General features: G+C 30.2%; 3 protein-coding genes across 3 annotated transcripts in view; 2 read left to right on the top strand and 1 right to left on the bottom strand.

Moving 5' to 3' along the window:
* LOC124927411 (glucan endo-1,3-beta-glucosidase 13-like) overlaps positions 1–1,202 on the bottom strand; it is a 2,225-nt gene extending 1,023 nt beyond the window's left edge. The window contains exons 1-2 of the mRNA XM_047467816.1: positions 954–1,202; positions 1–876 (exon numbers count right to left, since the gene is read on the bottom strand). The exon at positions 1–876 is cut by the window's left edge and continues 429 nt beyond it. Coding sequence (XP_047323772.1) covers positions 1–876; positions 954–1,014 — 937 coding nt within the window. The 5' untranslated portion in view covers positions 1,015–1,202. The remainder of the gene's footprint in view (positions 877–953) is intronic.
* A 25,690-nt stretch (positions 1,203–26,892) lies between these two features.
* On the top strand, positions 26,893–27,370 carry LOC124923708 (E3 ubiquitin-protein ligase SIRP1-like). Its single transcript, XM_047463672.1, has one exon. It carries the CDS (start codon positions 26,911–26,913, stop codon positions 27,250–27,252), a length of 342 nt encoding a protein of 113 aa, XP_047319628.1. The 5' UTR covers positions 26,893–26,910; the 3' UTR covers positions 27,253–27,370.
* A 28,710-nt stretch (positions 27,371–56,080) lies between these two features.
* On the top strand, positions 56,081–56,446 carry LOC124924761 (E3 ubiquitin-protein ligase RNF181-like). The gene has a single exon (XM_047464754.1). It carries the CDS (start codon positions 56,081–56,083, stop codon positions 56,444–56,446), a length of 366 nt encoding a protein of 121 aa, XP_047320710.1.
* The last annotated feature ends 15,643 nt before the right edge of the window (positions 56,447–72,089 follow it).

Here is a 72,089-nt window from a genome sequence, read left to right as displayed (position 1 = left end):
ACACATCCAGCTCTTCCCCAGGTCTTGCAGGAGTGCCCGTATCATTGATCACATGTCGAATCAGATTAGTGTTGTATGTTAAGGAATTGTCTGGAGTTGCAGCCGTTTCCTTGACAGAACCCTTTGAAGGCCAGCCAGTTTCAGTAACCATGATCTTGACAGTACTGAAGTTTTGAGCCGCAAGGGCGTAGTAAAGGGCGTCAATCTGAGCATCGAACATGTTCGTATAGAGCAAACCAGTATTCTGATCTATAACTTGAGAGGATGATTCAAACAGAGCATATTCTAAAGACACGTTATTGAGAGAGTTCATGTAAGCATAGTAAGGGTACACATCAACCATGAATGGCGAATGATTTTCCGCAAGAAATCCCAACAAAGGTTTCAAAAAGAAAGAGAATTTACTATCGAAAGCGCCGGCAGATGGGGGGAAAGATGTGGATAAAACTCCGAGGGAATGTATAGTTGAAACTTTGATCTTTCTTTGTAACCCAGCTTTTCTAAGGGCGGTGTGAACGTTTCTCATGGCGGGGACAACCATGGCGGCGAAGTTGGTGTTGAGGGTTTCGGTTGTTTCTGATCCGACTGTGATATGGGTGATCTTAGTGGCAGGATAGTAAGGAAGGATGTTGTTTTGAAGCCAGGTATCGGCATTGGTCTGGAACTGGGAGAATGGAAGCAGATCGGAGTTAGCGATTCCAATGATGAGTTCTACACCGGTGTTGGCGAAGGCTTTGAGGACTTGGATGTTGGAATCGTATACTCTGACGTATTTGATATTGTGAAGAAGAACAAGCTGAGCTACTTTATCTGGGGTGGGTAAATTATCTGCATTTCTTCCGTAGCAAACTCCAATCGTGCTTCCCCTGCAACTATCTGCAAGCAAATGTTAGTTTGAGAGGGTATGAATGAACTAACAGTAACATAGAAATGTATAGAAATGCAGAACAGACCCAGAAGTAGGAGGAAGAGTGAAGCTGAAAATATGAGTCGGTACACCGTCGACGGCGCCATTGTTGGTCTTTCTCCAATCGCCCTTCTTCTTCTTTTCTTCTCTGGTTTTGGGAATCGAGGAATGGAACTGTGTCAGCAGGAGGAGGAGGAGGGAGGGAGGGAGGAGGCCTGGGCTGAGCGGACGTGAGGGATGATAAATTAATGGAATTCAAAAAGAAGTGTCTCGATTCCGGTGCATTGAGAATATGCTTAATAGTGAATAATGACGTTAATGTAGGGTTTGAAGTTTTCGAGGACCGGTCGGTCCACCATCATCCATTGGGCAGAAGGCAGGGGGTGGGGTAACTCTCTTCATCTTTTTCGTATTTGTCTTTTCTTATACCATTTTTTTTTTCACTTTTTCCTTAAAAAGATCAAAATTCATTTTTAATCCTCAACTTTATCAAACTCTTTTTTATGTTTTGCACAAATACAACTTTTTCAAAATGTTTTCAGTCCCTAGTTATCTTTTAAATAAAGTAAAAAATAATAAAATGTACCTGTATTAGGCTTATAATACTCTTAATACATCTAATTAAGTTTTAAATATTCCTCTATCTATTTTAAAATTGATTCTTATATATTTATTTTTGTTTAAAATTAAATATCTAAAATCAGTTAATTTGTGTTTAAAATAGGTACAAATTTCTCTCATGAGCGATATATTTATTTTTATTTTTTTAAATTTCATTACTAGCAAAATATTCACTTTCGTCTTAAGATTTGTATTCCTTCGCCTCCTTTATATTTAGATATTATGTGCTTGTGTTTTGCCCCAAAATTATTTAAGCAATAAAGAATATTGATGTTGAAAGAGAGAAAAATGTAAAATAATTATATAGTTAAATGTAAATATTATGATAAATATTACGAGATACAAAATATAATATCGTACATAAAATGGTTGAATTGGCCGGTTATACTTATACCTTGACTTATACTAGAATGGTGACTATCCTCTTTTTGAAAATAAATTGGGAGTGAGAATTAATGTAATTTTATTTTAAGATGAATTCAGTTTATTAGTCAAATAAGATATAATTTAAATCTAGGAAACACAACTTAAGTTGAAATTTTTGGCGATAGATGGTTTGAAAATAGTTATCAATAGTGTTCAAATTTTGAACATAAAATAAAAATTGTTATTCGCTTTTAGTTAAGTTCTTTATTTTGTATTACGTTCAAACTATTTCAAACAAAAATAATAAAGATCTATTTTAAACAAAAAATAAATGTATAAGAATACAAGATCGCGTAAAAGAGATATTTAAAATTTAATTGAATGTATAAAGATGATCATTATAAGTAATGTATTAATATCACATTATCATTTAACTTTCTTAATTGTTTATGTTAAATATTTATTTTTTGAAAGTTAGATTATAATATAATAAATTTTCAAGTGTTCTAAAAAATATTAACTAAAGAAAACAAGATAATAAAATATAATCAATTCAAAACCCTTAACCATCCCCAAAACGACATAATGATTTTTAGCTGCAAATGTGGGCATGTAGTATTTGTAAATAAGGCAATTACAGATCTAGGGAACGGCTGTTAATCTATAATGAGATCTGATTGCAGTACAATAAAGATGATTTAAAACATAATTTTCAAATCTCTGCCTCTAGTCATTTTGTCATTTTATCATTTAAACAAATAAATTAGTTATTAATCTAGTCCATTTTTAATAATATATATAAACAACTTTTTGATAGTTTATATTTTGAGTCTAAATTTAAATTAATTTTTTATTAATCTTATATTTTATTTTGTAAAGATTTTAGTTTCATATATTTATGTGTAAATTATTATTTTTGATTGATATTATTTTTTTAAATTGTAAATACTACAATTTAAATATTTAATTTATAAATTTTAAAATAATAATTTTGAATAATTAAAATTAAAATATTTAAAATTAAATCCAAAATAAATATTAATTGCTGTAATAATAGCTAAGGAAAAATAAAATAATTTAAGATAAATGTTATATTCATTATATTTTAAATTAATTTTAAAAGGTAAAAAAAATTAAAATAAATAATTTAGGCTAAATGTTATATCCATTTTATCTCAAATAAATTATTTATTAATTTCCAAAAATATAAAAAATAAAATAAATAAACAAAATAAATGTCTTATTTATTAAAACATATTATGTAGATAAAATAAAGCCAAAAGAGATTGAAAAAGACATTGAAAAAGTGTCGAAATGTCGAAATCAATATAAATCAGTGCAATAGACTCACAATTATCGGATGAGCGATGGATTATCATTCCAACGCCCAGCAGTCAGTCGCGTCCACTGGAACGGAAGAGTCACGGGTTCGCAAAGCAACGGAAAAACTAATTCAAACATCAACGTCATTAGCCCAAACGCAATGGAACGCTCAAGTGCAGACATAACGCGAATGGAACGCCATGCATCCACGCTTTGGCCCGAAACGACGTCGTTTCTCTTCTGGTTTGTCTTCTTTCTCGCGACGAACGACAATGATGAACAACCGAAATATTTGATTTCTCAAATATGGAACTCTAATGTTAGTCCACCAAATTAACTGATTCAAAAGCTGAAATGATCACCCTACCACGGTGATCATTTCACCTGTGATCATAAGCCTTATTATGACCTGATCAAGTTGGATGAAGAACAGACAAAACATCATTAATGACATTTGACTGAAATTCGACCCACTTGGTCTATCAACCTACCTTGGAAGACTATACATAATTTTCTCTATGCAAACAAAATGCAAGGAACTCAATCACAAGCCCTCAATCACTCCCAAGAAAAATCCACCATTAAAATTTTCAAGTTTTTTTCTAAAAATTTGGAAATTTTGTGTAAGGTTGTAAAGTTTAGATCCAAGCTCTTATAAATCTTCTTTCATTCAATTTACAAGTTTGAATTGAATTCTTTAAATTTAGTTTGACTAGTTTCATATATTGCTTGATTGTATAATTTTTTGATTAGAAAACGATCATAAGATCATTTGTAAGTTTTCTATCGAAACAAATCAATCAATTATTTAACCAATTTCAGGCCATCCCAATCATGTTTGATCAAAAAATATTTTTAATAAAAATAAGTATTTCAGTTATTGAATTGGTTTAAACGAACAACTAGTGTTAATGTTTTGGTTAAAACGAACAAGCATATGAAGTATAAGAAAACTATACAAACTCTTTACAATTCATTAAGCCTTAAAAATAAAAAATCCATTTTTCATAAAAACTATTTGATTTGAATGACATCCCGATCGAATGATGCATCAAGATAATGTTATAAATGATTCATGAGACTAGGCGAAGCTTCCCATGCCTTTGGATCAACGAATCAAGGCCCCAATCAAAATCATCAAATATGCAGTTTAATGTTCTTAACGATCGATCGAGGGTGTAAACTAGGTTCGATTTTTGACCGAGAAAATTGAACCCTCCCATATACCCGACCAAGAATTTTACACCTCGACCGAGAAATTCTAGCCCAAGATTGAGAGCTCCTCGCACCCCGATCGAGGAATCTCGCACCCGACCGAGAATTCCTAGCCTAGGACCGAGAGCTCCCAACACCTCGATCGAGGACCTTTTGCACCCAACCAAATTCTAGCCTAGGACCGAGAGCTCCCAACACTTCGATCGAGGATCTTATGCACCCGACCAAGGATCCTTAGCCTAAGACCAAGAGCTCCCAACACCTCGACCGAGGACCTTTTGCACCCGACCGAGGATCCTTAGCCCGAGATCGAGAGTCTCATGTACCTCGACCGAGAGCTCTCGCATCTCGACCGAGAGACCCTAACCTAGGACCGAGAGGATGTTAGCTCTAGACTAAGGGATCGACACCCTAGACCAAAAAGGTCGGTCCGACGTGTTTGGTTGAAACTTTAGGGTTTAATTTTAATTTTTTAATTTGAAGCCTCGTACCATTTTATAAAATTTTGAAAAAACTAGAATATAATTTCAAAATATTTTTAGAATATTTTCATAAAAAATATTTTGATAAGGGCCTGTTTGAGATTTATTTTTAGATCCTAATGCATTAAATTAATATTTTTTAAGATATTTTCTTAAACAACCATCGATATCAATCTCAGGTACCAACATTTAAATCTTATTTTATCGTAACACCCCGAAACGAGTATCTCCATCTCCTAGTCTCATAGCTTAGCACGCGCCGCGACAAGGCGAATGCGTGACAATATGAGGGGAAATATCATATTGCGGGATTACTCAAAGTTGGTTTGCATACCAATCATCTTTTAAAATGAAGCATTTAGTTTTAAAAATATTTTAAAAAAATTTGAAGTGGTAAGAAATTAATTGTATAAAATAATTAACTATTTATTTAAAATTTAAATAATTTGGGAGGCTAAATAATAATTTAACCAAAACCCGATTTAAATTAATCAAACATAACTAATTTAAGAGATTATTTATTTGAAAATTATAGTCGCTAAGAGATTTTATGAAAATCAATAAAATTATACGTGTATAAATGTATTTAGATTAGAGTTTCTAAAAAAGGGTGATTCGTTGTCTGTTTACCCTCGGGAAAGGCTTTCGCGCTATGTCATTCGCGTCCGCCTAATGTCGGTTTTCAAAAATTCTTCTAAAATAAACAAAGTCTAGGTTTTATAAATCCAATTATAATATTTTTTACCTTTAATTAGTAGTTTAGGGGTCCTAAGTAAGGATGGACTTTTAAATAATTTTACAAAATTATTTAAAAGGGGTGTGTACTTATTGCGTTGGTGTTTAGATTTAACAAAACCTGAATATGAGAGAAGAATGTAAGAATTTAAAAATAAATTCCAAACGGGGCCTTATCCAAAATATTGATTTAGAAAATATCTCGAAAATAAAAAATATCATTTTTCGTTTTCTTGGTCATGGGTTTTGACATGTGGTTCATTTTCTCGGTTCTTGCTGAAGAACATGACCGATGATCACCGGTCCTAAGCTAAAACCTTAGGACCGAATGTTCTTGTTTTGGTCCAAAATTTCATAAGTTCATAACTTTTGATTGGGATCATGAAATCATGATCCGTAAGCTACAATAAGTTCATATGATCATGAAAAACAAAAGCCCTAATATAAATAACGATATTGAAGTTCTTCTAGCTAAAATTTTGGGATCTTTTAAATTAGGTTGTTTCAAGGTCTGATTTTTGTTCCATTAGCTTTGAAATGATGAATATATTGAACACAACCAAAACAAGAATATCATAACATCAATAAAACAAGTTTTGAAGATTGAATTAAAATCCAAAAATAATCAAAAATAAGATTTGATCAAAGTGATGAAACGGTTGCTTAAAATTTATCCTAACATGTTAACAAATATGTATAACAACTAATTGAATCAACAAATTCAGATTAAAACTCAAGAACACATAATTTAAAAATTCCAATTTTAAGCTTAAATTTTTAATTTTCAGTTTGATCAAACATGATCAAAACGTGATTAAAGTTGTTTGAAATTCATCCTAACATGTTAACAAACATGTATAACAACTAGCTAGATAAAAAAAATCCAAATTAAAACCAATAACACAAAATTTTAAAAATCCAGTTTTCAAACTTAATTTTCGAAAATTTTGATTTAGAGTGATTTGATCTAATTTTTTAACAGAAAATTCATGCATGATATATACAATGATTCACAACAAAGAAATCACATAATCAAGTCTTAGAACAAATCAAACCCGATCAAATAAAAAATTGAAAAAATTCAAATTTTACAATCACATATCATGATACAAATGATATGGAAGCATACCAACAGCGAGAGAACACTCCTGAAGTGTGTTGGCAACTATTCAAAGGCCTAGATCGAGACTTGGATCGTTGGAATAGGTTTTGACAAAAATCAGTTCGCCAAAATCTTCAAAGCTTTGATTGAATTGATAATATTGGGTGACTGTTCGATGATTGTTTGATGATTTGGTCTACATACCATGGGCGAGTATTTATAGTGCCTCTAAGGCGGCCGGGGAGGGGTAATTGAAGTTGGATTTTCCCTTCTTCATTCTTATCTCTAAAACGTGGCAACCTTATCTACGACAGGATAAGGTTGGAGGATAAGGGCGTCTTGTAGGCGAGAATAAGGCGGAGATGTGGCCAAAATTTAAAGGGATAAGGACGCCCGTAGCATGAGTTGTCTCTTTTGGAAGATCGCACGTTGGCGAGTCGCGTTTAAGGCGAGCCTTGCATCCAAGCGAAGAAGACGGGCTAAATGACGTTGTTTTGGCTGACGAAATGCGGGGTTCCGTTGGAGCTCTGTTGGCTATCCACGTTGAAGGCTAACGGGCGTTAGCTGACCCGTTAGTTGATTCGGTAAGGGCGGTTGCACGCTTGATCCGTTGTAGCGAGTCTCTAGCACGTTCTGGGCTATTGGATGAGATCTGGGCGCTCATCTGATGGTTCAGGATCCTACTACAAGGTTTTAACAAAAACCCGGCTACACATGATTATCTGATTTTATTATTATTTAAAAGGTTTATTAAAATCGATTTTTAATTTCTTTTAAATTCATTTCTTCACCAAAATTTTACACAAAAAATATTAATCATAATAAAAATTATGATCATAATTTATTTTTCTTGATATTTTTGGGAATTTTGGGATATTTCATTTAATTGCTTTAAGTCATAAATTAAACATAATTCATGATTAAATTCCAAGTTAAATATTTTTAACATCTTATTTGATCTAATTTAAGGAAAACAAATTTAATATTTTATCCTCAAATTAGTTTTGAAATTTTGAATAATTTTCCTAACTATGGTTTAATTATGACAATAATTAATTCTTAATTATGATTTAATTCATTCTTTTAAGTTATTTTGAATATAAAAATTCAAAATATTATTAAAAATAATATATTATTTGAAAATAGGATAAGTCAAATTTTCATGTTTACATCTATAATTTAAGATACAAAGAAAAATATATGTGCATGTCTAAAACATGAAAAATAATTGGTTAAATAAAATTTAATAAAACTAATTTTTCAAAAGTCAAAATATTAGAAAGTATAGATAATTTTTTAATAGGTACTGAGGATATAGTGCAAACGATATTTTCAGTATCACCAAATACTGAACTTAAAAGAATCTCTAGTCAAATATACGTCTATAGACTTATAATTTTATTGATTTTAAATTAAAACTCAATTGACGACACTTTAATTAAATAAATGATCTTTTAAATGAGTAATTTTTAATAATTTAAACATAAATTTTCCTTCCTTACATGTTATTCCTAGCCAATCATAATGCAGGCTAATTATTTAGTTAATAAAATGCACCTGAATTATAAAAGAAACGGCGGATGAAATAAATTCACCCGTATTTTTTGGGTGAAGTATAGTTCACTTTACCCTAAATAAAAACAAGCATCACCCGTGGATTTTTTTTTTAATAAATATTAACCTAAAAGGTTAATAATTAAGATTTAATGCTGGTGTCCCTTCATCTTCTCTTGTTCGCTCTCTCTCAAGAAGACCTATGACCCCAACTAACCGACTTCCTACGACTGTTCGACTGACCGATGACCCCCGCTGACCGACGACCCCGACTCACCGGCGACCCTGACGATATCGATTGTCGTAAAAGGAGCAACGATAAGTCTGAGAGGTTAATTCACTTTGTAGTATGTCATTAGTAGATATAGTGTTTCTAGTGTTTAAAGTTGATAATAATGGATGTTTACTAATGTTGGTTACTACTGTTGGTTAGCTATTAAAGGTGATCTTCATTATTCTTTTGAGTGGATTAAGCTTCACTCTGGTGAAGAATGTAGCTAATGGTGAACTAAGGTTCACTTTCAGCTACATTATTTAGCGAGCGAGGTGAATTAAAGTTCACTCACAGATGAAAAATAGTTCACTAACGGCTGAATATAATACTGATAAAAATGAAGTATAGTTACCCCAGTCAATAATGCAATTAAGGGTGAATTTTAGATTCACCCTTAACTATATTATTCACTTATGTGAAATATTCTTCACTTACGGATGAACTTTAGTTCACTCGGGTGAATAATGCAGTTATGGGTGAACTAAGTTTCACCCTTAGATGCATTATTTACCTGGGTGAACTATACGTCACCCCAGGGACGGACCTAGGATTTTGAATTGGGGTGGGCTTGAAAAAACTTAGGGTGGACTTAAAATAATAACGAGAAAATTTTGAAAAAAACAAGTATATAAAAGTAAAATTTTACCATTTTTTTAATAATTAGATAAAAAAACAACGAATTATATTAATTTTTTTTAAGAGAATAAGGGTAATGTCATATTTCTACCGTAAAAAAAAATATTTATTTGGGGTGGGTTTGAGCCCACCCGAGCCTTTACATAGATTCGTTTCTGCGTCACCCGCATGTAAATTATGTTTCACCTAGATGAATAATGTAGTTGGGTGAGGTGGGCTTGAAAAAAACTTAGGGTGAGCTTAAAATAATAACGAGAAAATTTTGAAAAAAACAAGTATATAAAAGTAAAATTTTACCATTTTTTTAATAATTAGATAAAAAAAAATGAATTATATTATTTTTTTTAAAAGATTAAGGGTAATGTCATATTTTTACCGTAAAAAAAAATTATTTGGGGTGGGCTTGAGCCCACCCGAGCCCTTACATAGATTCGTTTATGCGTCACCCGCATGTAAATTATGCTTCACCCAGATGAATAATGTAGTTGGGTTGAGGTGGGCTTGAAAAAAATTTAGGGTGGACTTAAAATAATAACGAGAAAATTTTGAAAAAAACAAGTATATAAAAGTAAAATTTTACCATTTTTTTAATAATTAGATAAAAAAACAACGAATTATATTAATTTTTTTAAGAGATTAAAGGTAATGTCATATTTCTACCGTAAAAAAAAATATTTATTTGGGGTGGGCTTGAGCCCACCCGAGCCCTTACATAGATTCGTTTCTACATCACCCGCATGTAAATTATGCTTCACCCAGATGAATAATGTAGTTGGATTCTTTTTAACTGTATTATACACACAAGCTTGTTTGTTGAATTGGGTAAGTATAGTTCACCTAGTCAACAAATAAGATTCGGTTGAATAAAAGAACATACCTCTGATTGTTGATTATCTTATTGGTGTTGTTTAAGGCTTTTTATTGAGTGTCAATTACAATATCGAACCTCTTATTTAAAACCTTACAAATTGGGGTTTTCTATTGTCATTTTTAACAAAATAAGGCCTTTCACTAACGAAAATGGATGTCTGTTAAAAATAAATTAGGTGACATTTATATTTATAAAAAAATAAATACAGGTGTTCTCTACACGTGGCAATTTAATGTAACTTAATAATTTTAATAATTGTTATTATTAAACAAGTTTATTCATTCAAATAAAAATAAAAATAATTTTCATTCTTCTCTCACAATACACATCTCACAATACACACGTCTTCTTCCCTAGGTAACCCTCATCTCCATTTCTCCATTATTTCTCAGTCCATCCCATTCTTTTCCATAAGTCGCCCGTTCCATTCCTTTCAGTAAGTCCTCCGCCCCAACCTGCCTCCGCCATCGACCATTCCTCCCGCAACCTGCCTCCGCCCTCAACCATTATAAATCCGTTTGGTTTATATTTTCCGTTTATGAACAATGAAATCCGTTTGGTTTATATTTTTGGTTTATGGAGATGTATTAGAGCAGCTATATGATTGAGTTGGAGAACTATATTTTTGGTCCATTTGCTGTTCAGCAAGCTTTTAACGCCAACACCTTCTGTTAGTTTTATTTACTGAAGATCATTGTTTTGATGATTAAGGCCTGATTTTATGTCTTCCTTTAGGATTCTGCATAGGTTTTGGTTTTGCCTTCCTTAGGGTCTTAGAAACGTATACCATTTTTAATTGATGTTTATAGTACTTCAGAGTTATTGGACAGCCAACAATCATAAGCCGGTTTTGAAAATTGAAATCTAAAGGGTTTATTGGTAAATTATTTTATATGTATAATGGTCTACTTTATATGCATTAAAGCAGCTTATGTTAGTATTTTCCTTCCCAAAAATTAAAGAAAAAAGAATGCGTCCCTTGCTGTTGGCAAATGTGGGCAGATCCATCAGCATCCTGGATATCTATGGCTTCGAATCCTTTGATGTAGGTTCTTCTGCGTGATTAAATAATTTAATATGTTATTCTGTTTTGGGTTTAATGGAAATTTTGTATGCTGAAGTTGACATTGATTTTGTTCAATTATCTCAGAGGAACAGTTTTGAACAATTTTGCATAAATTATGCCAATGAGAGGCTTCAACAACACTTCAATAGACACTTGTTTAAGCTGGAGCAAGAGATAAATATTTATAATATTTTTGGAATCATAAGTGATGTTTTGTCGGAGAACTTACTGAATGGAATGGAGCCGGCGACTTATGGAAAAGAATGGGATGGACTGAGAAATAATAGAGAAATGGAGATGAGGGTTACCATAAAAATGGATAATAGAAAAAGTGTCTTTCGCCCGTTATCTCCTCATGAAAGAAGATGTGTGTATTGTGAGAGAAGAATGGAAATTATTTTTATTTTTATTTGAATGAATAAACTTGTTTGATAATAAAAATTATTAAGTTACATTAAATTGCCACGTGTAGAGGACACCTGTATTTATTTTTTTTATAAATATAAATACCATCTAATTTATTTTTAACAGACATCTATTTCCGTTAGTGAGAGGCCTTATTTTGTAAAAATTGGCAATGGAAAGCCTCAATTTGTAAGGTTTTAAATAAGAGGTCCGATATTGCAATTGACACTCAATAAGAAGCCTCAATTTGTAATTCTGGCCTTCATTGAATATTCATAAAATAAAAATACTTTGTTAGTTCTCCTAACAAAACAAAACCTTTTGTTTTGTATAAATAATATTTAAAATTTATTATTGTAATAGGTTTTTTTGGCAAAAGAGTTGGATTGTTTTGAGAAAAAAAAAGAGAGAAATTATAATCTAAATAAATAAAATTGGAAAAGATAAGAACTAATATGAAGAGACGATGTGACAGAACGGTGTGAAAGCAGGAAAAGATATTTGGATAAAAATTTAACTGATTGAAATTCAAAGCTTGATATTTAGACTTGAATTTTATTAATTAAATAATGGCTTCGTTTAATTTGGTGTTTATAAGCTGTGTATGAGCGTTTGCGTAATAAACTGCTACAATAACTTTGCGTAATAAGCTCATGTAAAAAATTATAATTAAACACACTTTTGCGTTTAAACTCAAATATTTATCTGTCTCTCTTCTCAGCGTTTAAGATTATAATCACGGCGTTTTTCTCTCACACCATTTTTAAATATTCTTCATTCACTCTTATCTATTTCATTCATTTCTAATTATTTTAATTATTCTCTCTAATCTAATTAATCACTTTTTAATTATTTTATTCATTCTCTTATCTATTCCATATATTTAAACAAAATATGAAATATAAATATATTATGATTTTTTTTTATAATTAAAGTTTTAGAAATCAAACTAGTCTTAATTAATTATTTAAAAGCATCTATTACAATTAAGATGAATCAAAGTGACCGAAATGAATGATAATACAAAGATAAGATTGTGAGAGTATTTGAATTGACAATTAAAATATTGAGTTAGAGAGAGTATTAAAGGTGAAAAATATATATAATAATAATAAAATAATAAATTATTTTTTTTATTCATGTTATTTATTTTAAAATATATTATTTTTTTATTTAAGTCATTTATTAATATTTAAAATTATATATTAACAAAAATTTATAAAAATTAATATATTAATAAATTAAAATTATTAAATAATATTATAAATATAAAAAATAAATAAACTGAGCGTATAAGCTGAATCAAACTTATTCAAATTTAACGACTAAATAAACTGAGATTATATAAACGTATTGAAAATAAATTGGATAAGCGAACTTCAATAAGCAAAAAGAATAAGCTGAATCAAACTAGCCCAATAAAAATTGATTGTGATTGTATATCACGGGAAGAGTTGATAACAAAAGGAGAACCTGAAAAGTTGATAACAAAAGAATCGGAGTGCTAACTTTGACCCTGTTCAATTGTATGTCTTTAATGGTAATATATTTAATTCATTATGTAGTCCATTTTATTTATGTATTTTATTTTAATATTTATATAATATATTTTATTTTTAATTTATAATATTTAAATTAAGTTTTATATTTATTACTTAATTTAGTACGTTTGATTTTGATTATATATGTTTTATATATTATAAAATTAAATATTTAAATTTGGAGGAAAGAAAGATGTGAATAATTTGAGAATGAGAATAAAAAATATATATATAATAAAAAATTGAGTGAAAATCAAACCGGAATGGATCTTTGCATCAACATACATGTGAGTAACACCCTAGTTGTGATATCCCATCAACAAATCATATAAATTTATAAACTGAAGACAAATAATTGTCTGGCTAATTTCTTAAATTAAATAAGCCAATGAAAGAATAACTAAGATGAAGATTAGTGTTATTGATTATAAGAATTACCAGCCTATTTGGAAACACAAATTTAAGTGAAGCTCTATTTAAATAGACAATAATAATTAAATTTGTTAATATATACTTAATTATAAAATAAAAAAACTTAATTTAAAAATTATCAAACTAACCTCCGACTCCGAACTAGGTAATTTCAAATATATTTTATGATAATTTATTAAAACAATATTAAATTTTTCATAAAATGATCAAAATACACTTTTGTTTATATTTTAAAACATATTTAACAAATAAAATAATGATAATTTTTTTAATCGATAATTTAAATATGATAAAAATAAAATATTGATAAGGTTTACATAATTTGGATTAATTTAAGTAATTCACACAAAACTTGGTGTATGATGTCATTTAACCTGTATTTTTGTTTAGTGAAAATTAGATCCGATATCTAAGAAAAAGATTTATGTTAGAATTATTTTGATTGGATCATAATTTATATTGTGAGAAATTAAAATTTGAATGTGGAAGTACCTTAATTCATTATCTAAATCTTGTCTTTCTTTATAATGGAAATGGTCTTTAATCTCTTTTTTTCTTTAAACTATTTTTAAATGGAATGGTTCTTTCAATTTGATGAGTACGTCAATTATTTTCTCTCTCTGCTGATGAGGACGCAAATGAGAACTGTCCGTACTTAATTGAGAGGATCATTACCGTTATAAAATATTGTCATTTCTAATTTAGCCTCTCATAAAATTATAAATGTCACTTAGGTATTCTCATTTTATATTCACGACAAATACATGCATAAACTACAAATTTAATTTCACATTAGATCACATTATTTTGGCTTTTATTAAATATGACATTGACACAATTATTTATTATACTAGAGATTCTATAAATTTCAACAATTTAAACTTAAATTATTCTTATCTTTATAATGTCATAAAGTTGTATAACATATCTCATTTTTTTAAATTTTTTTTAACATTACTCTTTCAATTGTAATATTACTATTTTAGAGAAGGTTAACGAGTTTGATCTTAAATAAACTTGTAAATAGTAAATCTTATATGATAATAAAATTTGAAAATTTTACGAGTTTATAAATAAATATGATTTTACATTAAAAAAATATTATTTATAAATTAAAAAAATATTTATTCAAATAATTAATTTTGTAAATATATTTTTTATAATATCATTTACTTATTATAATTTTTAATTAACTTTATATTTAAATATATTTTATAAATTATTAATATATAAAATACTTAATTGTATATAAATAATAATATATAACTAATATTTTTAAAATTAAACTTTCCTATTTCAAATAAACTCTCCAAATTTATTAAAACAATCAAAGAATATTGTATCAAACATTTCTCAAATGCCCAAACTAATGTATGTGCTATTTTCTTGTTCTGGGCCTGTTTGAAATGTTAGAAAGAAACTGTAACAGGTAATTGCGGTCCATTACCTTTTACTAACCAGCTTACATAATCCATCTAAACTTAGGCCCACCTTCTTCTATCTTACAAATAATTCTAATATAAGATTTAATATCAAACTAATGACTAATTAAAAATACACAATCTATATCTGGTTACTTACAAAATATTTATAAAATTATATAACGGTAAGAAAAATGCGAATATTCATTTTTTTTTTGCCAAGATGATGTAAAGTGTATAACACTAAAACTAATTTTAAGAGAAATGTATTTTTAATTATTAATTTTTTGAGGTGGCACTACGAGAAGGTACCCTATACTTATGCTTACATAAATGACCACCCTAAGTCACCCCACATGAATACAAATGTTATAATTTCAGATTTTATATTTGGAATCAAACCCATTAAATATACATGTCATTGTAGAGAAGATGTATGATTGAAAATGAATAATTGTCTATATGAATGAGAAATGTACAGGTTATTTATATTATAATTTGTTATATGTAAAGTCTAAATATGGGGAGCAATTAGCTGTACAATCACTAAGATTATGAAGGAATATATTGTGACTTGATTGCATCTTTGACTTGCAGATTTTGTGGAGTAAGATTGTCTGGTTCCTTAACATTCCCCCTCAAGATGGACCTTCCATTGAAGAGGCCAATCTTGGATAATAGGAACTCAAAACACGGGCGAGGGAGAGGTTTGGTGAGGCCGTCGGCGAGCTGATCATGTCCACTGATGTGTTGTACCCGAAGTGTTCCAGCTTGGACTTGTTCACGAACAAAATGAAAAGCGAGAGCAACATGCTTCATTCGAGAGTGAAAAATCGGATTGGCGGAGTAATTTGTAGCACTTAAGTTATCACAATATATAACAGGTGTAGAAGGTAAGTGGATGTCGAGTTCTTGTAGAAGGGATTTTATCCAATTGAGTTCGGAAGTGGTGTCAGCAATGACACGAAATTCAGTTTCGGTTGAGGATCGGGCTATCGTTTTTTGTTTGCGAGATGTCCAGGAGATAGCATTTTTGCCGAGATATATGATATAACCTGTAGTGGAGATGAAGTTATCAACATCGCTTGCCCAATCCGCGTCACTAAAGGCATGTAGTGATGACGGAGTATTGCGATGTAATTGCAAACCAAGGTGAGAAGTCCCGTGAAGGTAGCGGAGGAGCTTTTTGAGAGCTGTCCAGTGAGCTTCTTGCGGGTGTTGCATGAACTGGGCTAACTTGTTGACAGAGTAAGCAATGTCAGGACGTGTGAGGTATAAGTATTGGAGGCTTCCAACAGCAGAACGATAAGTAGTAGGATCACATGGAGGTGTGGAGGTATTTTGTAGCAGTTGAGGGTGAGCAAGCATATGGGTAGTTGATGGTTTGTAGTCAAGCATGTCATGACGTTGAAGGAGGTCGTGTATGTACTTTCTTTGGGAGAGAAGGAGACCAGAAGTGTTGTGTTGTACTTCCACCCCTAAGAAGAAGGAAAGTTGCCCCAAGTCCTTGAGAGAAAAGCGTTTGGCAAAGTTGGAAATAAAAACCGAGACAAAATCAGGTGAAGGACCAGTTACGATAATGTCATCGATATAAACAAGTGCATATAGGAGATCGCCATTTTTTTTTGTAAATGAAGAGTGAGGGGTCGGCGAGAGATGCTGTAAAACCGAATTGTAGTAGATAGGAGGTGAGGGCTGTAAACCATGCGCGTGGAGCTTGTTTTAACCCGTATATGGCTTTGTTTAAACGGCACACATAAGAAGGGTTGTTAGCGTCGATGAAGCCGGATGGTTGCTGCATGAAGACTGTCTCTTGGAGATCACCTTGGAGAAAGGCGTTGTTGATGTCGAGTTGGCGTAATATCTAGTTGTGTTGGAGAGCAATTGAGAGGGTGAGTCGAATCGTGACTGGTTTGATAACCGGACTGAAGGTGGCAGAGTAGTCAAGACCAGCTTGTTGATGAAAACCTTTTGCGACAAGCCGAGCTTTGTATTTGTGAATCGTGTTATCAGGATTATATTTGATTCTAAAGACCTATTTACAACCAATGGCATTTCGAGCTTCACTAGGTGGTGTGAGAGTCCATGTATTGTGTTTCCGTAGAGCATTGTATTCAACAAGCATAGCATCACGCCAATGAGGGATGGAGAGTGCTTGTTTGGGGGTGGTTGGTAGTGACGTGGGTGAGGAGATAGTGGTAAGTTGGGCATACTTTGGGTTAGGTTTGGTTATGTTGTTTGTGAGACGAGTTACAGGACGAGGGAGAATGGGCGGAGGGGGGGGGGTGGTGGATGTGGTGGCGTAGGAGGTGTGTTTTGTGGGGGTGTGGCAGTGGTGGACGGTGTTGTAGGGTTATGTGATGGATGTGGTGGCGTAGGAGGTGTGTTCTGTGGGGGTGTGGGAGTGGTGGATGGTGTTGTAGGGTTATGTGATGAAATAAGTATGAGAAGAGTGGGAAATCATTCGTGAGGTGAGAGAAGCGAAGTTGAATTTTGTTGGTTTGATAGACGGTGGAATGGAAAATCATGCTCAATGAAAGTGACATGACGAGAAGTGTAGATTTTGTTTGTGGTAAGATTTAGGCACAGTAAAGCGCTTTGAGTTAGGGAACGACCAAGATAAATGCATGGTTGAGATCGAGGATCTAGTTTATTGGAAGCATAAGGTCGTAGTAATGGGTAGCATAGACAACCAAATGAGTGTAATTAGGAATAGATAGGTTTGACATTTAGGAGTCGATAGTAGGGAGAGTCATTTTGTAAGGTTGGTGTAGGTAATCGATTTATGAGATACACAGCGGTGGAGAATGCATGTGTCCAGTAAGTGACAGGTAGATTGACATGAGATAGGAGAGAGAGACCAGTTTCGACAATGTGACGATGACGGCGTTCTGCATAGCCGTTGTGTTCAGGGGTATGGGGAGGTGTAGTAAGATGTGAGATGCCATTAGCGCGTAAGGTGTGAGCCAATTTGATGAACTCGCCTCCATTGTCAGAGAATAGGGTTATGATCGTTTTTTGAAATAGTTTTCAACTAATTTTTTGAAGTCAAGAAAGACTGTGAGAGAGTCGGATTTATTTTTGAGAGGGTAAAACCATACATATTTAGTGTAATGGTCCACAAAGATTAGATAATATTTGTAGTTGTCATGTGAGAGGTGGGGTGAGATTCAAACATCTGAAAATAATAATTCAAGGGGAGCTGTAGACGTAAGAGTGGATTGAGAGAAAGGAAGTTTGTGTGCTTTATTAATCTTGCAAGAATTGCAGTAATCAAGGGATTAAATTGAACCTAAATTACATAAATTTGAAATATAAGAAAAAATTTTAAATGACGGATGGCCAAGACGGTGATGCCATAGGAGAGCAGACGTGGTGGATAGTTGTGAAGTAGATGATGTGAGAGATGTTTGAAGGGCACATTTGTAGGAAGAAGACCAGGTGTACATGCCATGATTAAAAGTTCATTGGAGTAGGATGGTGTTCGTGGAGATGGCCTTGAAACGAAAGGAAAAAGAGGTAAACTCAATTTGTGCATTATTATCAAGGCAAAACTTGGAGACAGAAATAATGTTTTGTGCAATTTTTGGAACATAAAGAACATTTTGAAAGAGTAAAGATTTGTTTTGAGAGGTGATAGTGAATGAACCTGTGTGAGAGATTGGAAAAGATGAGCCATCACCGATGATAACATCATCGTTGCCTGTATAAGGAGTGTGAAGGGATAGATTATCGAGATAATGTGTGACATGGTGAGTAGCACCGCTATCTATAATCCAGTCACATGGAGGGGCGTGAGATGAATAGGCAGTGTTGGCTTGAGGAGGAGTGTAGCGAGATTGACGTACAAAGGGTTTGAGTGTAAAGTTAGGATGGGCGCGAGAGAAGTGGCGACAGACGGAGATGGTGTGACCAGTGTAGCCACAATATTGGCAGACATCAGGTGATTTGGTGTTGGATGAGAGGGAGGGGTTAGGGTAGTGTGGTGAGGACTGGCGGCTGTTGTCTTTAGAGTATTGGGGTCGGGAGTAATTGTTATTTTGGCGAGTATTGGATGATGGTTTGTAGGTTGCGACAAAAGCGGTGGTAGGTGTTGATGACATTGTAGGATCTAGACCTCTGATACCATGTAGAGAAGATGTATGATTGAAAAGGAATAATTGTCTATATGAATGAAAAATGTACAAGTTATTTATATTACAATTTATTATATGTAAAGTCTAAATATGGGGAACAATTAGCTGTGCAATCACTAAGATTATGGAGGAATATATTGTGACTTGATTGCATCTTTGACTTGCAGATTTTGTGGAGTAAGATTGTCTTGTCCTTAACGGTCATTACTATTTTATTTAAAGAATAAGATTATACGAATTTGATGTTTTCTTCTTCTTCTTATAACTGAAAATTTTAATTATACTTAAAACAATTAATATGCAATTAAAAATGAAACATAATAATATTCATTGCATATTAATTTAAATTAGATTCATAAACAAACAAACATTTTATTATATAAAAGTTAAGTTTTGAAAAACTGACCTATGCAGCCATTTTGAACTTTTATTTTGTGTGAGTACGATAAATCTTTTTAAAGTCATTATTTAAAGTTTGTCTTTAGTTATTTTATGAGTTTTTTTTTTTTAAAAAGTCTATTGAAATTGTCAAAATGGTGTTTAAAGAACTATGTATATATATTATAAGTTTTTTCATACAAGAACATTAATAAGTATAAAAACATGATATATATAATTATAAAAACTATCCTACATAAATTCTCATTTATGTCATGAGTCATGACTTGTATCTAAATTGGATTCAGTTTATTCTAAGATAAATACAAAGACCTCTTAATATTGAGTTAAAGAAATCATGACATAAATATATAACTCATTTTAATAATTAATTTTATCATAAAAATTGTAATCAAATTTTAAAATCTTATTTAAAAGAGTTTAATTTAAGTTATAACATAATTATATGTCAAAAATATTGATCAAATCTTACTTAAAAAAACATCATTCAAAAAAAATTATATTGAAAATGTAGACATTAAACGTTAACATCCACACATAATTAATAAATTATTTACCGTATTATCAAAAATTCTGATTATACCAAATATTTTTATTCATTTCACATTTTACTCATATTTTTTTTTCTCATATTCAATTTACTTACATTTTCTTTCCAAATTCAAAAATTATTTAATTTTATAAATATAAATATATAAAAAATTAAAATAAAACAAATTACATAATTACTAAAATAAAATATACTAAATAAAAAATAAAATGTATTACATAGAAAATAAAATAAATTACTATATATACATTCAATACTAACGTCGAAAATAAAATATTTACGGCACAATCAATTACATATTTTATGTCTTTCTTTGTATATATCGTTCACAAACTATTATAACTTTTTTTAGTGTTGTCCGTTTTATACACGCAAATTATACCCCTCTCCCACCAAAACTGTTTTTTTTCATAGTCCCTTTATTAAAAATGAAAACACCTTATATTTCTTAATTATTTGGGAATTAAAATGTCAAACATGTTTATTAAGAATTAAGTTAAACTCTTAATTGTACCTTACATAAAAGTTCATAGATTGTGATATTATTTAATAAGTGAATGTAAATTGTCATTTTTTTATGTAATGTATTTTTTATATATTTAAAATATATTATTTTAATAAATAATATTTAAATTAATTTTTATTATTTAATTTAATTTAATATCTATCATTTTAATTATATATATATATATATATATATATATATCTATTATATTTATAAAATTAAGATAGTTTGAGAATAAGAATGTAAATCTTGGTATACTGAAAAAGTGAGAATATATGTTGTAAAATTGAATAAGATTCAATTCATTAAAAAAAATATTATTTAATTAATTTTTTATTATTATTATTATATATTAATATATATTAAAAAAAATCCTCAAAATTATCACTAATTAATTTTTTTAATAATTCAAAATTATTTTAAAAAATCACTATCTAAACAAACCCTACAAGTTCTGGTCGGACAAACAAACAAGAAACAACTGTGATTTCTTGTGGCTCCCTAGCTAGCTACAGCTAGCTGTTAAGTTGGCCATTACAAGTTTAAATTAATTAATCAAGCCTTATATATATTTAATAATAATATTTTCAATTTACATCCATTTTCCATTTTAAGCAAACAATTTTGGAGTTGGATAGGATTATGAATATGTGGGGGTGGGTGAAAACTAGTTCGAATAACTTTTTTTTTTTTGAAGGAACCAATAATTGATTAATTAATTGTAATTAAACTTATCTATGCCCTCTAAGCTCGTTTGACCATTCTCCATAGTCCTCGTGGACTTTCCTTAACCGATAATTATTTAATTAATTGTAATTAAACTTAGCTAGCTATTTAATATTTTCCTAGACTTTGATTTTATTTTTGTAAAGAATTCGTTCTCATCAAATCAAATAATGATGTACATATACCATGTTAATTTACAAACAACAAAAATAATATTTAAAAAAATCAAATCTAGACATTACATAAAATAAATTTGCAAATAATAAGATTTAATGAAACTACTCCACCACGATTTCTTAGGGTAACTTACCCTAATGACGAATTCATTTTAATTTCAATGAGTGGTGAAGGAATATAAGTCGAACAAACTAGATAAGCGGTGTCAGATTTTTTTTTATAACTAGAATGGACTTTGTTTCAATTTTATATATATACATATATATATATATATATATATATATATATATATATATATATATATATATATATATATATATTTTGTATAACTCAAGTTAAAATAGTTTGTCATATAAATTTTTTAAAATTGAGATTACTTTAAAGTATTAGTTACAGTCATACAAATGAGAACCTGTAAGTTCTTTCAAATAAAAAATGTAATAATTATATGTTATTATTAGTTATATATATAAATTATAAAATTAATTGAAGAAATAATTTTAATAAACAAATATATACATTTTTAAATGATCATTTCAATTAAAAAATGTCATTTGCCTAAAATCATAAAAATGTAAAAAAAAAAAAAAAACTAATACAAACAACACAACTAGAAATAAAATTGAACAAACATGAGATAAAGAGAAATAAAGATAACAAAATAAATGACACCAAATATTAACTCTTCAATCAATGTCTACCAATTATTCATTTTAAAAATCATTCAAAAGATTAATTTGACATTATGAATATCTCGCAATGTGGTGATCAAATAGTTTTGAAGAAATCTTGCTTAATGAGTTTTATTGTTGAATACTCTTTGGTTTCTCTAAATCCAAACAATCCATCAAATAACGATCAACAAAAACAAAAGAAACCACTTCTTATCCAAATACATGGTATCAAAATACAACGAACTACACAAATCTGTCCAAGCTTCCTAGAAGCTCACAAATGTCTTTGTCATAACTCAAACAATCTTTGAACAACACTAGAGTAAATCCAAAATAGGTTTCATGTAGTCCTTCACACTGAAGAAGAATGTGGGGTGCATTCTCCTCGCACTTTAAACACAAATGACATCGGCTAACTGAAATAATCTTTCTAGTACGAAGTCGATCATCGGTAAGGATGCCCCATATATAACACACCATTCAAAGAACGACATTTTAGATGGTGTTTCCGACGATCCACAATGAATGCCAGGATAATAAATTCCATGACTTACTATCTTTTAAGACATTCAAACATTTATATTGAATTTGATTGATCAGAACCCTGAGTATTCGGTTTACCGTGAACAAGTATTCTTCGATCTCTAAAAAAATGTTTGTAGGAGTGTTTAATAAATTGAAAATTAAGACCTAAAATACTAAACACTAAACTTTAAATATTTAATGACTTAAATATTTAGAGAAAAAAAATTAAATTATTAAAAAAAAACTGAATTTTGAATTAATTTGATAATATATAAAACTAATATATGAAAAATATATAAGATTATTATATCCTAATATATTAATTATATTAGTCAATAATCTTGAAATTATATAATTTGATATATTAAATAAATATATCTTAAACTTGTATAAGAATGAGAAATAATGACAAAATAATACTTCTCATGAACCGCTAATGAGAAACTCAACTTGAGCTTAATTTTAACCAAGTTCGAGCCGAGTTTAAGTTCGAACTTATATAATACTTACTCGATAGAAAGATATTTGGTGTGAATATACATATAGAACTATCCGTATAGATAGATGCATGATAGGGTATATCCTAATTCCATTTCCCTTAACTGTAATGGTAAAAAGTGTTTTTGGTTATAATAACGTAATAAGTTAGATATATTTTTTTAAAATTTTAACTCGCCTCTTTCAAATATAATCAACGTCCATGTAGATTGTGGACAATAATACTCATTATCATGTCCTATTACACTATTTCAAAATCCTAATACATGTTGCATCATCATAGTCTAATGACCCTATTTCAAAACTATCTACCTCCATTTTTATATATAATTACTGAGCTCCATCTTCATCTAATATCTTTTGCAATCACCTACTAATGTTCATAGAATCTCCTCTACAACCCACAAACTCCATATTCATCTAATCCTCTATGCAACTGCCTTATTGAGTGAGAAAGAGATGGCGAACAAAGAATGTAAGTTTTGATATCACTATCGGGGGAGTATAATGTCGTAAAATTTTAATTAGTTACAGAGGTATAATATTTTCATTTTAAAATTTGGTTTTAACTTGAGTTCGAGCTCGTACTTAAGCTCGAAAAACTTAATTTTAGTTTAAGTTTTTTGAGTCGAATTCCAATTTGTAAGTAAATAGTCGAGTCGAATTTGAACTCAAATTTATAAACTCGATCGAGCGCGATCGAGTTTTAGCCGATCTATTAAAAACTAAATTGAGTTGAGTTCAAACTCTTGGTTGAACTCATTTGCAACTTACTTTTAAAGAGAGAAAAATAAAAATACAATACATTTTTATTAAATTTAGAAGAATAAAAAAATTATTTTTGTTGATTTTTTTTTAAAATAGTCTTCATATTTTTCAACTTCTAAAATAAGTTTAATATATTAGATTTTTTATTTTATTTTGAACATATTTTTAATTAAATATGCAAAAAAAAAAGTTATAATAAATATGCCATTATCAAATTCTTATCTTAAATAAGTTTTTAATATATTAAATTAAATAATAAATCAAGTTATAAACCTTCTTTTAGTCATAAAATTAATTATATGTTCATTTATTTGAATAAGTGATAATTTTTTTCTTAATTTATAAATAAATTTATTTTTTATAGAAAATTGTGTACAGTTTAAATAATTTATAAACACTTAAAATCATAAAGTGTTAAGACAGTAAATTTAGAATTATTTTGTTTAACTTGATTAAGAATTTAAATAGATCAAATTTTAAATTAGTTCAAATTTGTTAGCAAAATAAACTAGCAACAAATAGATGAAACTTGTCCCAATTTTAGGCTAATAGTGTTTTCTTCCTACCACGGCCCTTTTCTCATCTAATTAAAATTAGGAACAAGTTAGTGATGAGTTAGTTCATGGCATTGACCTAATTAATTATTAACAATGATGGGAATCAAATCCTTAAAATATCCAAAAGACAGATACTAACAATTTGAGGTAGAAGAACAATCAGTTAGGGGAAGACTGGATTTTTGATTAATCTTAGTATTACATACTGTTAATTAATCATGAAGTTATTTTCTCATGTTATTTTTATCATTTTTATATACCATGTACTATTTTCAATAAAACAAAATTATACAAGAAGTGATTAGTTTGGCTTTAACTATTATTTAAGACATGTTTTATATGATTTTTTTTTATTAATTTTAATTTATATTTTATAAATTCTTAATTAGTGACATCCACATTTATTTTTTATTATTAAAAATTAGATAATTAAGTCATTTAAACTGAACCAAGCGATGACTATATATTGCCTAACCTGTAGGGATGGTATCCAACTAGCTTGTAGGGTAGTGAAGTAATTAATAGTCTCCAAACTTTTTATTTATTTATTATTTTAATTACTACTTAATTCCGATCCTAATGAGAATATCTATTTCTACTCATCTTTGATTCATCGGGTAATCGGTCTGCAATTGATATCTCATTATTTGATTAAATACATATAAAATTATAGATTTAAAACAAAAACATAACTTTGAACGTGTTAAAATAGAAAGAGACGGAACATATTCAAATATTTTATATAGTGTAACTATAGGTAGAAAAAAGTTAAGAGAAAGGTTAAGGAAAAAAATAAAAAATAGATTAAAAATAAAATGTGAGAAAATATAAATAACGTTTTGCTATTAAAATAAAAGTTGAAGAGAAATGAATCATGCTAAGATAAATAATTTTTGAATTATTAAAATATAAGAGTAATGATACATATAACAACACCCTTATACAGCATCTTCACACAACATTTACTTCATTTGCAAAGAAAGAGAAAATATATCTTAAAAGAAATATAAGAGAGAAAAAATATTTTCTATTTCTTTCCAAATGAGGTAGATGCTATGCGAATGTGCTTTATAAGAGTGTTGTATATATCCTTACTCAAAAAATAAAGATGTAATGTAGTATTGATAAAATTAAAATAAAGAATAAATTTATTATATTGTTTGTCATTATATAACACGCACGTTAATTATTAATAAATAAAACCCATATTATTTTTAATATTAATATAATCGAATATTATGTTTGAGTTTCGCAAACTCTACACTCTGAACCGATTAGATATCTTCTCCGCTTCCCATGCGGCTATGTCCAATCCCGACCACAACATCAATTTAAAATACTCAAATTCAACCATCAAATACCAATCGGGTATACATATATTCATTGTCATCCTTATTAACTTCTCGATTATCACCTCTAAGTTTCAAACGATAACAACTTTGTTTAGATTAAGTTAGATGGGAGATCATATATAATAAGTCTTAATTTCCAACCCAAGGGATCGGGAAATAAATTAAACTCCTTCAATAATTAATGAAACCAAACAGTAAATTAATTAAAAAGAAATTAAGAACTAACCCTATAACTAGAAAATAATGATTGAAGGGTCACTTATTATTATTATTATATTTATATGAATATGTGGAGACAAAGACTGAAAATAAAAATGTTTATTTTTTAAGAAAAAAAGTGTCACATTTGATCAGCAAGTAGATATGAAGTTAAATAAATCAATAAATTATTAAGCCCATGACTAAAAAACAAATAAATATGTGTATACTTGGAAAACGTGAAGCTAGAAAACATGAAAAGTCCTAAACCAAATTGTCAACTTCATCCCCAAATTAATGTCAGTTATACACATGGATCCCACTAATTTCTTACTTATATTTCAACACAAAATCAGGCCTGTTGGCTCCAAAATCAACCACGTTCATTAAATAATAATATTTTATTTAATTATTATTATTATTATTATAAAACTAGTTTAACAGCCCTAACTATTTGAAGAATTAATTTAATATTATATCATATAAATCAGTCAATCTCAATTTTAAAATTAAATTTGGGTTGAACTTAAATTTTTTTTTTACAATGAAACGGACTTAAACATATTTTCAACTCTAACATATATCTGCCACTTATTTTTACCACAATAATAATTATAATTTTTTTTTTAACTTAATAAACTTCATTTTACCAATAAATTATTTAGATACAACTTATTCTATTAATAAAAAATAAAACAAGATAAGTCAACTAATTATTAACGGAAATCATAAAGACCTACAACTTGTATAAATAATAAAAAAATAATTACTAGATAAGAGTTCAATGAACATGATGCCTTTTTAATTTCTTATATATAAACAAGACAAACCATACTAATTTCTTCAATCCACAGCCATTTCTCTCCCTAAGAAATCAAAAGAAAAGATAATAATATGTCAACTTCACTTTTCGATGATTTCTTCGATCTCGACATGGTGTTGACCATACCGGAGGAAGTTAGCACAAGCACCACCACCGCCGGCGGTGCGAAGGGTTCACCTTCTCCGGCTATGATCGCCCAAAAGATGGCCGATATGGTCTTGAAGATGCCGACGGTCTCTGCACCTCCCGGTCACTCATGTACGGTTTGCATGGAACGATTCGAAGTTGGTTCAACCGCCAAGGAATTACTTGTCTGTGGCCACGTGTACCATGAGGGTTGTATTACCACTTGGCTGTCTCTGCATGATTCTTGTCCTCTTTGCAGGTCCAAAGTAATCTCCGGCGGCCGCTGACCGTCGTAATTAGGGTTTCCCCACCATCACCACTTTAGCTACTAGGTAGCTAGGTTAATTGGATCCCATTTCTTCTTCGGGCCGGTTTATTTTATGAAAGAAGCATATAATAAGGAAAATTAAATAATACTATATTCATTTTGTTAGACCGGAGATGTGTGTACGTATACAGTTAATTATTTACCAATTAATTAAGTGTGAATTATATATATATATGATGAATCAATGGATGTTATAATTTCTTTGATTATTGGGTCATGAGGTGGAATCAGCCTGTTACAAATTAATTATTCTAGAGTTTGTGATATATATACCATTTTGAAATTATTTCACCTTTGCGTAATTACTAGCTAGTAACTAATGTTTTTGTCTATACCGTTTCTATAACACATGCCTTAATTTATATGATAGAAATTTATAGGGAAATGAAATGATTTGATGTCTTGTAAGTGGATTGAAAACTCATATATTTACCGCTCTCATTTCTTGTTAGTGTGATTTTAATATTTTCTTCAGGGTTTGTTTTTTACAGAAAAAATAATGTTATTTCTCATTGGAGATATATATATATTCCTAAGCAACTTATCAGATTGTTGTTGTTCAACAAGTCGTCGAATTCATTCATCTTTGTTTCAAGATACGACAAAAGTTAATCGGTAATAGATTAATCTGGATTTCCGATAAGCCCCAGTTGGTTGAGGCCAAAGCTGCGATCATAGCCGGAATTTGAATGCATATGATTTTTATAATATTAAATTATAATATTTTTAATATATTAGTAAAAAGTGAAATGAAAGACAAAAATATATATAATGACAATATGATCACAAGTCACGTATATATATAAAACAAAATCAATAATTATATATACAAAGTAAAATAATGATGAGTAATTATAACTTTGACAAGTTGGGTAAGTGAGCCTATTATTTTGACACGATGGATAACACGATGGATAGCATTAATTCCAACCGGTGAAGATCAGTTCAATCTATATTTATATATCTTTATTTATTTATTATTTTATTACAAAAATAAATAAATAAATAATAATGTATTAATATATATCACAATAAAATGTATAATATCATGATTATTATGCCTTTGATTATTAAATATATATAAAAACATAATATATATATATATATATATATATATATATATATATATATATATATATATATTATGTTTTTATATATATATTTAATAATCATATGGCATAATAATCATGATATTAATTATTATACATTTTATTGTGATATATATATATATATATATATATAATATTTTTGGATCTCATTATTTAGACTAATAAATGTTTTTTTTAATATATTTTTAAGTTTATCTATTTCACGCATATGAACGGATTAAAAAATTTAAGTTAGGATGAATTTGAAAAATATTTGAGGCGAGTTTAAAAAAATGAAAGGAAATCTATAGATAAAACTAGTGAATAAACGTAGGTTTTTGTCCATTTTTTAATAATTAAATAAACAAATAGTGAATTAAATTGAAAAATAATAAAAATGTTAGAGGTGATATCCCAATTTTATCCTTCAAAAAATATATTTTTGGTAACATGTATATGCCCATGAGAATAACATCTTTCTGCCACTAAGCTAGAAGAGGGAATTCATCAACATATTTTTTTTAGAAAAACTTAGAGCATCCGATTAGAAACAAACAAAAAATAGAAACTACATAAACATACAATTAAAGCATACAAATCCTACTACTTAATGTTTTTGTTGAATTTAACCAATATTTTTTTCTCTACTTTCGGATCCCAATCTGATGCTCTTGCAACCCAACTATTTTGCCTAAGCACATATTTTGGCTTTAATATTCAATATTAGTGATTGAACTGTTGCATTTGATGATGAATGTTTGTGAGCATTGACCTCATTCCCTTAGATTAATTTCGCTTTAAAGGAGCTAACACTAATTTGATGAAAATGAATTTTGTTTCAATATTTTAGCAATTTCACCTTTAACTGCATATTTATTTGTTTCATTTTTGTCTGTTTTGCTTCGGTCTTCTTTCAAAGTTTTTTCTCCACTACATTCTTATCACTTCCTTCTCTATTTTTCCTTTACTTTCATTCCTAAATTCTTCCTCTTTTCCTTCCTTTAATTCTTCTTCCTTTTCATACTCTGATTCTTCTTCTTCTTTCTCTTCATCGTTCATTTCCTTCAATTATTCATCATTCCCATCCTCTACATCTTCATTTTTAGTTTTCTCATTCTGATTTCTTAATTCTTCACTTCTGCTTTCTCATTCTGCTCCTAAACTTTTAACTTTTCCTGATGTTATTCAATTGCATTTGCATATTTATTATTGAAACATTCAAAAGTATTACAGAATGCACATCTGTTTAACCTACATTCATACATAATATCCATATCTATGAGTTTGCCTCTTTTGTCAACTGTCATCTTTGCTGGTAAAGTGCTTTTAGAATGCACTTCAATGCTTATCCTAGCATATGTGATGTGTCCGTTTGTTGAAATATTCCTTAGTTTGAACCATATTTAGGATGTTTCATTTGGTTTGCTGAGTAGGTTCATACATTTAGACCATTTTTCCAACTTCATACAATTTGACCCAATATATGTGTGTTCTAGTTTCAGAATATTTTCCAAATTTATTCCCTATTTGAATCAGTAAATAGAGATCATTGATATTTGCTTATATATTTTCCAGTCCCATATGCTCCAATTGTTTTAGCAAATCATCCTTAGTGACTGGAAAAGATACAGGATTCATACCTATGTAGTTTATAACAACTATATTTTTCTATTTTTTTAATGCATTCCATTTCAACATGTAATTTAAACTCAAAAGGGATTTAAGAATCTCAACTTTTGGTTTTAAATCTCTAAGTAAAATTTTCTTTTATATTTCTTCTAATCTTCAACTTTTAGTCATGCATTTTTCTTCCAGACTTCAACATATTTTATTAATAGGGTAAATTGATACAATAAAAAATAATTCATCTTAATCTTTTAATTATTAATTATTTAAATGATATGAGTTAAAAAATTGGATTAAATTTGAACATTATAAGTGGTTTAAAAAGAATATATATATATATTATTAATAAAAGTGTCTTTTTAAGATAACAAGTCACACGTGAGTTTTGTCTTGTGGTGAAGATAAATGTAACCCATGGGAGGTGACTCCTGTAAAAAAATAAAATTAGGGTGGGCTTAAGCCACTTCAGTTCTACCTTGATATTTGTGCTTTAACTATTTTTTTCATATTGTACAATGACATATACGCATGTCCTATGATTGGATAAATAAATAAAGTGTATAATAATATTATTTTAATTGGTCAAAAGTGTAGAGTAGATATTGTCATATGATAGGCACGTGAGACATAACGATAGAGCATAAAATAAAATGAAAAAAAATGAAAAAACGTAACTCAATAGGTTATTGAGATCGTAAGTCTTCGAGAATGACGATTAACTACTCGATGAATTTTACCGACTTTTCAGATAGAATCTTAGAAAACGTCCTAATAATATATAGCATTATGAATGATACGAATCGAACAACTACGATCATTGAAAGTACAATGATTTTTCTCCAACTAGATAGTCCAAAAAAAACTAATTGAGATTGTAACTCAAATATGTAGGTCTGCCATATCAGTCACATCAATCCAAATTTCCCATCAACTACCCAAAGACTCGAACCATCACCCAATGAATCACAATAATACTTCACAAATAACTCCAGATACTATTCACTCATCGAAAATACAAAAATAAGTGAGCTACCGATTCAACTTCCCCGTGACACATATGACAACAACTAACCAAAATACAACTTTCCAGCAACTACCCAAAGACTCGAACATCACCAAATAAATTTCAGTAATACTTCACAAATAACTCCAGATACTAGTCACCCGTCGAAAATATAAAAGTAAGTGAGTTACCGATTCAACCTCCACGTGACACATACGACAACGACTATCCACTATACAACTTTTTTCATGCATATATCATTCAAAGAGTGAGATCTTGGATGAAATCTTTGACTCCCAAAGTTTCTCAGAACAAAAATTATATGGAATAATCTTAGCGAATAACTTGTAGCAATGCCCCACATGAAAATTATCAATGTCTTACCAACACATATTGTCTTGTTCAGACGGGGACACTATTTGTATCCTACATCAAGTAAAACTTTATATGGAACGAACTTTCCCTAAAATTTAATCTCCTTCTATATCTAATTCGGTTAGCGAAACCAATAGATCGATGATCAAACATGTCCTTAACTGCGACATATATATATCAATGGAAGCAAGTTCAAGATACGTTATAACAAGACTTTTAACACTACACCAAATATCGTCTAAAAAACTAATCGAAGAACCATCCCCCATAATGAATCTAGATTGCTCACGAAAACTTTTCTACATAGAATACATTCCCCTCCAAATGCTACCCCCGATTAATAATTATACATTTTGGTGAAATAACCAATCATGACCATAAATTAGATTTATTCTTATTACTAATATTATATTTAATACAAAATATTACTATTTTTAAAAGAAAAGCTTGACTAATGTTGATTTTGTTTGAGAACAATGTTTTATATATTATTTGTCATAATTTTGTTTTTATTGAAAAATATGTAAGGTATTTTTCCCTTTAAATAACAGAAAATATGTATAAATACAATGTTACAAGAAATAAATAATATAAAATGTATCAAGAACAAATTCCTGAAATTAAAGGTTGATTTGAGACATGTTCTTATCACATTTTCTTTAAAACAATTTAATTGTCTTCTTTTGTGATGGAGTTTAATGGAAGATACTTGTCTCTTAGAGTACAACTAATCTAGTAGTGATTTAGTGCTAGAATTATTAAGCAACGAACTTGATAAATTACTTGAATCGATCAACGAATTTTAAAAATGATGAAGAGAACCATCTCTTGAAATTTAGAAAGAATGAGATGGATGATAAATATATATTTAAAGAGTTGGAGTGAGAGTATATATATATATATATATATATATATATATATATATATATATATATATATATATATATATATATATATATATATATATATATATTTGAAAATTAAACAATTACAATAAATTAATTTATCAATCCAATAACTAATAATTCATCCAACAATAGCTATTTCTAGACTCTAAACATTTTATTTTACCTTTTGACATTTAATCGTATTCATTGACATAAAATTTCACTAAATATTTACATTTAAATTTAAATTTGGTGTGAATTATATTTATTTAATTTATTTACTTAAATTCTCATTTTTATTTAATTAATGAAACTAATTTAATTCTAACAAAATAATATCAAATTAAAATGTAATCATAATTATTTAGGTGGAAAAAAATAAAAGAAAGAGAAATATATATTTGTGAGGCCCGAAAATACATTGGCATGGAAAAAGTTTGAGGTATAAGAAATTTCAACATCGATTTGTGTGCCGAAGATCTTTCAAATATTTATACAAAAATGTATTTTTGATATTTTAAAATTAATTATAATAATAATTAATTATTGATTAAATTTAAATAATTTATTAGATTGGAAGATAATCAAATTACATTTCGATTAAAATAAATCTCTATTTTAAATTGAAAAGAAACAATTAATTTAAAATGATTATTTATTTGATTAAAGAGCTGTAAATTGATTTTTAATTTTTAATTAATAAAAATATTTAAATAACATATTAAATAAATACTCTTTAATGCTAATTAATAAGACATACTATAATAAACAAATATTGAATCTTAAATGTAAAAATGTTCTAATTCGGGCCAATTTTCAAAATGTATGAATGAGCCGTCACTCGATCTCTATAATTCAAGTTGTATATTTTTCCGTTGGATAGGTTTTCCTACGATGAAAATATAGAAAGGTCCGAGATTGAAGTTTGTGCATATTCTTGATCTTCCTTCTCCAGATACCTGGCACACAAGTCAATACTCTCATTTACAAGATAACTCTTGCTTATTGAGGCTATGAGATAATATTTATTCTGCAAATATCTTTTCACTGTACCTATGAAATGTTATATCGGATACATCCATCGATACTGGACAGACCCCCAAGCAAAGCCTCAAATGACAAGTGAACCGGGAGATGCATCATGATGTCGAAGATTGATGGTGAGAAAATCATTTCAAATTTGCAAAGTGTTGTTATAATATCCAAGTACAATTGTTTGAGGTCCGTTGCAATCAACTCTTTGGAGCACAATAAATAAATGAACCGGGACAAATTTACTATAGCATCATACACATGATCTGAAAGTAATCCACGAGTTGCTAAAGGAATAAGATATTCTAATAAAATATGACAATCATGACTCTTTAATCCATTAATATTTTTCTCTTCCAAATTTACACAACCTCCAATATTTGAGCAAAAATCATCAGACAACTTAAGATCCTTCAAGAAATTACAAACACGTTTTTTTATGAACAGTGGACAAAGTAAAAAGGTTTCTGATAATGAACCACTTCTCCATCATTTATAGGATGTAACTAGTGTTTTATACTTAAGAGTTGTAAATCTTTACGGGCTTTATGATCATCCTTAGTCTTCTCTTTCACATTCATCATTGTTCCCAACACGCTATCACAAATATTTTTCTCAATATGCATCACGTCCAACTTATGTCTCAATAATAGTGATCTCCAATAAGGCAAACAAAATAAAATGTTAAGTTTGTTCCAATTGTCTCCCTATGTTTCATGATATATCTTGATTTTCTCACTCTGATCTGTAATAAGAACTGTGTATTCTAAGTCTCATGCTTTCTAGTAAATTTATTGTCCCGTTAACAATTTCGAGGGCTCTCTATAATCTGTTTGACCATCAAATGACTCTTTATCCCTTCTATATTTTGGTTTCGTGGAAGGAAGCGTTTGTGACCCATGTAACATTGTTTATGACCATTAATTAATCGAAGAGATATAATGTGAATGTTACAACAAGGACAAGAAAAATTCCCTTTCGTACTCCACCTTGAAAAAATTGCGTACGCTAAAAAGTCGTTAATGGTTTATAGCAACGCCGCTTACATGTTAAAGTATTGCGAGGTGTGTGCATCAAACGTTATAACAACACTATACCACAATTCAGTCAACTCGTCGATCAATGGTTGGAGAAATATGTCAATTGCATCTCCCGAACACTTTGAGCCTGAAATTACCATATATATAATGAAATTGCTAGAATCCATACAAGTAGTGGGTGACACATTATAAGGAACGAGAATAATCGGTCATACACTGTATGACTTTTTTCCATTTGGAAAGGGTTGAAACTCATCGCTTGATAAAGCTAGTCACACGCTTCGAGAGTCCGACATGAAATCTTTATACTTGTCATCAAACGTTTTCTAATTTTAACACCTTAGTCTTGGTATTATAGGGAAATATCTTAAAACCTTAGTGGGCATGAATTTCCCATTTTGCTTCTTTCGAACTACCCCACTTGTTTGATCGACTTTCCATCTAGAAAGGTCACAAACTCTACAAGACTCCAATTTTTTATCGTACTTCCAAAAAAGCATACAATTGTTCTTAAATGCATTTATCTTCTCATACTTAAGCCATATATCTGTAATAAACTTTTTATATTCATAATATGCGTTTGGTAATTGAGCGTCCATCGGTAATATGTCATCTTTAAGTAGACGCAACAACATATCGAGCGAAGCGTTTGTCCATTGACCGACATTCTGTATGTGAAGGAGTTTCAGTAGTGCTGATGATTTCGTTATTCAAGCACCTTCATATAATGGTCGTTTATAATCATCAAGCAATTTATAGAATCTATACGCATCTTCAACTAGTTCATGGTTGTTCGGGCCATTAATAACGTTGGAGAACATATCGTTTATAAAATCTTGCATATAATGTTCTTCTTTGACCTCTTCATTAACTATATTATTAAACTTCGTTCTAGCATCGTTGAATTACGGCACACCATCATCTGATTGACCATCATTATTATCATCTAATTCACTAACATCATCATCATCATTAACCACGTTAGTGGTAAGTCTTTTTTCTCCATGAAAATACTAGAATTCATAATTAAGATTTATTCCATAAATGATGAGGTGAATCTTCACATCGACTATTTCCATAAAAGTCGTGTTCAAGCATTTCACACAAGGACATTTCCCTATTTGTCTTCTTGTACTATTCACTACAAACTCAAGGAATTTGTCAACCCCTTCCTCGTATTCTGGATGATCTCGACGTAAGTTCATCTAAGTTTTATCGGGTACTTCCATCTTTATAATAAGATGACAAACAATCCGCATTAATATTTACTTATCTAAAGATAAATTAGGATTCCATTTCCCCATTCTTCATAAACTTAATTTCAAAGCAGGCCCGGCCCGGAGGGGTAGGCAGCCTAAGCGACGACCTAGGGCCTAGAACCAAAAAGGGGCCCATTTTTTTTATATATGCTATGTATTAGTAAGGATTTTTAGTTTTTTATTCTTTATTTTTTTTATTATGTTAGATTTTTTGGCCCATGGCTCTATAGCCCAAATAGAGAAACAAACTAACACTATTAGAACAAAAAATTGAAAACCCTACTGTCTGTGAAATGGACATAGATCCTTTTTTTTCGACGAAACGTGTTAAGAAGATCCCTAGAAAATATTTTGATGATAATACTTCTAATGTTGAACAACAATCGCCAGAAGTATCTTTTAGGATCAACTATTTTTTAGTATTGGTTGATATGTTTCTTGCATCCCCAAAACATATGTTTGAACAATTGAATGAGTTTAATGACTTATTTGGGTTCCTTATGAATTCTGGAAAGTTGAAGGCATTGAATGAAAGCAAAATTGAAAGAAACGTGTAGCACATTTTATAATGTATTTTCTCATGAAGGTACATGTGATGTTAATTTGAGTGATTTGTTTTCTGAACTAAAAATACTACAAGCTGCTTTACCTAGTTTAGATATGCCCGCTGCTGAAATTCTTGAATTTTGTAATGTCAATAGATTGCTATCATAATGTCTCTATTGTATATCGAATTTTACTAACATTGTCTGTTATGGTAGCTTCTGCTGAAAGAAGTTTTTCTAAGTTAAAATTATTGAAAAATTATCTAAGATCTTCGATGTCTCAAGATAGATTAAATGGACTTGCTATTTTATGTATTGAAAAAGATTTTTTGGAATATATTGATTACGATACAATTATCAATGATTTTGCATCTAAAAATGCAAGAAGAAGTCACTTTCGTTGACAATTTATGTTGCATCTTTATAGATATTGGAAGGTTATTGAAGATCAACGGTGAAACACAAGTGAAGTTTATGCGTAGAGCCCCAATTTCGTGCTTTCGCCTAAGGCCTAAAAAATCTCAGGAACGACACTATTTCAAAGTGTCTGGATTTCCGTGTCGAGAACTGTGGTTAATTTGGATATATATGTGAGAGTAAATGGATACTTGGATCGGATATTGGGTTGACACGCCCATATACTTAAAACGGCTAAAAATAAAATTAAAAATTTTATATGTATATTTCGAACTTGCAACCTAACAAAAGAAATACAACATTTTAATCAAGTGTGATTGAGATGTGGTTTATCGGGGGATAATAGGCCGATAACAATGGAAAGTGATTAAAAAATATGAATTAAATATTTGATTGACTAAAGTGTGAGGTCACGATGCTAAATATCAATTGAGATTGGTGGTTCATTTTTTTAGGGATAAGAGGCCTGTTAAAGTTTGATTGTGACGTGGTTGACGAGAGATAAGAGGTCAATAACAAAATATCGTGATGTCACGAGATTAGAGGTGAGATTGATGGTTGATTTTTTGAAGGATACGAGACGTGTGAAACTGTGATTGAGATTGGTGGTTAGATTTTTGAATAGGTAAATTGACACATTTTAAGAAAATTATGAAAAAATTGACACATTTTTTATTTTTTATTTTAATAATAAATTTAAATAAATAAAATTTAAAATTTATTTAAAACAATAATAAAAATCAACATTAATAGTATAATAATAATTCATATATATATATATATATATATTGAAAAAATTAATAAATTTTAAAAATATAATTTTGATTTAAATATATTAAAATAATAAGTATTTATTAGATATTTTAAAAATACAAATATTATATATATAAGTATTTTTTTTAATGGTTAGTCATATAAATTATATATACATATAAAAAATTATAAATATAAATAACAATTTTAAGTAATCTAGTGGTTGAAGTGTTAATGCTACATAATAGAGACCATGGTTCAAATCTGTTTATCGAAGTGAGGAGATGGTTGAATGCAAATAATATTGGTTAAAATTTGCGATAAAATTGGTGGGTGGGTAAATGACATTCACATTAGATGTCAATTGAGATTGATGTTTAAATATGCAATGAAATTGGTGGTTGGGTAAATGACATTCACGATATGGAAGAAGATGATTTGTTGATTTGACCAAAATGAAAGTTTAAGGTCAGAAGATTAGAGGTAAATTGAGGTGGATAAAAATATGGAATGAGATGGTTGGTTAGGCGAAGTGAGTATGCTACATGTTGAGATCTCGATTGGGGATTGGTGGGCTAAACTAAGGCTATGTTTGTTTACCAGTACTAACATGTAGATATAGTATAATAATATTAACAGTAAATTAGATCTGTTGTTTGGTTAAAGTATTTTATATAAACAGTATTTAATGTGATATAATTTATACATTAAACAAGGTACAAGCTTGTACCTAGTCAAACCTGTTACAAAGAAGGATAAAAATAATATTTCCATATTTACCCTTAAATTTTTATTATTTTGAAAGCTTTATTCTCTAGAAACTTCATCCACCTCTTCGTCTCTGAACTTTCTCATTTTTCTTTTCATTCATCTTCCTCTCATTTGAAACCCTTTTTCTCAATGGCTTTCATCTAAACTCATCTCTAACGGCATAGATTCATGGAAGATTAATGAAACTCATTTTCATAACCATAGATTGAAGAGATTTAGAGAAGATTCGGGATTTGGGGAGATTCGAAGAAAAATTAAGAAACTCATTTCTACAAGCATGGATTTGGGGAAATCCTGAAAATATCCAAGAAGCTGATAGCCTAGGAAGTTGAGGACAAGCCATTGTTGGAAGACGAAACTAAGAATACATGATTTGAAAAGGTATGTTATTCACAATACAACTTTTTTCTTGAGATAAGTTATTTTTCTATCTTTTGATCAAATGACTGTTGTTTAGTATCTACTAGGTTAGAAAAACTATATGGTAAAATAGGAAATGTATTATTTCTGTCTTACAATTGTTTTTCGACCTACAAGAGAGAATCAAATAAATACGTTATAGTTATAGTTCATGTGTAAATATTGTTGTTACAAACATTTTCACCCTTCATACTTATTTGAGTAGTTACAGGTTTATATGTAAATACTATTGTTTCAAATCTTTTCAACCTGAATACTTATTTGAGTAGTTACAAGTTAATGTGTAAATACTATTGTTTCAAAAATTTTCACCCTAAATACTTATTTGAGTAGTTACAGATCAATGTTTCAAATATTTTCAACCTAAATACTTATTTGAGTAATTATAGGTTAATGTGTAAATACTATTGTTTCATATCTTTTCAACCTAAATATTTATTTGAGTAGTTACAGGTTAATGTGTAAATACTATTGTTTCAAACATTTTCACCTGAATACTTATTTGAGTAGTTACAGGTTCATATGTAAATACTATTGTTTCAAATCTTTTCAACCTAAATACTTATTTGAGTAGTTACAAGTTAACGTGTAAATACTATTGTTTCAAATATTTTCACCTTGAATACTTATTTGAGTAGTTACAAATTAATGTGTAAATACTATTGTTTCAAATATTTTCACCCTGAATATTTATTTGAGTGATTTTTCTCTTTTTCTTAGCTTAGTATTTGAATAGAATTGTTATTAATGTTTAGATATGGATAGTCAAGACGATGATACAGTTTCTCAACATGCTAATAAGAGATGGAAGAAAAAAGCTACTAGAAGAAGCTGGACTGACAAAGAACAACAAGTTCTTATTGAAGCATTGAAAGAAATTGTGAACTTAGGAATGAAGACGGACAATGCATTTCGGCCAGGATACCTAAATGTTTTGTATGACAAGATGTTGATTGCGTTCCCTAGTACTGACCTACGACCTACGCCACATATTGACTCGAAAATTAAGATTTGGAAAAGAATATATATTGCAGTTGATCGAATGCGTACTTTATCAGGATTTGGATGGAATGATATACACAAAAGCATTACTTGTGATGATGATGCTGTTTGGGAGACACATGTTAAGGTAAACAATGTTTCATATTTTAGTTTCATACTTTATAATTTTATTTTTAATAGGTTGATCCTAATTCACATGAATTGAGAGACAAGTCTCTTCCATTTTACGAAGATTGGTGTATTGTATTTGGAAAAGATCGAGCAACTGGAGAATTTGCTGAAGGACCTGCAGAAGCAATGGCAGCAATGGAGAATGAAGTGGAGACTAATGATATAGAGTCTGAAAATGTTGGAAAGGAGCCTACATCGGGGTCAGTTCATGCAAAAACTTGTGATATAGAAGAAGGAAGACAAGTAAGAGAAATAAATCTGAACCTCTAATGACATGCATGAAAGAAATGAATGCCACAATGCGAGAATTTTTTACAAAGTCAACAAACAATTTGACTGCACTAGTTGCTAAAACTAGTTACCAGCATGATCTATTAACGAAAAGAGTGCAAATATGTGAAATTATTTCTCGTCTTCCTCTTGATCCAGTTGACAAGATAGATGCAACTATTGCAATTACAGCCAAATCATAGTTTGTTGACATATTTACATCTTTAAATGATGATGCTGATAGGTTATTGTTCATCGAAAGACTTTCTCGTATGGGTGGTTAAGAAAAGGTAGACATATATACTACTTGCTTTTGATTGTACCTCGACAACATATTCCTTGGGTGCGTTGTTGGTGTGCAGGTCTTCTTCTTCCTTTATGGAGCTTTTGATAGTAGGGTAGTTAACATGTTACTTTTGTCCTTGCAAAAACATGTATAATTGCAGGTTTTTTTGAGACCTCTAAGTCATAAATACTTTATATTTGACATGTTATCTTAGTTACACTTTTTGTAATTATACTGGCTGAATATATAAAACTTTGTTGATCTTAGTTACACTTTTTGTAATTATACTGTCTGAATATATAAAACTTTGTTGATCTTAGTTACACTTTTTGTAATTATATCGGCTGAATATATAAAACTTTGTTATCAAGGAATACAATATATTGTGGTAATCTTATTAATTATGTGATTAGTGTGAGTAGTGGAAGTTCCTTTGACTTCTTGTATTTCTGATACTAGTTTGGATTAATGAGAAGTCCTTATGTTGTCCCATTTTTTGCTATATGATTCTTGTTTTGTTTCCTGTATAGAACTAGAAACCAATTCACCTTCTTGAATTCTCAATGCAACTTCAGATCTTTTTTCTGTTGTGGAAGTTCCTCTGATTTATTGAATTTCTGATACTTGTTTTGATTGATGAGATATCATTTTATTGTCCCTTTTCTGCTATATGATTCTTGTACCCAAATTAAGTAATATTTTCAGAATCCATTATGTGGTTCTCTTCCATTTCACTAAAATGTTGATGGTTAGTTCTTGATTCATTTAGTCCAGTAATTTAGTTATCTTCCCAACTATATTGCTTTCTCCGCTCTTTAGCATGAAAGCCCATGTTTAGCTTATATTCTTTATCTAGGGACTCCTTGTGAGAATTAGAAGTCTTTCTGTAGCAACTTTTCTTTGTCTCAGTCTATTGATCGAAACATCATTAATTTTTTTTCTGGTTTTTTTCTCCAATCAGACTCATTGGCATATGATGGCTTTATAACTTTTCTATTTCTGAAAACTCTCTCCTTTGTCCCTATCTGCATTATAACTTACTAGTTTATGTAATTTTATACTCATCTCATTTAGTGGTTCCCACAAAATGTGTTCACAAAATACAAGAAATAAAAAAACATATAAATAGAGAGAAATAAAAAAAGTTAAGTAAATATTAATTTAACAATTAAATTAAATTAATATAAATATAAAGGACAAAAATGTCTTTTACATTTTATACAACATTTTTATACTACCAATCAAACACAAAATTATAAAATCTATACAATTTATACCCGCTTATACTTTCAACCAAATACAAATAACATATATAACATATACCTCTCAATACCCATTTACAATATATAACCCCTACAATTAATACCTATATAAATAATACTGTATAACAAACGCTACCTAAGGGTATAAGAGATTGGTAATGTACCAAAGTGAAAGTTTAAGGTCACGATATGAGATGTCCGATTATGGTGAATTAATGTGAAATGAGATGGGATGATTAGTCGAAGTGAGGATAAATAAGTCGAGTTGTTTATTGTAAAATATGCTAGGAGATGGATTGTTTGACCAAAATGAAATTAAAGTCTCGAGATGAGAGGTCGATTAAAAATAGTGGGATAAAAAAGTGGAATCATAGATGGTTTTGGTTAATCGATGTAAGTAAGGTCACGATATGAGAGGTCGATTGGGAAATTGATGGATCAAAGTGAGGGTAAAAGAGATTGGTAACATTGGAGATGGTTGATTTGACCGAAATAAAATTGTGTAAAGTCACTCAATATGATAGGATGATTAGGGTGTGGATAAATGAGATGAGATGGTTAGTTATCCGAAGTGAGGATAAAAAAGTCAGGTTGTATATTGTCAAATATGTGAGGAGATGAGTCACGAGATAAGAGGTCAGTTGAGGATTGGTGACCAAAGTATAAAGTAAAAGGGATATGTGATGTTGGAGATGGTTGATTTGAAAGAAGTGAAAATGTAAGGTCACATATGAGAGATCAGTTATTGGGGTGGATGAATATAGAATGAGATGAATGGTTAGTTTAATTGAGGATAAAGAATGTCGGGTTGTATATTGTCAAATATGTGAGGAGATGAGTCACGAGATAAGAGGTCAGTTGAGGATTGGTGACCAAAGTATAAAGTAAAAGGGATATGTGATGTTGGAGATGGTTGATTTGAAAGAAGTGAAAGTGTAAGGTCACATATGAGAGATCAGTTATTGGGGTGGATGAATATAGAATGAGATGAATGGTTAGTTTAATTGAGGATAAAGAATGTCGGGTTATATTATTGTAAAATATGTTAGGAGATGAATTGTTTGACGAAGTACAAGTAAGGTCTCGAGATGAGAGGTTGATTGTAAATTGATGGATAAATGTGGAATGAGATGGTTAATTAGTCAAAGTGAAATTAAGGTAACGAGATGAGAGGTCAATTGGAGTAGATAAATGTGGAATGATGTGTATGGTTAGTCGAAGTAAGGATAAGAATGTCGGGTTATATATTATAAAATATGTGAGAAGATGAGTTGTTTGATGAAGTGAAAGTAAGGTCTCCGAGAGAATAAAGGTCGATTGTGATTGGTGAATAAATATGGAATGAGATGATTTTTGATTAGTCGAAGTGAAAGTAAGGTAAAAAGATAAATGTCAATTGGGAAAAAATTGATATTGGTGGTTAAAATATGCGCGAAGATTAGTTGTTTGACCGAAGTGAAAGTTAAGGTCACGAGATGAGAAGTCCGATTTGAATTAGTAGATAAATGTGGAATGAGATGGTTGGTCAGATAAGGTCACGAGATAAGAAGTTGATTGAGCATTTATGAGCTAAAGTGATGGTATAAAAGAGATTGGTAATGTTTGAGATTTTTGATTTGACAAAAGTGAAAATGTAAGGTTACGAGATTAGAGGTTCATTGAGAAAAAAATATGTGATTAGATATGTGAAAAGATGAACTATTTTACTAAAATGAATAAAATGTAGAATGAGAGTGTCTATTTTTTATTTTAATATATTATTCGTGATTTATCAAAAAAATTTAAACATTGAATACATATTATTATAATTTTTTTTATATTTTTATCCGTTTGGATTATTCGATAATCTTCCTTTTAATTTTTATAGACGTGTTTGATTATATTGATTTTAGGGAAAAAAATGCATTTCTAGTGTAAATATGAACATAAATACTACTACCACTATATACCTTAATTGATAAAATCAATGTCTATAATTAAAACAAAAAAAATATCATCTTAATGACCTTTATTTTATCAAATCACTAAACTTATTAATTAAAATATTAAATATATTTTATTTAAAATTTTTATTTTATTAATATATATTAATATACTTTAAGTCTTTTTATAAAAAAAATATATATATTTATTTAAAATAATCACCAATAAACTTTTTTTTTAAATAATCAAATTATTACAAATCCAGACAACAACAAAATAAAATAAGTTATTTTCATTTTAGATGTCTCGAGTAGAAATAGATACATAAATATATATTATATGGCAAATTATTTAAGTGTCTTTTTAATTACTCTGATCGGTTACTTTTAACCCTCAAATTAATTTTTAAAATAAATCGCTCTTCAACTTTTAGAAAAGTCACCGATGACCATTCTGTCAACTTTTATTTTAACGATTTAAACTTAAAATCTTATTTTTTTTATAATATTATCATTAATTTGTATATTTATCTAATTATTAAATCTTATATATTGATAAATATATATATATATATTATTTATTTTTATCTCTACATATCTATATTTATGTTTATATAAAATAAAATTTAAAATAATTTATATAATATATATATATATATTATTTTTAATTATTAATTTATATATAATATTTATATAATATATATTTTAAAAAATAATTTAAGAATTAAAACTAATTGAGTAGTTAAAGGTCACCATTACTTTTAACATAAAAATTATTTTAAATTTTATTTTATAGATATAAATATATATATATATATATATATATATAAATATATATATATATATATATATATAAATAAACGATTTAATAATTATATATAAATATAAAAAAATAAGATTAAAGATAATATATAAAATAATAATATTTTAAGTTGGAGCGGTTATATTTAATAAAAAAGTTGATGTATAAAAGACTTCGGTCACCTTTGATTTGATTTGTTTCAAAAATTAATTGAAAGGTTAAAAGTTAAATATAATTAGAGACACCGGTAATTTACCTTATATTATATTATGGATCACTTTGTCCCTGTATTTAATCCCAATTAAGATGCTGATAAGGAAATTAAATGCAAGAGAAATCATCTATTGTGTGATTAATTAATATAAAATTAAATATGGACCCACCATTCAATAATGTGAACCGACACGCCAGATCATGTTAATTAATAGATTTTGACTTTTGATTAATTAATTTGACCTAGCTAGTAATGCAAATGCAATACAAATTCACACATGTCACTAAGTTGCCACTACTACAACTTTCAAGATATGATATCATATTAATTAATTAATTAATTATTATGATTAGGGGTGAGCATAATATGGGTTTACCCAAATCCAACCCTAACTCAAATCCAAAATATTAATTTGGGTTGGTTAATATGAGTTGGGTTGAGTATGGGTTGGATTAAGTATGGGTTGAGTTTAATTTGGGTTGGGTTAGGGTTACCTAAATTACCCAAATTATATAAATTTAGTTTAATTCTATATTATTAATCCAATATAAACTAATAATCTTTCAACTTTAAGTCGAACACGTTTAACATATTTTTCATACGTTTAACACGTTTTCCACACATTTTTAATATTTTTAACACGTTTCACTTATAACATGTTTTTCACACGTTTAACACGTTTTTCATACGTTTAACACGTTTTTCACACGTTTTCACATTTTGACACGTTTTTACGTTTTTGACACGTTTAACACGTTTTTGACGTTTTTGTCACGTTGAACACGTTTTTGACATGTTTAATACGTTTAACGCGTTTTTGACAAGTTTAACACATTTTTTACGTTTTTGGCACGTTTAACACGTTTTTAACATAACTAACACTTTAACACGATTTGGCACGTTTAACATGTTTTTGACACGTTTAACACGTTTTTGACATTTTAACACGTTTTTGATATATTTAACACGTTTTTAATATTTATATCATGTTTTCACATTTAAAACATGTTTTTCACACGTTTAACACGTCTTTACGTTTTTGGGACGTTTAACAAGTTTTGACATGTTTAACACGTTTTCATACTAATAACACGTTTTTGTCACGTTTAACACATTTGACATGTTTAATACGTTTAATGCGTTTTTTACAAATCAAACATGTTTTTTTACGTTTTTAGCATGTTTAACACGTTTTTAACATAACTAACACGTTAACACGTTTTTTATAAGTTTAATACGATTTTCACATTTTTGGCACGTTTAACACGTTTTTAACATTTTAACACGTTTTTGATATGTTTAACAAATTTAACACGTGTTTCACACATTTAATATGTTTTTCACGTTTTTGGCATGTTTAACACGTTTTTGACATATTTGACACGTTTTTCACACATTAACACGTTTTCACATTTTGATACGTTTAATACGTTTTTGACATGTTTAACATGTTTTTCACGTTTTTCACATTTTTAACACGTTTAACATGTTTGTAACATGTTTAATACGTTTGTAAGATGTTTAACACGTTTTTCACATTTTTGGCACGTTTAACACGTTTTTGACATTTTAACACGTTTTACACATTTAACATATTTTTGACATGTTTAACGTATTTTTTGCACGTTAACACGTTTTGATAAGTTTTAACACATTTTTGTCACGTTTAACACGTTTTTGGCGTTTTTGACATGTTTAATATATTTTTGACACATTTGACATTAAACATGTGAAAACGTATTAAACGTGTCAAAAATGTGAAAAACATGTTAAAAGTGTCAAAAACGTGTTAAACGTGTCAAAAACGTGTTAAACGTATCAAAATATGCCAAAAATGTGGAAAACGTGTTAAACGTGCCAAAAACGTGCAATATGTGTCAAAACGTGTTAAACGTGCCAAAAACGTGAAAAACGTGTGAAAACATGTTAAACATGTTACAAACGTGTTAAACGTGTTAATAATGTGAAAAACGTGAAAAACATGTTAAACATGTCAAAACGTGTTAAACGTGCCAAAAACGTGAAAAATGTGTCCAAATGTGTTAAATGTTTCGTAATCGAGAAAAATGTGTCAAACGTGTTAAAAACGTGTTAAACATGTCAAAACGTGAAAATAGTGTCCAACGTGTCAAATGTGTTAAACGTGTTAGATGTGTGAAAAACGTATTAAACGTGTCGAAAACGTATTAAACATGTCGAAAACATGAAAAATGTATCAAAACGTGTTAAACGTCTCAAAACGTGGAAAACGTGTTAAACGTGTCAAAACGTGTTAAACGTGTCAAAACGTGTTAAATGTGCCAAAATGTGAAAAACGTGTGAAACATGTCAATAATGTGAAAAACGTATTAAACGTGTCGAAAACGTGTTAAACGTGTCAAAACGTGTCAAAAACGTGGAAAACGTGTCAAAACGTGCCAAAAACGTGTGAAACGTGTCAAAATGTGAAATACATGTTAAACGTGTCAAAACGTGTTAAACGTGCAAAAAATGTGTCAAAATGTGTTAAACGTGTTAAACATGCCAAAAACATGAAAAACATGTTCAACGTGTCAAAAATGTGTTAAATGTGTCAAAAACATGTTAAACGTGTCAAACGTGTGAAAGACGTATTAAAGATGTTAAAAACGTGAAAAAACGTAAAAACGTGTTAAACAAATAATAATGTGTTAAATGAGTCAAATACATGTTAAATAAAAAATAAAAATAAAATAATTTGGGTTACCCAACCCATACTCAACCCAACCCATACCCAACCCATATTAGTAAATAATATGGGTTGAATTATGAGTTGGGTAAATTTAATTTGGGTTGAATATGGGTTGGGTAATACGGGTTGGGTTTACCCGTTTGCTCACCCCTAATTATGATATATTAACCTACAATATATGTTATTGATTCTCTCGATCTCTAATATTATATTTTACAAGTTATTTTTAATCTTTTATTTTATTATTATCTTATTAATTATTAAATTATTTAATTTATTAAATAAAATACTTAAATATTTAAATTTAAATATAAAAATAACATTTTTACTATTCATCCTAAAAAAACAACAATTTTTTTGATCAATTAAGACTCTAAAAGAAATTATAAAATATTTAAAAACCCAACATCAAACAAGATACAATTAACTAAAGATAATTAAAGAATGTCCACATTCATCATAGCAAACAAACTTAATTAATATTTTTTTAAAATGTCAAATATTATCTTAATATAAACATGCATAATAAGAGATAATTAGGCACCGCTTGCTGGTTTGGGAAATGAGTTTAAATGAGAGAGTAAGCTGTGGGGATTTTTCAATTTGAAATGTTTTCTCTTTTTTTTCTTCTAGAATATTGTGATGCAATATTAATTCTATAAGAGTTAAGAATATTACTATTTATTTATTTTCGATCAGGAAATAATTATGACTCATAAATATGATTTTCAACTTTAACTTAGGTTATTTTTAACACTAGCTAATACAATAAACATAGTGAACTAAAATATAAATAAAATAATAGTATTATTGATAGATAATTGTAAGAAAAAAAAATTATAAACATTCAAGGTCATAAGTTAATCATCATCACAACAAACAAAAATGTACAAACAAATTATGGTCTAGTTCGAATCAGGGTTATCGAAAAAAATATTATTGGTGATAATTTTGAAAAAAAATGATGATTTCTTTTGTAAAAAAATTAAAATATATTAATATATAATAAAAAAAATAAAAAAATAAAAATCATTTTAATATTTTTATTATTGAATTCAGTAATTTGATAGGTGAGAGATAAAATGACAATATTTTTTATTATTAGTTATTAAATAACATAATCGAATAATGCCTAAATATAACTAAATACCCTACCCTCCATTTTGCTCTGTTTTTTTGTGCTCTTTTCTATTTTTTATTTCGTCAAACTTAAAAGTGATTCGTTTGAGATATTGAAAGGGAAACCTAATTCAACTCCCTGATTTTGAAGAGGATTTTTTTTTTATTCTTTCAGATTGGTTTTGAAAACTGATATATTTGCAATTCACACCATATATATGTGTGTATGTACGCACGTTTTTTCAAAAGAGAGGGAGTGGATTACGGAAATAAAGGAACCACATGTTTGAAAGTTGGTGACTAATTTATATATAATATAATTTTCTTTTAACTAGAAAATTATAGAACTTTCAATTTATGTTTTATGAAATTTAACAATTATAATACATATAAATATTTTACAATAGTGCTTTTTGATTGTAAAATATTCCAACACATAAGTCTAATCACGGTAACAAACTTCAACAATGTCCTTTGTATTAAGGTTATATGGTTGTAGATCAATTAGACAAAAACAAAATAGTGCGGACGTAACTAAATAGTAAAGTATATTTTAAAATCTGAAATGATAAAATTATAAAAATGAATTATCTGAGTGGAGAATATATTGTGAGATAACCCCACTAAGTTGGTTCAGTAAAAATAAAAAATCTAAGAAATTAAAATGGCATATTTTCGAATTTTACTCAAAACATTCTGAACTTCTTAATTAAAAATAAAATAAAATTAATTACTTGTGTTTAACCTCGTCTGAGAATTAAATCATAGTTAAAAAAAGTTTTAATTTAAACTTAGTTAATTACATTGACACTTGGTCTTACAAGATTGTCTGAGAATTAAATCATAGTTAAAAAAAGGTTTAATTTAAACTTGGTTAATTACATTGACACTTGGTCTTACAAGATTTTTTGGTTCGAAGATGAATGTTGAAAAAAATACAAGTGGGTGATGGAAAATCAATTACCACTTTCATTTGTATACTAACAATAATGAAATGTTTCAACTGTCCAACTACTTGATCATAGCCTCAATCAACATGGTCCATAGTCAAAATTACTCAAAATCAACATCAATTTTAATATTATATATTAGATGTTATTTGGAATTAAATCCGTTATACAAGAATGTTGAAAAATATGATATAAATTTGAGATTAACTAAGATAAAAAAAAGTATTAACCAAGAAAACACTTAAACAATACAAAATTTACGTGGAAACCAAGACAGAAAAACTACGAATAGAAGATGATAAATCCACTATGCATGGTTAAAATAAAAAATTAATATTTAGTGAGAGAAGAACAATGACAAATATTTTGTGTATAAATAAAACTTTAATCTAGACCATATAATTATAGGTCACATAATTGGGCTAGTAGATCCAGTATCAAACAGTTAGGATTTTATTTTTTTATACCTAGGCCCAGACCCCAGTCAAAACCAATTTGGGTCATCATAATCTAACAATCTCCACCTTGAAACGAATCCAATATGTCAAAAGAAAAATTGATCTTCAAAATATAAACAATAACCATGACAGTTTAACTATTTCAAAAGCCCCATGTGCTTCAATAACTAAGTTCGAGCAATGCTCAAACTTAGCAACGAGCAGCGCTTTCGTCATCATATCAGCATGGTTATCAACAATACTAATTTTGCTCAAATCAATATCACCACGAGCAATAAATTCACGTACAAAATGAATAATGTGCTTAGTTCTTTCATGAAGTATCTAATCTTTTGTCAGAAAAATATCACTTTGATTATCATAAAAGACTATCATCATTTGTAAATTCTTTTTGAGTTCCCCGAATAGTCTCTTAAGCCAAATAGTTTCTTTACAAGTTTCTGTAATGGCCATGTATTCTGCCTCCGTAGTAGACACACGACTGTACTTTATAGAGTAACTTTCTAAAGAATCGCACAACCGCCAAAAAACAATACTTGTAAGCGATCTTCTTCTGTCAAGATCGTCAGCACAATCAAAGTCCACATAACCAACAACTCCATCTCTAATTTTACGAAACTGTAGGCGAACATCCGTTGAATCTGTCAAATAATAAGATCTACTAAATTTCTCTTCAATGCTTTTTACCTGGATTTACAGATATCTACTAACTGCACTTACTAAATATGTCAAATCTGGTCGAGTACAAACTATTGCATACATAAGTGATCCAACTGTACTATAATATGGAACTCGTGACATATAGTCGATATTCTCATTAAACTGAGGTGACATAATAGAAGAGAGTTTAAATTGAATTGTTAATGCATAACTCACGGGACTAGTATTATATATTCATATTGAACCGACGAAGGACTTTCTCAATATACCATTTCTAACTTAGGTATAATTTTCTAGTTGCTCTATCTCTAGAAATTTCCATTCCGTGTATTTTCTTTGCAACTCCTAAATCCTTCATATCAAACTCTCTACCAAGTTGCATATTTAATATTTTTTATTTTCTTTTGATCATTAGCCACTATCAACATATCATCAACGTATAAGAGGAGATAAACAAACGATCAATCGTTACCAATTTTAAAATAAACACTACTATCAAAATCACTTATTTTGAAGTTATGAGTGATAATAAGGAATCAAATCTTTTATACCACCTTAGCGATTGTTTTAAACCATAGAGATGTTTCTTTAAATAACATACGAAGTCTTCTTGTTTTAAAATTGTAAATCTCTCAAGTTGATGCATATAGATGTCCTCATCTAGATCTCCATGTAGAAATGCGATCTTCAAATCTAGCTACTAAGCTCCAAATTATGCATTGCCATGATGCCAAGTAATGCTTGAATCGAAGTATGCTTCACAGATAGAGAAAACACGTCGGTAAAATCAATCCCTAGAACCAGTCTCGCTTAAAACCTTGCATCTTCAATGCCAAATGTACCTTCATTTCTTTTATAGACCCACTTACAACGAATAGTCTTCTTTCTAACAGGTAGTTTTACGAGGTTATATGTATCATTCTTATGAAGAGATTAAATCTCTTCTTGCATGGTAATCAACCACTTATTAGAGTCATCACAAGTGACTACATCAGAATATGAAGAAGGTTTTTCACAAGAATTAATATCTTATACAACACTCAATGCATGAATAACCAAATCAACTTCACCAAGTCTTCGAGGAGGTCTAATATAATGTCTTGGCCTATCAATAGCAATAAAATATTGTGGTGGTAAAGTATCAAACAACTCTAGTGTAGTTGACGGTAGTATTACATATTTAAATTCTAATTTGCTCTCAAACTTTACATGTGTACTAGATTCTTGTTGAGTATTATTACCAGAAGTGCTAGATTATTGTTGAACCTTATTGAAAAAAGATATAGAGGATGTAGCATTATGTTTCATTGAAAGTAACATCTCGATTAATTGTTACATTTTTAGTTTCTGGACACCTTAGTTTGTACCCCTTTACACCAGATTTATAACCGATGAAAATACATTTCACTGATCGAGTTTCCAATTTTCTTTGATCAACATTCATCCTCTCTACCACATCATTTGATTGTGGACTCTTAGGCATTGTGTGATGCTTTACGATTAGTTCTGCATAGAGCATTGAATTTTTCAGAACAGAACTCTAAACCATTGTCAATACGTAAACGTTTTATTGGTTTCCCTGTCTATTTCTTAATCATAGTCTTCAACACTCTTAGAACACATCACTATTTTTCTTCAAGAAGAAATCCTTAACTTTTCTAGAGAAATCTTCGATAATCGTCAGCAAATAATAAGCACCTCCTATAGAAGACACCCTAGATGGTCCCCAAAGATCAGAGTGAATATAATTTAATGTTTCTTTAGTGTTGTGGATTACTTTAGAGAACCTAACTATTTTCTAATTTTTGATGACGCAATGCTCTCAAAACTTTAATTTACTAATACTCTGCTCATCAAGAAGTCCTCGCTTGCTCAGCTTGGTCATGTCATACTCACTTATATGATCAAGTCGCATATGCCACAATTTTGTGACATCATCATCAAATAATGAAGAGGTAGCGACAACAATATTGCCTACAACTGGGGAGTTTGTAAGAACATGTAACATGTCCATTTTTCTTTCAACTTCATCACGACAAGAACATATCTACTAACCTTCATAACTCCACCTTCAACAATGTACATGTAACCTTTTGAATCGATGGTACTAAGAGAAATAAGATTTATCTTAAAATTAGGAACATGTCTTACATCATCAAGTGTTCGAACAACTCTATCAAATATCTTAATTTTTATTATTCCTATACCTAAAACCTTGCATGATGACTTGTCTTTCATTAATACAACACCTTTAGAAATTGTATCATACGTTGAAAATTAGTCCCGATTGGGATACATATGATACATACAACCAGAATCGAGTATCCAATCATCTTGCATCACAAACAGAATGCATGAGAAGTTTATTGTCTTCGGTGTCAGCAATACTGGTTTCACCGCAATTTTCTGTCTGATTTTCAATCATAATATCATCATCTTTCTTAACTTTATTTTGTAGCTTCCATCACTCAGATTTTATGTGGTCTCTTTTCTTGTAGTAATTGCAAATCTTTCAAAGTTTTTCTTGAATTTTTCTTGAATTTAATCCATTTGTCTGATAACATTTTGAACCATTTTCTTGAGTTCTCTCTTGAGCAATAAAGCTCTCTACCGAACCATTAGAATAATCAACAAAATATTTCATTTTCTCCTTAGAGAATAATGCATTATAAACATCATTAGTCGTTATAATATCACGACTAAATAATATAGTATTACGAAACGTGATATATGATGGGGGTAACGAACACAACAAAATTAAAGTTAGATCCTCATCATTATACTATACTTCAAAGGCCTCCAAATAATCAACCGTTTCTTTAAATGCTTATAAATACTCTTGTAGAGCCGTACCTTCAGACATACGATGAAAATATAATCGCTGCTTCAAATGCAACTTACTAGTAAGACTTTTCGTCAAACATAGTTTTTCTAGCTTCAGTCATAACCTAGAAGCACCCATCTCCTTCATCTTGTAGAATATTGTTGGATAGATGTAAGTCTATATGAGACATAATTTTGCGATCCTTACTCGTTTTCTCTTCTACTGTCTACGAACTGGGCATTTTATCAAACTCTAATAGAGTTTTGTCCAAATTTATCTAAGTGAAAAAACATTCATAAAGAAAATCTAGTGTTATGATCCATTAATGAAATATCGTACTTAATACTTGACATCTCTAAAAATAGATATATTCTCAAAATAAAAAAGTTCAATGCTCTGATACCAGTGGTTTAAAATCATTATATCAATCTAAGATTAATCAAGATAAAGTAAAGATAAAGTATAAATCAAGAAAGTACGTAAATAACATAAGATTTATGTGAAAACTCAAGACGGAAAAAATTACGGACAAAGGAGGATAAATTCACTAAGTTTAAAATAGAATATTACAACTTAGAGAGAAAAAAAAAATAATGAAAAATATTTTGTGTGTAAATAAAATTATAACTAAGACCATTTATTTATAAATCATATAACTGAGTCTAGTAGGCCCAATATCAAACAATTATGATAATTGGACCTAGTAAGATCTCGATAAAACACATCTAGGTCACTATAATTAATATGTTAGCTTCTTATATTAAAAAAAAAGACAAATTAATTTCGGGATACGACTAGTTACACCTGTCCTATTTGCTTAGCGGGTTTTATTTATGCTGTAATATATAGTTAGTAGTTAGTTCCTCATATGTCCTGAGTTATATCATTTCAATGTTAAAGTTTGATTATTCCTGTAAAATTAAGGCCACCAATAAAAGTAAAGAGAATATTTCCAAACTTGGGATGCATTATTACCTCATCTTCTATATGTTCTTTAATTATATATGTCAACAAATGTAGAATTTATTGAACACGTTTTCTTTTGATCAGACTGAGCTCTCAATGTTTGAAGGCAAAGTTTTGGTCCATTTACTATTGATATTCACTAACTCCCATATTTTGATGTCTTTATTCTTATAATTAATTATTATATATATTCATCTGTTTTTTTTGAAGATAGTATAAATATGTTTTATTTTTTACAATTTACAAACACCATAATTTCTAAACAATAAATATCAAAACTTACTTTGTAGAACTTGAATTCATTATCAATTTCTTTTGTTAAATTTCAAAAATATTATTATTTTTATAATGAAATAAAGTGAGTATTTAAACTTATTCAATAGCACAACTATTATACTGCTTAATTCAAATAAATACCTGATCCACCTATCGAATAATGAGTTTTTATATAAATATACTAATTTATTTGAGTCAGATATAGGGTATATTATCAAATAATTAAACAATATATTAATTAATATTATGACTGACTAAATTTTTTTTTTTTTTGGAGATATACTAACTTAATTTTTATTTTGTTTAAATAATTATTGTATTAATATTTTATATACTATTTTAAAATTAAATTAAAATAAATTGAATATGAATTATTGAATTTATTCAAACAATTATCCAACCGACTCAATATTTAATACAAATAATCTGTCAAATATAAAGTCGGATATATAGCTTTATTGAATATAAAGATCAAATTTAAATTTATCTAAAACCACATTAATCCCAATCTAGATGAACTTTTTATAGTGGTAAAATATATAAATTATAACACCACCTTAAAAATATTTAAACAAAAATATGAGTGTTATAAAATTAAACTCAATAACATAAAAATAATTAACTATAATAATAGTTTAAATTAATTTGATTTAATTATATTATATTTATAAAATATTATTTTAATCTCATAATTAGATATTAAGTTTTTTTTTTCAAACAAAGAAAATTTACAAATTCATTATTGATTGTTATTTTTGAGAGATTAAGATGTCGTTTCAATAGAATTAATAAAGTAATAGCTTAATCGTCCAGAATTGTGTCTACAAGACTATGATTCGCACTTAGAATACCATATATTGAACTAAAAAAATAACACTACAATGGTTATTAATTCAAATTTAGTTATAATCTTTAAGTTATATATAATAATTTATTTTATAGAGTAAATTTAAATAGGATGATTATGAGAATTTACCTATCTTAAAGTAAAATATAAACAATTATATTGAAAAATATCTATTATAATTATATGCTTTATTTGGTTTGAGTTAATAACTAAAACAAAATCAAACATTATTTCACTCCACTGTCATCCAATATTACATCACTCAAATCATTAATTAAAATAATAAAATATACTCTATTTTAAATTATTATTTTTTTATTTTATTTATGTGTCAATTTAAGTCTTTTTAAAAAAATTAAAAAATAAAAAAATTAATAAAATGTCATTTATTTTAAATTATAATTTTTTATACGTCAAATTAAATCTTTATAAAAAAATAATAATAAAAAAATAAAATAAAATAATCATCCCTTTCAAATCATCGATGATCCATATCTTTTTTCTACCTCTAAATTTTTAAATAACCCAAATCGAACAAACTCATCACATCATTTATGATGGCTTTCACGCGGACAAAGAAAAAACATGGAATTTTCTTAGTTTTTGTGCGGTTGTGCTCTAGATTGTTGAAAATCCCTCATTAATTAAATATTAATTATATTTGAAAAACCCAATCCCTTCCCCAACAAACAACAGTAAAGTTTAAGCTTAATTTTCAAGTTTAAAACCTAATTATAAATTCCTCTTCTCTCTCTCCCAAATCTCTCTCTCTCTCTCTCTCCTTCTTTCTGCAACATCAAATTATTCCCCTGTTTAATTCAAGTATTTAACAATGTCCGACATAACCCAATTCATGAACACTCAATCTCCTCTTCTGATCTATGATTTCTTCGACATGGATTTGGCCATGACGATGGCGATGGAGAGTCCAAACGGTGCTTGGATGAAACAATTCTCTTCCTCCACCACCTCTGCGGCAGAAAAAACCCTATTAGTCTCCCAAATGGCGACGCTTCCCTCCGACGAATCTGTCGCCGCTGTTTGCAGCGTTTGTATGGATGGATTCGATGAAGAAGGATCTGGAAAAATAACCAGATGTGGACATATGTATCATGGAAATTGTATTATAGAATGGTTATCTCAAAAGGATTCTTGCCCGATTTGCCGCTGCAAGATTTCCGGCGATGGAGAAAACTAGATTTCTGGCGGTGGTACTGTTTCTTTTGTTCTTTTTTTATTTTATTTTATTTTGTTTTTATGTTTTCAAAGATGTGATAGAGGAAAAATAGTAGTGCTTGTCCTTATTTTATAATAATATAAATATAATTTTATTCTCGTGTTGAATTATTATTTGAAGTTACCTACCACCCTACGCATGCTTATTATAATTCTTTTTTTTCCTCCACGTGCTTAATTAAACCTGTAAGTCAAAAAGCAATTAGGAAAAAAAGTTTAGATTAGGAAAAAAAGCATTTGTATGTAGATTGCATTAAAATTTTATATTAATTATGCTAATTTATTGCATATCATATTCATTTTCTTATGGGAATTTGGGGAAATTAATTTAGGATGATTAGATATAAATAATTATTAAAGTAAACAGGCATTAAATCATTTGTGTAAGAGACTCATACTTATTAGATAATTCATTGATTGATTATGAAATTCTAACAAGCATACCCTATAATTGCCTATTCAACTTAATGAAAATATTATTTTAGCTATTGTGATTTTATTTTAGATTAATCAATTTTGAGTCCATAAAAATGGGAGAAGTTTAAAGGAGGTTGTAACATAAGATGTAATTTTTTGTTTAAAGGATAATGATCAATTGTTTTTTTTTTTTTTTTTGTAAATATTGTAAAGATGATGATAAAAAATATTTTAAAAAATAATTTGGTAAAAATTAGAACACAATTAATCATATTTTTTTAAAGTTTTATGACTTGTATATCAAAATTAAAAATTTTACACACTTGTGATAGATTTTTATTATTATTAAAGTTAAGGACAAGGAAAAAAAATATCCACTCAACCTTCTTCTAGGTTTGTTGACCTACTCGATTCCAACATTATTATTATTATTATTATTATTATTATTATTATTATTATTATTATTATTATTATTAGGAAGAATAACATATTTATATCATATATATGTATGATCTAAAATTTTGTTATTGGTATGCTTCAAGTTGGTACTTAAAAGCTTTCAAATTTTATAATTTACTTAAAGAGTCATGTTATATAAAAAATGAAAAAAAATAATTTAAGCATAACGACAAAACATGAAATAAAAAAAAAAGAATAAAAAATGGTACTAAATAAATTATCGAACTCGTAAATCATCGAGAAAAATGATAAATTCATTGACAAACTCTATTGACTTTTCTGACGAATCTCAGAAAGTGTCGTAATAATAGCATTATGAATGATACGCATCAGATTATTACGATTATTGAAAGTTCGACGATTTCTATCCAACTAGATGGTTCACCAAAATATAATTGGGATGGTAACCCAAATATGTATGCCTGTAATATCGACCACATTAATTCAAACTTCCTAGAAACTACCCAAACACTTGAGCATCACCCAATAAATCTTGGTAATACTCCACAAAAGACTCCAAATACTAGCCACCCCTCGACAATAGAAAAGTAAGTGAATTTCCAATTCATTCTATTCGTGACACGTACGACACGTCATAATAAAACTTTTTTCATGCACATATCATCCGTAATAATTTCACCGTGCATAACGCTACATCCAAAAAACAAGATCTTTGATGGAATCTTTGACTCCCAAAGTTTTCCCAATAAAAAATATATGGAATCATCTTAGTGAACAACTTGTAGTAATGCCCACATAGAAACTATTCATATCTTGCCAACGCATAACATTTTGTTTAGACGGGGCACTTGTTTGCGTACTACCAAAAGTAAAACTCTATTATGGGACGAAGTCTTCATAATGTTTAATCTCTTTTTATATCTAATTCGGCTAGCGAAACCACTACACTGAGAATCAAACATGTTCTTAACTGTGACATTTCTACATATAGCAATTGAAACAAACTCATGATACATCGTAGCTAGACTTTTGACACTACACCAAATGTCGTCCCAAGAACTAATCGAAGAACCATCCCCCAAAATTAATCTAGACTACTCACATATTTTTTTTACATAAATTAATTTCTCTCCAAATGTTACACCCGCTAGATAATTAGACATTTTGGTGAACTAACTAGACCAATCATGACTATACTTACATCTAATTATCGATGCCCAATGACTATTGGCTTTGTTGCAAATTTACTATACCGTTTTGATAAAAGAGCCTTATTAAAAGAAATAAGATCTCGAATATCTAGACCTCTTTAATCATTACAACATTTAACTTTATCACAACTAACTAGAAGACAAAACGATGATTAGAAGATCCCCATAGAAATTACACATTATTTTCTCCATTTTTTCCGCAACACTCTTGGGGAGAATGAATAACTACATCATAAATGTGGGCATAGATGACAACACACTCTTAATGAAGATTAATCGACCCACTTTTGAAATTATTTTACCTTTCTATCAAGACAATTTACATTCTATTTTAGTGATAATTGGATCTCAAGAGACCTTGGATCGTAATTTATCATCCAATGGCATACAAATATATGTTGACATAAGACTACAAATTTTGAACACAATCACATTTGCCGACATCATTCTTCTTTTATTCGAAACTGAATATGAGAAAAAGATATCTGAATTATTAAGATTAACTCGAAGATCAGAACATGCACCGAATAACCATAAAATATTCCGAAGGTGTTTAAAATTCTTAAAGGTAGCCTAAACATGTAGAGTGTGTCATCAGCAAAAAAATAAATGTGATATGTCAATAGGATATCTTGTCATACACCTCCCTCTACGAATGAGTCCCGAGATTTCGGAAAAAAACAATTATTTTTTAGAGAGCTTCTATAACAATGACGAACAAAAAATAAGAAAGTGGATCACCCTGTCTGATCCCTCTAGAACTCTCGAAAAATCCTTGAGAAATCCATTAATAATGTGTTAGGCTTTAAACTATGACCGAGCCTTTCGAGTTCTTTAGTTCAAGAAACAAGTTCTTGATTGTAGGGACTGATGATAGAATTCAATACTCAAACGCAGCGGACATAGAATGAGGAGAGAATTCGAGGTTAAGAGAGAAGAAACTGGGGTGAGAAGAGAATACCACTAGTATACACCTAGCGGTCCAAGAAAAAAGGAGATGAGGGCCGAGAGATAACTTAAGCACCAAGTTCCAAAAGATTCAATTCATAGCCCCAAAAAGTGGGGTGGGCATCAGCACTTAAAAAGGCTGAAGTACCCAAGAGTCGGTTACAAATTTGTTATAACAACTTACAAAATAACAGAATTCGGTTTTAAAGAAATATAAGAGAAGATAAAAGATGAATTGTTAAATAGAACATAAAGCTGGCCCAATTGTTCCATAGGACCGAGGATGGTGCGCTTTCTTATTCGTGGATCGTAACATCATCTCCCCCATCAGAAGTTCGTCGACCCCGACGAAGAGAGTGTTGTCTTGTTTGCCTCCTTGCTGCTAGCATCTCTGGGCATTGAATACTTATAACTTATGCATCTTCCCAAGTTTGGTCTTTTGTTTGGGCCCCATCCCAATTGATTAGCAGCTGTTTTTTCATTTTTCCTTGCACCATTATGTCTTGTTCACCCACAATTTTTCCGGTCCTGTTTGGTTGTGTGCTAAGTTGGGGAATATTTTCAACAGCAGCAGGGGTACCTTTGAATGATTTTAATTGCGAGACATGGAAGACATTGTGTATTCTGTTGTCGGCCCCGAGTTCCAGCTTGTAAGCGAATTCCCCAATCCTTTCCAACACTTTAAATGACCCAAAATACTTTGGTGAGAGCTTGTGGAATAACTTCTGGACCGAACGTTGTCTATATGGCTGTAACTTCACTAATGCCCAGCTACCCACTTGCAACGTGACATCTTTTCTCTTCTTGTCCTGCTGCTGCTTCATACGATTCTGGGCTCTTTTCAAATGGAATTTTATGAGTTGGAGTGAGGCTTCTCTGGCCGTTAGCGATACATCCACCTCTTCCACTCTCGAGTCACCTGCTACATACAGTGTGTGGACTAGGGGGATATCCATATATGGCTTCGAAAGGAGTTGTTTGTATTGCTGTATGAAAATTAGTGTTATACCACCATTCAGCCAAAGGCAACCAGCGTACCCAGTCTTTCGGTGTTTGGCCAGCCATGCAGCGTAGATAAGTGACCAAGCATTTGTTGACTATCTCGGTCTGACCGTCCGTCTAGGGGTGATAGGTTGAAGATAAAGCTTGTTTTACTCCTTATATACTTAAAAATTCTTGCCAGAAGGTGCTTAAGAACACTTTGCCCCGATCACTGATGATGGTTGTTGGCATTCCGTGGAGCTTGGAAACGTTGTCCACAAATAATTCAGCTACTGTCCGGGCAGAAAAGGGGTGTTGCAGACTCATAAAGTGGGCCATCTTCGATAGTCTGTCAACTACCACAAATATAACACTTTTACCTTTTGACTTAGGCAATCTTTCAATGAAATCTATGGAGACCGATTCCCAGAATCGATTGTGAATTGCTAAGGGCTGAAGCAGACCCCTATATGCTGAGTTATCATATTTATTTTTTTGGCAAACTTCACAGGTCCGGACAAATTCCCTAATGTCTTTAAGCATTCCTGGCCAATAGTAAACAAGTTGCATTTTCTTCTGGGTGACTAGAGTCCCCGAATTCCCCCATTCTGCTCCCAAGTGCATGGCTGCAATTAAGGTATTTCTGAGGTCGTTATTCTTCCCCACCACCAGTCGGTCCCTTTTCCTCAATAACCCGTGGTCGTATGAGCATTCTGGGTGAGAATCAACATTAGCAAGAATTTCACGAATGACTTTGGTTAAGTTGGGATCTTCTTCATAGCTTTCCTGAATTTGTTTTTGGACAGTAGTGTGATAGACCGAAATTCCTACACATTGGACACCTGCTACCCGCCTAGACAAAGCATCTGCCACCAAGTTCTCTTTTCCCCTTTTATATTGAACAACAAAGTCATATCCCACCAATTTATAGAGCCATTTCTCTGAGCCGGGGTTTGAACTCTTTGTTCCAGCAAGTATTTAAGAGCTTCATGATCGGTCTTTACAATAAATTTCTTGTACCTAAGGTAAGATCGCCACTTCTCCACCGCAAAGGTTAAGGCCATGAGCTCTTTTTCATATGTGGATGATGGTAACTTTTCTAGTTCAATCGTCTTGCTTATGAATGAAATTGGTCGACCTTCTTGCATTAGAACTGCCCCTATACCAACTCCGCTTGCATCGGTCTCTACTACAAAGGGAATATTGAAATTTGGAAGTGCCAGGACCGGAGGGGAAAGCATGCGCTGCTTCAACAATAGAAATGCATCTTCGGCTTCTTTATTCCATTCAAACTGACCCTTTTTCAACAGGGCCGTGAGGGGTCGTGCTATGGAGCCGTAGCCTTTTATAAATCTTCTATAGTATCCGGTCAGACCAAGGAACCCTTTCAATTTCTTAGGAGATTCTGGAACTGGCCATGTGCTCATTGCTTCTAACTTTGCTGGATCTGTGGCTACACCATTCTCGTCAAGGATATGGCCAAGATAGGAAATTTGCTTGCACCCAAAATTACATTTCCCCCGGTTAAGGAATAACTCGTTATGTTGCAATATTGAAAGTACCTTATGTAGGTGTTGGATATGTTCCTTTCAGCTCGGGCTGTATACTAGGATATCATCAAAAAATACTAGCACAAACTTCCTTAAAAATGGTTTCAGGGTCGCGTTCATTAAACTTTGGAAGGAGGACGGTGCATTGGTTAGGCCGAAGGGCATCACCAAAAACTCATACAGGCCTTCGTGAGTACGGAATGTTGTTTTGTGGTAGTCACCTGGGTGCATCCTTATCTGGTGGAATCTTGAGCGCAAATCGAGCTTGGAAAAGAACTTGGACCCATGCAGTTCTTCCATTAACTCTTCAATGACCGGGATAGGAAACTTATCCTTAATGGTTATTGAGTTGAGCCGCCTATAATCAATACACATTCTCCATGATAAGTCTTTCTTTCGGACCAACACCACAGGGGCGGCAAAAGAGCTGTGTCTTCTTCTTATGACTCCCCTGTCCAGCATATCGTTGACCAAATGTTCAATTTCTATCTTCTGCAGGGCGGGATATCGGTAGGGACGCATGCATACAGCTTTCGTGCCTTCCTTTAATGGGATGCGGTGATCTTGTTCCCTGGCAGGTGGTAAGTTCTCAGGTTGCTGGAATATTGGGCTGAAGTCATCTAGCATTTGTTGAAGGTCTTCAGGAATATCATCTGGTGGCCTTGTAGAGAGCGAGAAAAATTGTGCTTCGTTTTCACTTCTTATTTGGATCATGGCAGCAACATTGCCTTTCTTTAATAACTTCTCTAGGTGATCACCCTTCATTAAATTGATTTGTGTATGGGGTATGCCTTGCAAGACCGTGGTTATCCCTTCCCTTTTAAAAGAGAGTGTTAATTTTTCAAAGTCTCATTTTGAAGGGCCTAATGTAATCAGCCATTCGATTCACAGCACAATATCATACCCTGTCATTGTCAATACCTTCATATTTGCTTGATAAAGCTTGCCTTCCATAGACCATTTCAGATCTTGGCAGAAACTAGAGCATAGAATGTTAGAGCCGTCTATCACTCGGACCGAGAGCACTTGGGTGGGAAGTATGTCATGGCTAATGTTCTTCATTATCCTGCTATTAATGAAATTATGAGTGCTGCCTGTATCAATTAGGATCACGACCGGTAGGTTCCCAACTTTACCAAGAATCTGGAGCGTTTGAAAGGTTTTAGAACCCGTCAATGCATGTAAGGATATGGCTAATTCTTCCACTGCGTCAGGCTGCAAAAGAGAATCATCAACGTCTACCTCCGGAGCATGTTCTTGGAGACTTAGGGCGACTTCTTGATCATTGGCCGAGACCATGAATAACTTTGTTTTACATCTGTGGTTTGGTTGCCATTTTTTGTCGTAAGTGTAGCATATGCCCTTCCTTCTCTTTTCATCCATTGTGGATGGGTCTAATTAATTAACATGGCCCTGATTTGCACTCGAAGAGGACCCATATGATGAGCTCGGCTTGATGTATGGGGTTCTGTTCGTGCTTTGCCAACTTGGTTTGACGTTGCTCGGATTGGGCAGTAGTGGTGGCTCGGCGCTGTACAAATTCCCATTGCTCATTAAGGATCGATACGTTGCTTCTTGGACTTTAGCCATGGTCATGGTTTCGTTTAGAGAATTCGGGAATTGCAACCTGATACAGTTTGCAATTTCCTCCCTTAGACCGGACAAGTAGCAATCTATGACGTATTCTCTTGGCATGTTGTAAAGTTTTTGAGAGATCGACATATATTGCAGATTATAATCTTGAACCGACCCAACCTGTTTCAGATTCATCAACTGTCTCATTGGAGTGTCGTGTATAGAGGGTCCGAATTGCATCATAAGTTCTCTCTTGAACACGTCCCAAGATAGGGCCTCCATATGGTCTCGATTCTATAGATAAGATCCATACCACATTCTTACTTCGCCAGAAAAGTGAATGGGTGCAATTTCTAGTTTCGTGGCATCCCTAGTTTTATCCACCCTGAAAAATTGATCGGCAGATATTAGCCAGCCCTCGACATCCGACCCATCAAACCGAGGAAAATCGACTTTGGTTAGCCGAGTAGGAGGAGCATAGTGTTGGTCGCAGTTCTGGCCAGGGTGCTGGGGTCTAAATGGGGAATGACCGTGGAAAGAATTTTCTTCATAGGGTCTGTGGCGGGGTTCTTGCACATTTCAAGATGCCCCGCTCACGAAGGCTGCCATTCTTTCTTCAGACGCATCAAATCTTCGGTCTATGGCAGCTTACATCGCATCTATTTGTTGGGACAGGTTTACAATGAGGGCCTTGAGCGCATCCATTTTTGATTGCTGGCGAGTTTCTACCATGTTGAGAATCGGCCAGCTCAGATACCAAGATGTTAGGCTTTAAACTATGACCGAGCCTTTCGAGTTCTTTAGTTCAAGAAACAAGTTCTTGATTGTAGGGACCGATGATAGAATTCAATACTCAAATGCAGCGGACATAGAATGAGGAGAGAATTTGAGGTTAAGAGAGAAGAAACCGGGGTGAGAAGAGAATACCACTAGTATACACCTAGCGGTCCAAGAAAAGGAGATGAGGGGCATCAGCATTTAAAGAGGCTGAAGTACCAAAAGATTCAATTCATAGCCCCAAAAACTGGGGTGGGCATCAGCATTTAAAGAGGCTGAAGTACCCAAGAGTCAGTTACAAATTTGTTATAACAACTTACAAAATAACAGAATTCGGTTTTAAAGAAATATAAGAGAAGATAAAAGATGAATTATTAAATAGAACATAAAGCTGGCCCAATTGTTCCATAGGACCGAGGAGGGTGCGCTTTCTTATTCGTGGATCGTAACACAATGACAGAAAACATAACCGCCGAGAGGAAAAAACTAATCCAACCAATCCATTTCGTACCCATTATCATTTTTTCCATTACATCAAACAAAAACTCTCAATTGACATGATCATAAGCTTTTCGATGTCTAACTTGATAAAAACACATTTTCACCTCTTTAATTAGTTAAGTCAATGCACTCATTGATTATTAATACGACATCATAGATTTGAAGACATTTGAAAAATGTCATCTGATTACTAGATATGATCGTCTCTAACACCTTCCGAAACCTATTTGCCAAATATTTTGCGACAATCTTATAGAAAGACGAAATGAGACCAATAGGCCTAAAGTTCTTCACATCCATAGTTCCTTGAGTTTTACGAATGAGACATATATAAGTAGAGTTCTAACTCTTATCAAATGATTAAAATCGATAAAAATGATCAATTGCTTCCATAATTTTAGTCTTAAGGAAAGACCACGCTTTCTTAAAAAAGTCAAAATTAACCCGTCGCATCCCGACGTTTTATCACTTCCACACCACTTAATGGCCTCCTCAACCACCTCCAACGTAAAACGAGTCTTCAACATATCTTTTTGCGATGTACTAATTGAATAAAAAATTATATCATTTAATTTAGGTCTGATTTTAAATGCCTCCATAAACAAACCCTTATAAAATTCGACAATACTTGTAGAGATTTCAAGTTCATTATCATAAACTTCCCCCTCGATCAAAATCAAATTAATCAAATTCTTTCCGGTTTGCGCGTTAGAGATCCCATAGAAAAATTTGGTGTTTCTATCTCCGACTCTTAACTATGTAGCTCTACTTCGCTGGTGTGCCATAATTTCTTCATCCTTGTACATATTGAGTAACTTACTAACAACGTGAATTCGAGAACTAACTTCCTCAGCGGAGAGTTTATGATTTTTCTCATCCCCGTCAATGAAATTAATTTAGTTACACAAGTAATTGATTTTAGCACAAAATAAAGCACGATCTCCCACAAACCAACTTTTAAGAAACTTAGGTAGATTCCTTAAGTTCACAAAGATATTACTCGATAGAGAACTAACTTAATTATGTCTAATTCACCCATCATGATTGCACACGCGGTATAAAGTCTTCTTTGATCAACCATTTATTTTCGAATATAAATGATCAACATGTTCTCCCTTAACCTTCTCATATAGTTAGTCTGCGTGCCGATCGTTTCCTAAAGGTGGGCTCCATCTTTTGGCGTCATAGATCGATGATCTGAACTACTCTATGGATGGACCTTTTGAAATATATTAAAAAACCCTCGAAAGATTGATTCACTAATTATAAATATGTCGATATGAGAATGATCGTGACCCCATTTCCATTAACTCTCCTAAAGGTGAATTGACCACATTCCAAAGACAAATCGATAAGTTTAAGTTCTTCAATTGTCATTGAGAACTCGCACATTAGGCTACTATGTCTATTAGCCCATTTTCTTTCAGACGAGAATCTAAATTCGTTCATAATGCATATAAAAATAATTGGCAAGTCCTAGAGACTAGACACGTTCTTTATCTCATTAAAGAACTCTGTTTTAAATTGTGAAAAAACATGTATATAAACTACAGAAATTATCCATCGGAAATTATCCTCTCGATTTCTTAATTGAACGTTAACCGAGTATCTATCTAAATTAACATCTATTTCCCCCATATATGTGTTCATTTCATGCAACACAAATTTCACTTGACACTCCTATAGAATCAAGAGCCTCTCAACCACACAACCTCCAATTACATAGATCTCTAACGATCCACTGATCTATCTTCCAAATTTTAGTCTCATTATAACAATATATTCCATAAGCAAGGGTTCCCATTAATGACTTAATGATAACTCTCTTCACACCATCATTTAACCCATAAACGTTCCAAGCAATAATCTTAACAATCATTAATAAAATCTAGCCGGAATAACCCTTTCTTGGCTTCGAGACACGATTTCCTAGTTGCATATAATCCTGCGGTAGATCTTTTAGCTTCTTCAACTGACAATGTTAGTAGTTTTTCTATGAAAAAAGACTTGGGTGAAAAGTATATGAGAGGGGTGGAATCTCTCGTACACATTGGGTCACACTTCAGTATCTAATTCAAGGACCTTTTTCACGGGGGATTTGTTTTCATCCTTCGTCATATTATGTGTCGAGATTCTACTTAGATATTCTCGTAGACATCATAATCTAGTTCAGAACTCACTGATTTCTCATTAGACACGTCATGAATGAAAACTAGTGATTCAAAACCATTAATCTCAAAATAAAGTATTATAATAGGATTGTTTGGAATATATCTTCTAGAGAGCAGATCATCTAATCCTTCTTCTTAAGCTTTTTTTAGAGGGCTTTTGGATAGTTTCGGAGATCAAAATTTATTAATTTCAAATTTTATAAATTAGCTATGGATTGAAAATGAGTTAAATGTTTTCCACATGAACCATATAAGGTACACATTTTTTTTTTATTACTAAAATTAATATCAAACAAACCTAATTTATTATTTGTTCATCTCCTCTACTTTAATAGGGGGAATTTGAGGAGATGACCCTCAAAAAGGGGTAAATGCGAAAAGTACAGAGGTTAAAAAAAAGCGCTGGTGATCCCTTTTACTGTTTTTGGACGATTTTGCCCATGTCGGAGGTTGCGTGACGCAATCGGAATCGCGAGATATTTTTTTTCGTCTCGCAACTAGGGTTGCGTGACGCGATTACGTGACGCAACTGGGGTTGCGTGACGCAACTGGGAAATTTTCTTCAAAAAAAATTCATAATTAAATTTTTTTGAAAAATAAAAAAAAATAAAAAATTGCGTCACGCAATAGGGGCATTTTCGTCAGAAAAAAAAGAGGGTAACCAGCGCTATTTAATTTATGCGCTGACACCTTCCCCATTTAGGCCTATTATTGGGGTCATTTCCTCAAATTTCCCTTTCTAAAAGTAAACCTAACATATTTTCATTCCATCAAAATTCTTCACTTTGATCTATCTTTTCATCAACAAAGTTAAAGTCTTTATTTTAAGATCCGTATTTTCTTCAGCAATTTGGTCGCCTCTCTTTATTTTTTTCTCTCTTCTCCATTTACAGTCGGCTGAAGTCTTATATTAACAATAATAGCCATTATGGTATGGTGGTTCTTCTCAAAGATATTAATGTCATAGATTCCTAATCCTTCCTCTGTTTTGTTCATCTCGGGATCGGAGGATTTTCCTTATTTTATTGCAGATATATAATTTTATATTTGTTTGTTAATCACTCCTATTTTTGTAGAGTATTTCTAGGGAAAATAGATCAAGTTGAAAATTTTGAAGATTGATGTGGATAAAGTCTTGACTGACTATTATTGGATATCCGTTGAAGTTTTGTTTTTTGATTACTTCTTTGTTCTTCTTCGGCTGCATTCACCCGAAACTGATTAACTTATCTTCCTCGCCTGTTTCAATGCGTTTAAGATAATGTTGGAGAAAAAATCTAAGAAAAACTATAGGATATGCATGGCTATATATCCTAGAATGTTAGGTATGCAATGAAAATGAAAATATGGAAGAATATGATAGGAAGAGAAGGTTATTCGAAGAAGAAAGTAAAATAGAACATACATTTTGATTTTAGAATTAAGTTAGCGTTTTGTTTATCCTCATTTTGATCAAAGATTTATAAAATAAAAAATAAAAAATAAAAAATGGAGCCACATGGTAAAGACATGTACAAAATTATAGTAAATATTTAACTCCGTTTCTATTATACTGTCAATTTATATAAATTTGAGTTTGTCTAAGAATTTTACTTATAAAATAACATAAGGGATATATTTAAGAAATGATCTCAACCTAAGGGATAAATCTAGTATTGTTTTATTATTATTATTATTATTATTATTATTATATTTATTATAACTATAGACATAAAATGTGATTGTTTGGATAACACTTCTTCATAATATGAATTTTTTCCTTAGATTGAACTACTTTTTTTTATTGGCTTGTCAAACAAGTGAAAAATCAGCATAGTTGTCTTTAAGATCCCAATAATCTTGGCAACTCTAATTTGAAATTTCATTTATAACTTATGACAATCTAAATTATGTTATTTTCTTAAAAAATAAAAAATAAACTCTTACCAAACTAAAATAGAAGATGTACTTATACTTCTATCCGGTCCTTTGATTTCTATTTTCCAAAAAAATAAGTCATTTGATAAAAAAAAATAAAAAGTATTAATATATAATAAAAAAAATATTTAAAAATAATAGAAAGTACTGTATTATTTTAGTTAATAAATAATTGAGTGATATAATTAATGAAATAGTAAATTGGAAAAAAAAATTAAATTTTTAACCAACCAAGCTTTAAATAACCTCAAATTATGTGACTTTGTTTTTCAAAATAAAAAATGTAATTACAAATGTACTTAAATGGCCCAATAAAAATTGGGATTATTCAGTTCCAGACTTCCCAGTTACTTAAATATGGCCTACATTTATACTTCTTCTTTTTGTTATTTACAATTGTTTGTTATATGAAAACTATTATGACTCAAAATCACAGAGAGGAGGCAATTGGACTATATGGAGCCCAATAACAATATTCAATACTAAACAACATTTCAAATGACAAAGATAGTCTGGCCCAAAGCTAACAACCCGATCCCAAACGACCTAACCTACTAAATTTCATGTGTTCATTTTTTATCATTTTATTTAATTATACTACTTTTTAGTGTGTTTCTACTTAAACTATATATATAGGAAGCTAAACAATATTTTTGAAACGATTTTTTTCAAAAAAGGATTAGATGAGAGGTGTATTGTGATTGTGATTAAAGGACATTATAATTAAATGACATCTTACTCCTCGTCCATGGTTTCAAAATGGTTAATAGTTAAGTTTTACATTAAATTAATGTGTTTTTGTTGGGAGAGGGATTTTTGTTCTTTCCGTAAATGGATGTGGCTAATATCAACCTGTTGTTACGTCGGTTGACAACATAGAAAGTTCATAGCTTTATAATTGTATATATGGCGACCCGTGAGACTTCCTCAAGATCTCGCGCTTGCGCCAAATTAAGATGTATCTTTCACCCATGGTTGGATCCAAGGGGACCCGGAGGAGGTAGTGAGTTTGTCTTATGGGAAATGTGTTTGTAATGATATTTAATTAAAATTGATTGAAATAGAAGTTACTTGGTAAGAGATATAAAGGGACTATAAAGGAGGGAGGTATCTTGAATACTTTTTTATATATATATATATTTTTTTTAAAAAAAAGACTAAATCTCAAAAATTATATATCTGTGGTTGTGTGGATTGAGCGCACGTGTGGCAAATGAAGAAGAAGAAAATGGTGATAGAGAGTGGCGGCAATGTCTCCTGTCCTGATCGATATCAATCGATCTAGCTCCATCTGATAGGGTCCCTTATGTATAATAACAACATTATATCTGTAACTAATATTTATTTATTTAGATTTTTTTTTTATTTTTAAAAATTAATACGAACTTATAACAGTAAGAAAATTGATAAACTTAACGAAAAAATCAGCGAAAACAATTCAACGAATCAACGTGACATGCAATGTGGGTAAGAGAGAACGCACGTGGGTAGAAATAAAATTTTTTAAAATGGTCCGAAACGGACCCAAAATGAGCGTTTTCGGGACGTGAAAACAACCTGGCAAACTACGTCGGATTCGTGAACTTGCTTTCGTTGAGTTTATCGTTACTCTAATAATAATGACTCTTAACTTAACTTAATGACTCACCATCTTTGTCGACCATCTGTTTCAATATTATTATTAGAGTAGTTATATTAATTTGATGGGAACTCAACATCAATGTTATCAAAGAAGAAGCATATATTATTATTTATGAATAGCTATAGTTCTTATAATTTGTAAGTGATAAAGTTGCTTTAATTAATTCAATCAACTAATAAAGTTTAACAGTGGGAGTTCGATCGACTGACTAATTAATTAATTTATTTATTTGATTGAAGTGATTCGTTACTTTACTTGTCTAGTTGAGATGATGATGATGGTACTGGGAAGTTTCATATATGTGTCAAATAGACATACACCCCAAGTCGGCATGGTCCTATTGGTTGGAGAAAATGCATAGGGCCCTTCTTATTTTTCTCTCTCACAAATCTAAATACTAACATATTATTTTTATTCATCCAAACTCATAAGAATTTGGACAATTATATATATTATATTTTATTTTATACTAATTTATTAATGTAATTGATGAATAATTTTAGAGTTTAATTTGCAATAATAATGAAAAGGCAAGATAATTAACATTGGTGGATTGATGATGGATTAAATAATGTTGGTTGAATTAAAAAATTGATTAATGGTTTTAGAGTTTAATTTTCAACAATAAATATTCCTCTCCACAAATCATTTTATCATTTTTCACTCTAAAATTTTAAAGTCTTTTCTTATCTTTGTGAGTGTTTTTTGAGTTTTTTCATGACTCGACCACTTCTATGTGAAACCCGGTGATTGTGATTCAAGTACTTTTGTCTATTTCGTTGTTGTAGTGGTTTTCTTTACTAAATCATTACATGTTTCGTTGTACCTTAAGAAGCAGCCACTTCCAAAACTCTTCAAATCAACAACAATTTTTTAGATGTCAACAAATACTAAAAATTTTAAAGACGTACATTCTAGCGAACGATGAAAATATAATTTATTCTTTAGATACAACTTACTAGTAAGACTTTTCGTCACACATAACTGCTTTTGTTTCAATGATAACACAAACACTCATCTCCTTCAGAATATTCTATAGAATATTATTCGATAGATGAATATTTATATGAGATATAACATTGTGATCCTTTATCTTTTTCTCTTCTACTGTCCAAAAAAAACTATGTATCTTATTAAACACTAATATTTTGTCCAAAATCTATCTAAACAAATATAGCAGCTCGCATCTTTACCTACCATAAAAAAAATATAGGACTGCAATCCAATAAAGGAAATTGCACTTCATACTTGATATCTTAAAAGACATCTATTTGTTTAGAATAAAAAATGCTCAAAATTCTGATACCAATGGTTTAAAAAGATATAAATCTGAGATTAATTAATTTTATAAAAAATGTGAATAATAAGAATGAAAAGTGGTAAATAACACAAGATTTACATTAAACTCAAAACAAAAAAATAAAAATCACAAACAAAGAATAAACTTTTCAATATGTTATTAATATTAAATTACAACGTAGAAAAAAAATAATGA

The sequence above is a fragment of the Impatiens glandulifera genome, chromosome 2 (genome assembly GCF_907164915.1).
Source record: "Impatiens glandulifera chromosome 2, dImpGla2.1, whole genome shotgun sequence".
NCBI classification, from domain to species: Eukaryota; Viridiplantae; Streptophyta; class Magnoliopsida; order Ericales; family Balsaminaceae; genus Impatiens; species Impatiens glandulifera.
This window is presented reverse-complemented; position numbering and strand designations above follow the sequence as displayed.

Excerpts from the sequence above, each read along its gene's own strand:
- LOC124923708 (XM_047463672.1), top strand. The coding sequence starts at position 26,911 with ATGTCAACTTCACTTTTCGATGATTTCTTCGATCTCGACATGGTGTTG.
- LOC124924761 (XM_047464754.1), top strand. The coding sequence starts at position 56,081 with ATGTCCGACATAACCCAATTCATGAACACTCAATCTCCTCTTCTGATC.